Below are 62,277 nucleotides of genomic sequence, written 5' to 3'. Positions count from 1 at the left end.
GGCAGGTCTACAGTAGGCACTAGGAAGCTCAGAGGTCTGGAGAACCCCTCCTCTGACAAAACGTTGAGGAAGTTGGGATTGTTTAGCTTGGAGAAGAGGCTCCACGGAGACCTCTTTCTGGCTTTCCAGTACTTAAGAGGAGTGTACATGCAGGAGCAGAACTGACTTTTTACATGAGCAGATAGTGAGAGAACAAGGAGAAGTAGCTTTAAACTAAAAGAAGAAAGATTTAGGTTAGGTTTTAGGAGGAAATTCTTTACTTGGTGGGTGGTGAGGCCCTGGCACGGTGTGTCAAAGAAGCTGTGAATGCCCCATCTCTGGAGGTGTTCAAGGGCAGGTTGGATGGGATTTTTGGTCGGGGGTGGTGAAACTAGGTGGGCTTTGAGATACGCAATTTTCTGTCAATCCTTCCTTATATTATTCAAAGGGCATAGGTAATGTCATGAATAATACACAAAAGCATGATCTCTTAGAACATCTAAAGGCAACAAACGAGGACCAAAAAGCACCACACGCACCACATAAGAGAGGAATTCATAAACCCTAGTTGTTTGTCCTGTAAATTCTCCTGTTGAAGCATTAAATATTCATAAAAACTTTAAACTTTATTGTCTGTTGTGTCCAACAAAAAAACAACACAGAACAAACAAACAAAAAAACCCATAAAACAATGTGTGGAGGGGTGAGAATAGTTATTACAAGCATATTGCACGCAGATGAGTTGTAAGACTTATTTTCAAAATATTCAAATTCTTTGTATGGAAATCATTACAATAATTGCAAGTGTGGGTCTTCTGATAAATATTTTTGAATAGCTGTGTCCACAGGGAAAGCTCCTTATTCATTTTTTTACAAAATATGTCACCATTTTGAATTAAATCATTAGAATGAGTTTTTAAACATCATTCTAGACGAAGCCCCTTATTATAATAATGTAAGAAAAAGACTGTCATCCACAAGCCAGAGAAGATGTTGTTTCCTTGTTCAAGCCATAACCAAATCTATACCACCTCTAGAAGGGATGTTTTTGCCAGTTTTCATGAAGGAAATAATAGTGTTTTCTGTAGTGCAATCAAGTTTACCTGGAGTTAGGAACTATGACTACCATTTTTCTTGATCTACCATCTTATATGGGTCATGTCATTTATCTTCAGTTTTCTCATACTTCTGTTAAAGTTGAGGCAAATTAGCCTTGTATTTGTTGCTTATTTTTAATGACCATAAATTTAAAGTGCTATTCAGTGGCCTCTGAATGTTAAAGATTATGCTGATTCTTTAGAAGAGATATAAATTGAATTTAATATTCTGTGTTTTCACTATAAACCAAAGATGGGAAACATGCAGAAAAATCAGTGCTGTGTGTATCCTACAACTCTGCAACAGCTCAGAGGAGCTGTATTTCATCAAATAGTAAAGGAAAAAATATTTTGGATCATGCAAATGTTGAAAAAACAAAACAAGTCTGTGGTATAATGGTAAAATTATTTCCCTAGGTTTTAAAAAATGATCTAAATTTTAGTTCGGTCAAAGAACTGGAATTCTGTGAAGCTACTGCCAAGGAAAATTGTCTTCAGATAGAAATATTTTCAGACTGTTGTTGCCAGTTGTATTTTCCTCATTTCCGGTTCTTTACAGCTCCCTGGCAGTTCAGAATCAAACGTTTCCATTTCCATTAAAATCAATGGCCCCATCCTAGTGATTTCAAAGAGAGAGAATTCATTTTTGCCATGATTCCACTGAGTCTGAGGATAGTTAATTTCCTTCTAAGCCTAACCTCAAATACTAACTTTTGTTATTTAGCCTAGAATGTGATGGTGATTTATTCACAGAAAGAAACGTTTAATCTTGTGTTCTTGGAAAGGATTAAAAGCCTGAAAGGGGTAAAAACACGTCAGTTTCTTACTATATTATTTTAATATTCACCATAGTTATTACAACTGCAAATTTGTCAGTAGTGTTGAATTCAATGTTTCAAGTACTATGTTTTAGTCCTCGGTCTGTTAAATAAATGAATATAATATCATAGTGACTTCTACTTCACTTTACAGCCCTTGATTATCAATTGTCTTACTACTGAAATACTAGTTAAAACTAGATTATCTCCTTTGTTTCTTTTGCTATGTATTACTTTACTTTTTGTTTCATCTTACTCATGATACTGGTGAGATTTTTTCTGGAGTGCTAGTCTGTCTTTGTAAAATGTACTAGTCATTCAAACAAGTAATAAATGGTGCATGCACATAGCTATAAGTCATTTAATTTGAATATGCCATATATAAAAATTAGAATTCTTGGGAAAAACTCAAATATTAAGTAAGGGGAAAGGGGCCAGAAACAACAGTTAGGATTTAAAAAAAAAATCAAAGAAACCATTTGCATTTTATAATGTACATCTTGAAAAGAAGATTAACTGTATGGTCTCCAGAAAATCAGAAATCATGAGAGTGAAAATGAAATGTGCTAAGGCATAGGTGTTTGTTTATTCTTCAAGTAAGGGCATCACATTATTTTAGCAGTGAGAATTGAAACCCCTCTTAGCAATGAGAATTATATATTGCTTTTGATACACAGAACAACTGTTGAAGTCTGTGGAAGACTAGATGGAGAATTCAAAAATCACCTTCAGGTATCTGTGGCACCTGATTTAGACATGACTTAGTGATGGGACTCTATAAGTCAATCTGATGATTAGACTTGATGAAGTTGAAGATCTTTTCCAATCTAGATAATTCCATGATTCTGTGATTTTACAGTCATGACAGAGACATGGCCACTAACAGATTAGCTGTTTGTATTTGTAACATTTGTTATGTTTATTCACTCTACAGTTTTTTATAACCTATATAGTCTACGTGGGAAGTGGGAATTGCATCATTTTTATCCACAGCCAAGCTCACAAATGAAAATAAACTTTAAAATTCAAATTAAAAAGTGTGTTGTGATTTTTTTTTGTTTTGATTTGTTTTTTGTTTTTTGTTTTTTGTTTTTTTTTTTTTTTTTTTTTAAATCTACTCAGAATCCTTTACAGACAGACAAATTATGGTCATCCTGATCAGATTGGATCCCTGTTTACAACAACTGACCATTTTTTTCTGATATTTTTGAAATGCATTCACTTATTAGGCTTGTTCCCATCTTCCTTATTCTCTTGAATCTTTTTTTTTTCCCCATTTTTGTTTTGTTTAAAGGAGGATGTTTAAGCAAGGAAGAATGGAGATTAAATGTCTGTCTTTCCACAACACTCTTTCTTTCTAAATAAGGTCCTTACCAGCCAATTATCTTTTTTTTTTTTTCTCTAAACATGAAGACAGGAATAGAAAATAAAAGATTTGTCAGTCTCAGGACAATGAATTTGGAGATTGATTCACTCCCAGCAACTCACAGCCTTCCAACTAGTTGGATCAAATAATTCCTTCTGTTCTCCATCTTTGCCACAACAGTGTTTTAACTGGAATATTCAATATTTGTTTTGCTCACAGAACCTTAGGAAAGAATGCTGTCCTAAGCATTTCAGAGTCTCACAGATTATTTTCACACATCATTTCCATGGCCATTTAGGATGCTGTTACCTATACTATTCTGAGAGTTGTTCTTTGCTGAACTTAATTGAATTTGTTTGTTTGTTTGTTCGTTCATTTGTTTGTTTACTGCTGAGTTCATTGCAGGTGGTTTTAAATGTTTTTGTTTGTTTGTTTGTTTCTTCCATTTAACTCTTTTATTGCATTAGATTTGGCAAGAAAAACATTTTCTTCTTTCTTGTGTATAAGATTAAGTTGAAATGAAAGAAATGGATCCCTGCTAAGCTAAAGTGCCTTTAAATAACCATAACAAAAAGGAATGTGAGGGAGGCTGGCAAATGCTTCTAGACCTTCATTGCAAAGACATAAAGAGAATGAATGGAGGAGTTGTGACATAAATGCTCTAAAACTGTTGAGCAAATCAGATGACATGAAACCTCATATATAAAAAGTACTATTCTGACCTGTTAGCTGAAATATGCTGTAACCTAAGCCCATTAGAGAGTAATTTTCTGAGGGCTAAATAAATATTAACTGTGCGTACAAGCTCTGTTGATTTGATAACCACTGACATGAGAACATGGAAGGTTACAAGAAACTGTATAGATCTTCCTTCTTGCTACACAAAAGTAACTTCCAGTCTGAAAGGGTGCTTGAGTTGTATGCAGTGAGAGGGTACCTCATGTCTGGAACTGGCTTTGCACATCTTGAAATTTCACTACATTACCTCGTGAGATATACAGGGGCAAACAGAGCAGATGTTCCGAGAATCCTTGAGCTGCAATAAATATTTTGGAATAGATTCTCCTCAAACTGGACTTTTCATAGGAAAGAATTCATTATCATTCTCAACAGACTGCAGGTGAACAATTATATATTAGAGGTATAAATGTTTCGCGAGAGGAGGTATGATTTTCTTTTGGCCCTGCAGAAGGATTGGCTATAACTCTAAGTCTAAATGCCCTTGAATTGCTAACAGGACATTCTAAAAACCATGAACTCTGGTATTGTAAGTGTTTGGTCAGAAGGATATTCGGTTTAAAAGGAATATGAGAAAATTCTGTGAAAGTGCAAAATACAGTTCTGTAGAGTCATTTGCGCAAATACAAGATGCAAATTGTCTGGAAAGATAGTTATTCCTTGCTACGTAATTATCCCTTTGAAAACCTGAATATGAACCGATGTCATGATGCTGCAAACTGGTATGTCATTCTGAATATTATTATTCTGTGCTACCTAGCACATGTAAGGCTGGAACAGTTCCTAGGCTGAGGCTTTTCCAAACAGAAAAATACAATACCAAACAAAACAAAACAAAAGCATGGTCCACTAAGAAAGAAAGAAACAAGGGAAGAAGTGAAAATTCTGATAGTCTGGCAGAGATGGGGGTTATCTAAAGTAAAGAGAACAGAAGTCCGGGGAGAAAAATGTCATAGATGAAAAGACTTGTATGTTTGTTGAGGACAGGAGAACAGACTGAAACAGGAAAGGACACAATTTAGATGTTAGCAGAAATACAGGATTGCTGTAGAAACACTTACTTACTGATTATCTGTCAGAAATGCCATGGTTAAGAGGTGATTTTCCCTTGGCCAGTCAGGTATGTGCCAAACACTTAAAATTTCCTTCCTGCCTATACTACTTGCCATGTAAACTGGTGTCATACACTAGCATTTCATCTGTACAGCAGAGATACAATGTTTTACTAAGATTAATGAATATTTTTATTTATATTTTACATACATACACTATATTAATAGAATATTCTTGATTTTAATGTAGTAATTAGATAAGTTACATGATTGGAATATACTGTACATAACCATTCATAGGTATAACCCACTTTTCATTTGAGTGAGATAATCATAATCATTTAATTCTGTGAAATATGCTAGGCTCTGATTCTAGGGTGCTTAATGAAGCACCAAAATACGTTTTCAAATATAATTCAAGCTTGGATTGTGTCAGATTGTAATTCAAGAATCATTATTTACTCCAAAATTCTACTTTTTTGAAAATGATGCATCTGGAAATATCATCAAAATATACCTAATTCAGAAATACAAAAGTGAACATGTAATAATGACATTTGGTTATAAAACAGGATGACAGACACTTCATGCTGCATTAGAGTTCTTTAATGTGTATGCCATAGGGGAAGGTTGGATCTAATAAAACTTCTGCTATCATCTGGGCATGAGAGGACTCCCTGTTTCAAAGGTTACCTACAGAACATGTAAAACATGGTATCATTTCCTATATGTAAACAAGTTGAACTTAAGCAGAGCATTCCTTTCAAATGTTAGGAGAGATGCTGATGGAATACACAGCATGTCATTCACACCTGTGATTCAAAAGACATGGTAGAAAATGAGCTGATAGATTCTCCTGATGTTAGGAGATAATCACATATTAAATCCGGACATTTAGTATATAGCTTTGGGGGAAAATATTGGAGGCATCATACTGAAGCCACTCCCCTCAACAGTAAAGGAATATGACCCATTTTTTGTGTGAGAGAACTTGATCAGAAAAACAAGTTGTGCCTCATCTCAGTTATGCATCAGAAGCTGTCCTCATTTTCATTTAAAGAAAACTCATGTTTTTAGACAAAGGCTAGAAATGTCTTGATTTTTTGTAAATACATTTACAACAGCATAACAGTATCAATGGTGTTACTGTAATTCACTTTGACACTAGTGCAAAGCAGTAAAAGGAAAATGATGACAGAGAACTCATATGGTTGACGACCTTTTTATTCTCATTTTAACGGGCTGTTATTTTATCTGATTGCATTCTTTTTCAATCTTCTGCTAGCTACATTATTTTCAATAAATTGAAGTATAGAACTCTGTTGAGTATTCTCATTCCATAGTACTTTTAAAATATTTTTTTTTTCCTGAAAAGTGAACATCAAATGTAACAACAAAAGATGTGGAGATGAATTTATGCTTAGAAGAGCCGCCCTGAACCCATTATTCCTTCAGTGCTTTAGGCTGTTATCTTCAAAGTTAATCTGAAATATTTTTCTGCTTATTAGGTACTGTGTTTCAGTTACACCAGCTGTGAGTTGTTGACATTACTGGAAGTCATAAGCACAGAGCAAATACAGATGCTCCTCAACTGAAGTTCCTTTTTTTTAAAGTAAAAAGTCATTGCTATTCTTAGTTTTGCCCAGGGATATATTCCAAACTTTACTCTTCCTCCCATTATGGAATGAATTCAGTAAGTAAAGCAGAAGAATGGCAAAAAAACTGATTTTCCTCCCCTCATTTGAATTAAATCTATAAAGTCAAGACTGTGACCAAAAAAAATATATATATATATCAAAGCTGCTATATATGGACCATCCCATTAGTGATTCAAATCAGACAAGTTCAGATGTTTTCTAAAAGACTAGAGTGTGTAAGAATTAGATGGATAAAAAGAGGCAGACAAGCAAGATCACTAACCAATCTTGCTCTTGAGATCTAATTGTTCTTTATAAATGCTGCTCAGTCACTGTACATACGTAAAACACTATTAGAAAGTAGAACAGTCTCAGTGTTTGTTACCAGGGGTGACTGTAAAATTATGCCAGAAAGACACTTGGTCTCTGAATGCTGAGAGCATCTTCTTTGTCTGTAGGTGTTATTTGCTACTCATTACATGCCATTATGAACTGATATTTATTCACTGAATTATTATACCATTCATGTGCAGTGCTTGCTGAAATCACAAAATAAAAAAATGCCTAAATGTAGTCAGGCAGGGATCTTCCTGAGCTGTTGTGGAGGTCAGAGAAATAGGATGTCTGTATTGTGGATCCTGTGGAATATTACTACAGGGACTATCTAAAATCTCCAATTAACTTCTACTGTCCACATGTATTCATTCAGAAATTCTGATTCTTGTGGTGTTATTTTGTGTTCATTTCACTCCTCTTGTTGTTAGTCCTTGAAATAGTGCTCTAGGTGTGGGTGAGAGGAGTGGGTTACATCCTACTGTAACAACAGAACAAATCCAAGACATCCTCATGAAACTGAATGTATGTAAGTCCATGGGGCCAGATGATATCCATCCTATGGGTCTGAGAGAGATGGCTGATGGACCACTCTCCATCATATTTGAAAAATCATGGCTGTGAAATTTCTGGGGTAAAATCCCCCCGTGACTGGGAAAAGGGAAAAGTTACTCCCATTTTTAAGAAAGGAAGAAAGGAAGACCCGGGGAACTACAGGCCAGGGAGCCTCACCCGTGTGCCTGGGAAGATTATGGAGCAGATCTTCCTTGTTAAGGCACATAGGAGACAAAGAGGTAATCCAAGACAGCCAGCACGGCTTCACCACAGACAGATCGTGACTGACTAGTTTGGTGGGCTTCTGTAATAGAGTGATGGCAGTCAGTGCATGGGGAAGAGTGATGGATGTCATCTTCCTGGACTTCTGCAAAGCCTTTCACATGGTCCCTCACCACATCCTTCTCTCTAAATTGAAGAGGTATGGTTTTGAAAGATGGACTGTTCAATGAATAAAGAACTGGTTGGCTGGTCGCAGCCACAGTGTTGCAGTCAACAGTTCAACGTCTGGGCGGAAGCCAACCACAAGTGGTGTCCCCCAAGAGTGAGTCATGGGACCAGTGCTCTACCCCATCTTTATTAAAGACACAGACAATGGTATTGAGTGCACTCACAGCAAGTGTGTAGACAACACCAAACTGAGCGGTGAAGTCAACACACTGGAATGAAGGAAGGGCATCCAGAGGGACCTGCACGCATTGGAGAAGTGGGCCCATGTGAACCTCATGAGGTTCAGCAACGTGTTGCACTTCGGCCAGGGCAATCCCAAGATCTCTTTGAGAGCAGTCCTGCAGACAAGGACTTGGGGGTCCTGGTAGATGAGAAGCTGGATGTGAGCCAGAAGTGTGTGTTTACAACACAGCAGTCTATTATCTGTGAAAATTAATGGAGAACCGGAGAGATGCCAGGAGACTGAAGAATAGCCAATGTCATTACAATCTCCAAAAAAGTCAGGAAGAAGGTTCCAGGAAAATATAGGCTAGTCAGTCTCACACACATTCCTGGGAAAGTATTGGAACAACATATTCAGGAAATAATCTCAAAGCAGGAGGGAAAACAACAACAAAAACAACAAAGGCTCATCCAGAGTAGTAAACTTCCATTTACAACAAAAAAACCATGCTTCACTACAGTGGTAGCTTTGTAGATGTCATGAGTGGCTGTGTAGGAGTCCTAGTAATCTAGCTTAATGCTGGTTCTGCTGTAGGATCTTCTGGGAACTCCACAGAGGAGGTAATTTTGCCGATTCCCTGTCCAAAACCTTCTCATATCCCTCTAGGAAGCAGTGGGGGAAAACTTCAGATTTCTTTTGGAGGTTTGAGGGAGGGCCCCTCTAGAAAGGTAGTGTGCCAGAAAGCCCAGCTGAAGTGCCTTTCCACCAATGCACGCAGCATGGGAAATAAGCAGGAGGAGCTGGAAGCCATGATGTGCTTGGAAAATAACGATCTGGTTGCTATCAGGGAAACGTGGTGGGACGAATCTCACGACTGGCGTACTGTGATTGAGGGCTACAGGCTTTTCAGAAGGGATAAACAGGGTAGGAGGGGAGGGGGTGTTGTCCTCTATCTTAGGAAGTGGACAGATTGCGAAGGGCTGTGTCTGAGTAACAGCCGTGACCAGTCTGAGAGCTGTCATGGAGTTATCTCTAGATCTGTGTTTGCAACAGGGGCGTCAGGCCAAAAAAAAAAGGGGGGAGAGAGGATAAAAAAAAAAGTGTTGAAGGTTTACAGCCGGTCGGCCCGGCCCCGTGACTAATGAGGCAGCAGACTTGCGGGCAAGGGTAGGGAGATCGTAGATGGGTCTAACAGAGAAAAAAACCAGAGCAATGGCAACGGTCTGAGGAAGAACGTTAGTTTGCTAAATCCAATAAAATCAAACACAATGAGAGTGTCCAAAGCCGACGCCTTACGCTATGGACTGCAGAGGGAACCACGTGCTTCTCTGCTGCAAAACCGAGAGAATCCACGAGGGGGAAAGAGGCCGGTGTCCTGCCAGGAGCTCCACCTTTCTTGCTTGGGGCGAGAAGTCCTCTGGGGAATGCCACTCCTCCCCTCCCCTCCGAGAACCAAAATGCCCCAGAAAGGCAGTCCACAGAACCAGAACATTAACTCTTTAACTCCCACTGCTTTCCACGATGTTATGATGTGGAATTCCGACAAGAAAAATCACAAAACCACAACAGGAGTTTATGGGTGAAAATCAGGGAGCGGCCCAGTCAAGGGCATCTAGTGGTCGGGGTCTGCTACAGGCCACCTGATCAGGGGGAGCCTGTTGACGAGGCCTTCTTGCGTCAGCTGCAGGAGCTGTCACGCTCGCGGGCTCTTGTCCTGATGGGGGATTTCAACCACCCGGATATCTGCCGGGATAGCAGCACGGCAGGTGGCAGACATTCCAGGAGATTCCTGGAGTCTGCTGAGGATTACTTCCTCATCCAGCTACTAGATGGACCGACCCGAGGTGAAGCCCTACTGGACCTGGTGCTCAGCAGTGCAGAGGTGATAGACGTTTTGAATCACAGGATCCTGGGATGGCTTGGGTTGGAAGGGACATTAAATTCTATCTGAAGTTCCAAACTCCTGCAGTGTGTTGGTTGCCACCCACTAGATCAGGCTGCCTGAAGCCCTATCCAGTGAGGCCTTGAGCATCCCCACAGAGAGCGGCTCTCTAGTCGTGGGGGCTCTCCCGTCAGCGTTGGCCTGATTTTCATGGAGAAGCTGACTCTCATGGTCAGGCTGGATGAGCAGGGATGCTCCAGTGTGACTCCAGTGTGACTGCAGCCCTGGACAAGGGACAGCTCCTCTCCTGTCTCTGGCATGGTGACCATTGCCAGCAGGTCAAAGAAAGCAAACCTCGCAAGTTTTCCTGACTCATTTTATACGCAGGCTTGAAGGGAATCATGCCCTGCCTATGCCACTTTGCTTCTGGGAACTGAATAAGGGTTGAAGCTTAGGCGTGTGAAGACTTGGATAGGAAAGGATCATAAAACCCACCCAACCCCAAGTGCCTGCCATGGGAGCGCTGCCACCCAGCAGGTCAGGTTAGAGCAGGGCCCTGTGCAACCCGGCCTGGAGCGCCTGCAGGGATGGGCACCCGCAGCGTCTCTGGGCAGCTGTGCCAGGGCCTCACAGCTCTCTGAGTGAGAAATTCCCTCTCGCAGTTCACCGGATCTCCTCTTTTCTTAGCCCAAAACCTTGTCCTGTCACCATCAGACCGTGGAAAGTCACTCCGAACACACACTAGAAATGCTGGCTGTGCTGTTGACCCGCAGACCTTTATTAGACTCTCTGCTGTGACGTCCCAGCACGGGCACGGTGCAAAAGGCTTGAGGGAGGCCATCCTTGCTCCCTGCTGATGGCAGCACCGGGCTCCGCGCCCTGCGCTGCCCACAGGAGCCGCAGTCCTCCCGCATGGGTGCCGCGCCCTCGGCCCCGTGAGGTGGTGACCGTGATGTCACCGTGATGTCACAGTGGTGGCCATTGTGACCCGCGGGGCCGGGAGCAGAGCAAGGGCTGCCGGGCTGGGGCTGTGCTCACTGCGGCCTGGTGAGGCGCGGAGAGAGGAGGGACTCTCTTGACTCTCTTGCTTCTCGCTGTCAATGCCGATCATGTCCGAACGGAAGGAGGAGACCCCCAACTCTGGGGAGTCAGGTGAGAGCCCCGTACCCCTGCGCGTAGCTCCCCGCTGCCGGGCAGAGAGCTGCTGGGGGTCTGCCTGCTGGGAGGGGTGGGCAGGGGTTCCCCAGCGCCGCGGGCAGGCAGGGCCCCTCTGCTCCTTGGCCAGGGGGCGAGCTTGGTCTGCAATGCCCCCTTCCCCTCCACCTCCTCCAGCCCTGCCCCTCAGCCGGCACGGCAGGCACGGAGCAGGCCCTGGGCATGGCCAGGGTTACCCGACCCTGCCAGGTGCTCACCGCTGCTCACCGTTTTGCTCTCTCCTTCCTCTCCAGTGTGCGTGCTGTGCCGCCAGGCACAGGTCGACCCGGACATCTGCGGGCAGACATTTGCCAACGGTGGGCTCTGTGCCCACGAATTCTGCTTGGTGAGTTCCCTCAAGGGTTAGGGCTCCTGCCAAGGATGCTGCCTTCCTTGCCGGCCTCACGAGACCCTGCTCTTTTCTCTCCTACAGTTCTTTGCCGATGGCCTTTTGGAATGGAGATCCCCAGTGGGGGGAATTTTTGGCTTCTCCATTGGTGCCGTCCAGCGCACCATCCAGCGGGCAGACCAGAAGGTGAGGACCTGAACGGAACGGCGAGCTTGGTGCCGGTAGAGGCTCGCACCAAGGTTTTGCTGGGGTGCTGCAGGTGCCCACACCTGACACCCTGCCTGGAGAAGTGGGGCCGGCCGCCGAGGCTCCAAGCCCACCGCTGACAGGGACCGCTCTGCTCTTTTCAGCACTGCTTTGTCTGTGGCGGAAAGGGAGCTACCATCAGCTGCGCAGAGACAGGCTGTGAGCTCAGCTTCCATCTGCCCTGCGCCGAGGACGGGGGATGCGTCACGCAATACTTTGGGCAGCACAGGTAAGGGCTGTCAGCAGCAGCCAAGCTGCCGTCCCTCCCTGTCCCTCCCAGGGAGGAACCCGCAGCGACACCTCCCAGCATCCTGCCAGAGCCAGAGCCCAGGCCTGGCGCTCTTTCCTGGTCCTCTGCGCTCCTCACAGCACTTCTCACCACGCCCATCCCTTCTGTCCTCCTGCCCAGGTCCTTTTGCTGGGAACATCGCCCTCGGCAGGCGGCAGAGGCAGCTCCACTGCCGAACACCGTCTGCGTCATCTGCCTGGAGCCCGTGGGGGACGGCACGTCCTACCAGACCATGGTGTGCCCGGTGTGCAAACAGGCCTGGTTCCACCGGGCCTGCATCAGGGTAGGAGCCCTCCCCTCGCCCCGTGGGCATGGCCAGTGCTCAGCAGCAGCCAGCCCCGCTCACGCTCATGCTCATGCTTGTGCTTCTCCTGCAGAAACATGCCATACACGCAGCCACCATGCGTTTCTTCTGCCCCGTCTGCGGAGGAAAGGGGCGATTCCGATCCCAAATGGCCACGCTGGGGATCCAAATTCCAATCAGGTTGGTGTCCTTCTGCCCGGCTTTGCACGCACTCACGCACAGCTGCTGTGCCTGCCCACGAACTGCCCCGGCAGGCCCAGTCCCTTGCCATCCTGCAAGCATCGGTCTCAGCTTCACGGAGCAGCTGGGAATGAGCTCAAGGGGGATGAACAGGGGTGCCCTGGATCTGCCTCACGCCTGGGGCACCGGGGACTCATCACATTCCCTCTCTTCTCTGGCAGACGACCATCTTGGTGGGACGACGCAGCATACCAGTTGCTGCAAGAAAGGCACAGGCGCTGCAACGCCAGCGTGTGCCTTTACCTCGGAGGCAGGGAGACGGCAGAGGAAAAAGGGTGAGTGACCTCCGCAATCCTCTGGGGCTCTGTGTGGGATCTCAGCCTCACTATAGGCCGGGGGGAGCAAGGAGTGAGCACCAGAGCCGTGCCGCCTGCTCTCTGCCTTGGCTCGCTTTGTCCTCACAGCCACAACCCGTTTGCTTCCGCAGACTCTGGCAGCTGCTGCTCTGCAGCTCCTGTGGCTCAGAAGCCACGCACTGGTGCTGCTCCTTCTGGGCCATGAGCAACAACGGCTGGGAGTGCAACACCTGCGCTGGTGCGGGAACTGGTAAGAGGCATAGAGCCGTGTGCTGTGGGACTGGGGCCAGGCAAGGCCTGGCAGCGGGTGCTCAGGGCGGCCTTGCCACGGTCTCTCTGCCCCACGAGGGATGGCAGCCTGTCCTGCCCTGGGGATGCATGTTCATCCTGCTGACCTTCCTGTCTCTCCTTACAGCATCCTGCCCCAGCACTTCCAGCCAAACGGTACAGGGGCCATCCCACAGCTTTCCGGGACCTGAAAACATCAGTTCTGGCCCCACCAGCCAGGCAGCAACGGGCCCATCCTGCAGCTCCCAGCTGCCTGAGCTCAGCGTGCAGCCCAGAGTGCCTGCAACAGAGCAGAGCACAGCCCACCCAAGCCTGTCTGAGGAGCGGGACACCCCTCAGCAGCGCCGAGGACGTGGTGGGAGGAGACGGGCACCAGCTGCAGGTGCTGAGACGGGCTCCCAGAGCCCCAGCAGACGGAGGACCGTGCGGTTCTCCAGAACCTCCCCGGCACCTGCGCCCACAGAGCGTCCCAGGCAGCGGGGGACCGGCCGCACAAGAAGCCGCTCCCCGCTGCAAGGTCGGGCCTCAGGCTCCCAGAGTCAGCCCCGAAGGCGTCATGGTGGGAGCCATGCAACAACCCAAGGTGCTCCGAGCAGCACCCGCACCTCGGCCACACCAGCACCACCGAGGTCCTCGAGGGCTTCCCCTCTGCCTGCACGCAGGAGACAATCCAGGCAACGAGGGCGGGCCCGCACTCGAAGCCGATCCCCACTGGGGCGTCGCGCTTCAGCTTCCCGCAGCCGGCCCCGACCAGGCCGTGGCAGCCGGTCCAGGCAGCGGGGGCCAGCCCGGGCACAAAGCCGCTCCCGGGCAAACCGTCACAGAAGGTGTCCCTACAGCCAGTCCCGAAGACGGCGCTGATGCCGCCGTGTCCCATCCCCACGTGACGGCTGTGGTCCCAAGCGGCAAAGAAAATCAACCTTGAAGAGAGTCCATCCATGCTGCCTTCATTCTTTGGTGGACCATCCCCAGCGCAAAGCCACTCCCGGTTCCAGCATCAGAGAAGACATCCCCACAACCATTCCCAAAGACAGCGCGGAATCAGCCATATCCCATCCTGGCGTGACGGTTGTGGTTCCAAGTGGCAAAAAAAATAAACCCTAAATATACTCCCCACATGTTGGCTTCAGTCTTCTCTGCTTGTCCTGCGGTGGGCAGTGTTAGGAGCTGAGACTACAGGGTTGTCTTCTCCCCAGCACCTTCCCAGATGGTTGCCGTGGAGTTATCTTTACATCCATCTGTGTCCGTGACAGGGGCCAGCATGCCCACAGGCCCAACGGCCTGAAAAAAAAGGGGCGGGGACGGAGGCGTATCGACGGTTTATTGGCTAGTTCAGCCCGTTTCCGAGACTAACGGGCACGGGGGACCCACAGACCCACATCCTGGGAAAGGGGAAACGGGAGAAGGGGAAAAGGGTAGGGAGATGGGAGACGGTCCTAGGAACAAAACAGCGGCAGCAATCTGAAGAGGAAAGTCAATTTCCTAAATATGGTATCGGAATGCAAGATAACACAATGTAACACTTCACATAATCCTTGACTGCCGGGGTTAGCTGCTTCAGAGCCATCCTGGACAGAATCGCAGCGACTCATTGCAAGGTACAGGGGGGGTTTGGTCAGTTCCTTTACCAGGGGAACCCCGAGCCAACAGAGCAGCCCAACAGTTCTCGTGGGAGTGGCTCATGTGGCGTCGGCATTGCCAGGGCGATGGAACTGCATCCATGCCCCTTGCCTTAGGAAAAGCTTATGGGAGGGCCTCAATGCATCGCTGCCCGCCAGGTGCAGTGAGGAAAAGGCAGCACGTGCGCAGCAGCCACAGCATACTGCAGCAGCAGGTGTGACAGCTTGTGCAGGATGGCACAGAAGTACTGTCCCTCCTAGCTCTGGAGACCAGCTTACCTACTGGCAGTAGGTACTGTCTCTCCGAGACCACAGATTTACCACGGTCTCCACCAGGCAATGAACTTGCCCTGCAAAACTGTGGCGACACAGATGGAGGCCCTGCCCAAGAATGTGGCTGTTCAGGTCTCCAGCTGCAGGGAGTGCCTGAGCCTGCTGATGCCGGGGAGGGCAGCAGGAACTGCACCTGTGTGAGGGGTGAGCAGGTGGAAGATCTGCTCAGTATGGTGGCAGAGCTCAAGGAGGAGATGGAGAGGTGAAGGACCATCAGGGAATGAGAGCAAGAGATTGACTGGTGGAGTAACTCCCAGGCATGCCAGAGAGGAAGGCGCCAGGGAGACACCCCCCAGAAAGTGGGGGATGGACCCCATGTCCTGGCACTGTCAGGCAGAGAGCGGGGTCCTGAGAGGCGGGGAGAACTGGAAGACAGTCCCAGCTCGGCATCATGGGTGAGGCACTGTAAATTGAAGGGGAGGTGAGCAAGGAGGCCCGGGAAGCTTTGCCTAAGACAGTGCCAAGGGCGAGGCGGTTGACTCTGCGTCTCCAGACTGGCTCTGCTAGGACAGACAGAAGGGTTATTGCTGTAGGTGATTCCCTCCTCACGGGAACGGAGGGCTCCGTATGCAGACCGGACCCAACTCACAGGGAGGTGTGCCGCCTCCCTGGGGCCCAGGTCCAGGACACAACTAGAAAACTCCCTGATCTGGTTCATCCCTCTGATTGCTACCCATTACTGACAGTTCAGGCAGGCAGCCATGAAGTAGCTCAGAGAAGCCTGCAAACTACCAAAAAAGACTTCAGGGCTGTAGGGCGGTTGGTTGAGGGAGTGGGAGCACAACTGATATTTGCTTCTATCCTTTCTGGGATGGTGAGGGACACAGTGTGTCCAGGTAATGGATAAGTGGCTGAGAGGCTGGTGCCGCCACAGGAACTTTGGGCTTTTTGACCACGGGGCGATTTACTCGGCACCCGGTCTAATGGCTGCAGGCCTGTGTCATTTGTCTCTATGCAGGAAATAGATCCTAGCCCAAGAGCTAGCAGGGCTCATTCAGAGGGCATGCAACTAGGTAGGAAGCGGGAAGGGATGCAATGAGGCTTGCTAGAGTAGAGCAAGCAGTCTGGGGTTTTATACTAGGTCCGATGGGGGAAGAGAGCCAAATGCGGTGGGACAAAGAAACACTTAGGATTGCTGTCACGCCAGGAGATTACGGGGAAAAACCTCCAAACTGTCCTGTAGGATGCTGTAGGATCTTCTGGGAACTCCACAGAGGAGGTAATTTTGCCGATTCCCTGTCCAAAACCTTCTCATATCCCTCTAGGAAGCAGTGGGGGAAAACTTCAGATTTCTTTTGGAGGTTTGAGGGAGGGCCCCTCTAGAAAGGTAGTGTGCCAGAAAGCCCAGCTGAAGTGCCTTTCCACCAATGCACGCAGCATGGGAAATAAGCAGGAGGAGCTGGAAGCCATGATGTGCTTGGAAAATAACGATCTGGTTGCTATCAGGGAAACGTGGTGGGACGAATCTCACGACTGGCGTACTGTGATTGAGGGCTACAGGCTTTTCAGAAGGGATAAACAGGGTAGGAGGGGAGGGGGTGTTGTCCTCTATCTTAGGAAGTGGACAGATTGCGAAGGGCTGTGTCTGAGTAACAGCCGTGACCAGTCTGAGAGCTGTCATGGAGTTATCTCTAGATCTGTGTTTGCAACAGGGGCGTCAGGCCAAAAAAAAAAGGGGGGAGAGAGGATAAAAAAAAAAGTGTTGAAGGTTTACAGCCGGTCGGCCCGGCCCCGTGACTAATGAGGCAGCAGACTTGCGGGCAAGGGTAGGGAGATCGTAGATGGGTCTAACAGAGAAAAAAACCAGAGCAACGGCAACGGTCTGAGGAAGAACGTTAGTTTGCTAAATCCAATAAAATCAAACACAATGAGAGTGTCCAAAGCCGACGCCTTACGCTATGGACTGCAGAGGGAACCACGTGCTTCTCTGCTGCAAAACCGAGAGAATCCACGAGGGGGAAAGAGGCCGGTGTCCTGCCAGGAGCTCCACCTTTCTTGCTTGGGGCGAGAAGTCCTCTGGGGAATGCCACTCCTCCCCTCCCCTCCGAGAACCAAAATGCCCCAGAAAGGCAGTCCACAGAACCAGAACATTAACTCTTTAACTCCCACTGCTTTCCACGATGTTATGATGTGGAATTCCGACAAGAAAAATCACAAAACCACAACAGGAGTTTATGGGTGAAAATCAGGGAGCGGCCCAGTCAAGGGCATCTAGTGGTCGGGGTCTGCTACAGGCCACCTGATCAGGGGGAGCCTGTTGACGAGGCCTTCTTGCGTCAGCTGCAGGAGCTGTCACGCTCGCGGGCTCTTGTCCTGATGGGGGATTTCAACCACCCGGATATCTGCCGGGATAGCAGCACGGCAGGTGGCAGACATTCCAGGAGATTCCTGGAGTCTGCTGAGGATTACTTCCTCATCCAGCTACTAGATGGACCGACCCGAGGTGAAGCCCTACTGGACCTGGTGCTCAGCAGTGCAGAGGTGATAGACGTTTTGAATCACAGGATCCTGGGATGGCTTGGGTTGGAAGGGACATTAAATTCTATCTGAAGTTCCAAACTCCTGCAGTGTGTTGGTTGCCACCCACTAGATCAGGCTGCCTGAAGCCCTATCCAGTGAGGCCTTGAGCATCCCCACAGAGAGCGGCTCTCTAGTCGTGGGGGCTCTCCCGTCAGCGTTGGCCTGATTTTCATGGAGAAGCTGACTCTCATGGTCAGGCTGGATGAGCAGGGATGCTCCAGTGTGACTCCAGTGTGACTGCAGCCCTGGACAAGGGACAGCTCCTCTCCTGTCTCTGGCATGGTGACCATTGCCAGCAGGTCAAAGAAAGCAAACCTCGCAAGTTTTCCTGACTCATTTTATACGCAGGCTTGAAGGGAATCATGCCCTGCCTATGCCACTTTGCTTCTGGGAACTGAATAAGGGTTGAAGCTTAGGCGTGTGAAGACTTGGATAGGAAAGGATCATAAAACCCACCCAACCCCAAGTGCCTGCCATGGGAGCGCTGCCACCCAGCAGGTCAGGTTAGAGCAGGGCCCTGTGCAACCCGGCCTGGAGCGCCTGCAGGGATGGGCACCCGCAGCGTCTCTGGGCAGCTGTGCCAGGGCCTCACAGCTCTCTGAGTGAGAAATTCCCTCTCGCAGTTCACCGGATCTCCTCTTTTCTTAGCCCAAAACCTTGTCCTGTCACCATCAGACCGTGGAAAGTCACTCCGAACACACACTAGAAATGCTGGCTGTGCTGTTGACCCGCAGACCTTTATTAGACTCTCTGCTGTGACGTCCCAGCACGGGCACGGTGCAAAAGGCTTGAGGGAGGCCATCCTTGCTCCCTGCTGATGGCAGCACCGGGCTCCGCGCCCTGCGCTGCCCACAGGAGCCGCAGTCCTCCCGCATGGGTGCCGCGCCCTCAGCCCCGTGAGGTGGTGACCGTGATGTCACCGTGATGTCACAGTGGTGGCCATTGTGACCCGCGGGGCCGGGAGCAGAGCAAGGGCTGCCGGGCTGGGGCTGTGCTCACTGCGGCCTGGTGAGGCGCGGAGAGAGGAGGGACTCTCTTGACTCTCTTGCTTCTCGCTGTCAATGCCGATCATGTCCGAACGGAAGGAGGAGACCCCCAACTCTGGGGAGTCAGGTGAGAGCCCCGTACCCCTGCGCGTAGCTCCCCGCTGCCGGGCAGAGAGCTGCTGGGGGTCTGCCTGCTGGGAGGGGTGGGCAGGGGTTCCCCAGCGCCGCGGGCAGGCAGGGCCCCTCTGCTCCTTGGCCAGGGGGCGAGCTTGGTCTGCAATGCCCCCTTCCCCTCCACCTCCTCCAGCCCTGCCCCTCAGCCGGCACGGCAGGCACGGAGCAGGCCCTGGGCATGGCCAGGGTTACCCGACCCTGCCAGGTGCTCACCGCTGCTCACTGTTTTGCTCTCTCCTTCCTCTCCAGTGTGCGTGCTGTGCCGCCAGGCACAGGTCGACCCGGACATCTGCGGGCAGACATTTGCCAACGGTGGGCTCTGTGCCCACGAATTCTGCTTGGTGAGTTCCCTCAAGGGTTAGGGCTCCTGCCAAGGATGCTGCCTTCCTTGCCGGCCTCACGAGACCCTGCTCTTTTCTCTCCTACAGTTCTTTGCCGATGGCCTTTTGGAATGGAGATCCCCAGTGGGGGGAATTTTTGGCTTCTCCATTGGTGCCGTCCAGCGCACCATCCAGCGGGCAGACCAGAAGGTGAGGACCTGAACGGAACGGCGAGCTTGGTGCCGGTAGAGGCTCGCACCAAGGTTTTGCTGGGGTGCTGCAGGTGCCCACACCTGACACCCTGCCTGGAGAAGTGGGGCCGGCCGCCGAGGCTCCAAGCCCACCGCTGACAGGGACCGCTCTGCTCTTTTCAGCACTGCTTTGTCTGTGGCGGAAAGGGAGCTACCATCAGCTGCGCAGAGACAGGCTGTGAGCTCAGCTTCCATCTGCCCTGCGCCGAGGACGGGGGATGCGTCACGCAATACTTTGGGCAGCACAGGTAAGGGCTGTCAGCAGCAGCCAAGCTGCCGTCCCTCCCTGTCCCTCCCAGGGAGGAACCCGCAGCGACACCTCCCAGCATCCTGCCAGAGCCAGAGCCCAGGCCTGGCGCTCTTTCCTGGTCCTCTGCGCTCCTCACAGCACTTCTCACCACGCCCATCCCTTCTGTCCTCCTGCCCAGGTCCTTTTGCTGGGAACATCGCCCTCGGCAGGCGGCGGAGGCAGCTCCACTGCCGAACACCGTCTGCGTCATCTGCCTGGAGCCCGTGGGGGACGGCACGTCCTACCAGACCATGGTGTGCCCGGTGTGCAAACAGGCCTGGTTCCACCGGGCCTGCATCAGGGTAGGAGCCCTCCCCTCGCCCCGTGGGCATGGCCGGTGCTCAGCAGCAGCCAGCCCCGCTCACGCTCATGCTCATGCTTGTGCTTCTCCTGCAGAAACATGCCATACACGCAGCCACCATGCGTTTCTTCTGCCCCGTCTGCGGAGGAAAGGGGCGATTCCGATCCCAAATGGCCACGCTGGGGATCCAAATTCCAATCAGGTTGGTGTCCTTCTGCCCGGCTCTGCACGCACTCACGCACAGCTGCTGTGCCTGCCCACGAACTGCCCCGGCAGGCCCAGTCCCTTGCCATCCTGCAAGCATCGGTCTCAGCTTCACGGAGCAGCTGGGAATGAGCTCAAGGGGGATGAACAGGGGTGCCCTGGATCTGCCTCACGCCTGGGGCACCGGGGACTCATCACATTCCCTCTCTTCTCTGGCAGACGACCATCTTGGTGGGACGACGCAGCATACCAGTTGCTGCAAGAAAGGCACAGGCGCTGCAACGCCAGCGTGTGCCTTTACCTCGGAGGCAGGGAGACGGCAGAGGAAAAAGGGTGAGTGACCTCCGCAATCCTCTGGGGCTCTGTGTGGGATCTCAGCCTCACTATAGGCCGGGGGGAGCAAGGAGTGAGCACCAGAGCCGTGCCGCCTGCTCTCTGCCTTGGCTCGCTTTGTCCTCACAGCCACAACCCGTTTGCTTCCGCAGACTCTGGCAGCTGCTGCTCTGCAGCTCCTGTGGCTCAGAAGCCACGCACTGGTGCTGCTCCTTCTGGGCCATGAGCAACAACGGCTGGGAGTGCAACACCTGCGCTGGTGCGGGAACTGGTAAGAGGCATAGAGCCGTGTGCTGTGGGACTGGGGCCAGGCAAGGCCTGGCAGCGGGTGCTCAGGGCGGCCTTGCCATGGTCTCTCTGCCCCACGAGGGATGGCAGCCTGTCCTGCCCTGGGGATGCATGTTCATCCTGCTGACCTTCCTGTCTCTCCTTACAGCATCCTGCCCCAGCACTTCCAGCCAAACGGTACAGGGGCCATCCCACAGCTTTCCGGGACCTGAAAACATCAGTTCTGGCCCCACCAGCCAGGCAGCAACGGGCCCATCCTGCAGCTCCCAGCTGCCTGAGCTCAGCGTGCAGCCCAGAGTGCCTGCAACAGAGCAGAGCACAGCCCACCCAAGCCTGTCTGAGGAGCGGGACACCCCTCAGCAGCGCCGAGGACGTGGTGGGAGGAGACGGGCACCAGCTGCAGGTGCTGAGACGGGCTCCCAGAGCCCCAGCAGACGGAGGACCGTGCGGTTCTCCAGAACCTCCCCGGCACCTGCGCCCACAGAGCGTCCCAGGCAGCGGGGGACCGGCCGCACAAGAAGCCGCTCCCCGCTGCAAGGTCGGGCCTCAGGCTCCCAGAGTCAGCCCCGAAGGCGTCATGGTGGGAGCCATGCAACAACCCAAGGTGCTCCGAGCAGCACCCGCACCTCGGCCACACCAGCACCACCGAGGTCCTCGAGGGCTTCCCCTCTGCCTGCACGCAGGAGACAATCCAGGCAACGAGGGCGGGCCCGCACTCGAAGCCGATCCCCACTGGGGCGTCGCGCTTCAGCTTCCCGCAGCCGGCCCCGACCAGGCCGTGGCAGCCGGTCCAGGCAGCGGGGGCCAGCCCGGGCACAAAGCCGCTCCCGGGCAAACCGTCACAGAAGGTGTCCCTACAGCCAGTCCCGAAGACGGCGCTGATGCCGCCGTGTCCCATCCCCACGTGACGGCTGTGGTCCCAAGCGGCAAAGAAAATCAACCTTGAAGAGAGTCCATCCATGCTGCCTTCATTCTTTGGTGGACCATCCCCAGCGCAAAGCCACTCCCGGTTCCAGCATCAGAGAAGACATCCCCACAACCATTCCCAAAGACAGCGCGGAATCAGCCATATCCCATCCTGGCGTGACGGTTGTGGTTCCAAGTGGCAAAAAAAATAAACCCTAAATATACTCCCCACATGTTGGCTTCAGTCTTCTCTGCTTGTCCTGCGGTGGGCAGTGTTAGGAGCTGAGACTACAGGGTTGTCTTCTCCCCAGCACCTTCCCAGATGGTTGCCGTGGAGTTATCTTTACATCCATCTGTGTCCGTGACAGGGGCCAGCATGCCCACAGGCCCAACGGCCTGAAAAAAAAGGGGCGGGGACGGAGGCGTATCGACGGTTTATTGGCTAGTTCAGCCCGTTTCCGAGACTAACGGGCACGGGGGACCCACAGACCCACATCCTGGGAAAGGGGAAACGGGAGAAGGGGAAAAGGGTAGGGAGATGGGAGACGGTCCTAGGAACAAAACAGCGGCAGCAATCTGAAGAGGAAAGTCAATTTCCTAAATATGGTATCGGAATGCAAGATAACACAATGTAACACTTCACATAATCCTTGACTGCCGGGGTTAGCTGCTTCAGAGCCATCCTGGACAGAATCGCAGCGACTCATTGCAAGGTACAGGGGGGGTTTGGTCAGTTCCTTTACCAGGGGAACCCTGAGCCAACAGAGCAGCCCAACAGTTCTCGTGGGAGTGGCTCATGTGGCGTCGGCATTGCCAGGGCGATGGAACTGCATCCATGCCCCTTGCCTTAGGAAAAGCTTATGGGAGGGCCTCAATGCATCGCTGCCCGCCAGGTGCAGTGAGGAAAAGGCAGCACGTGCGCAGCAGCCACAGCATACTGCAGCAGCAGGTGTGACAGCTTGTGCAGGATGGCACAGAAGTACTGTCCCTCCTAGCTCTGGAGACCAGCTTACCTACTGGCAGTAGGTACTGTCTCTCCGAGACCACAGATTTACCACGGTCTCCACCAGGCAATGAACTTGCCCTGCAAAACTGTGGCGACACAGATGGAGGCCCTGCCCAAGAATGTGGCTGTTCAGGTCTCCAGCTGCAGGGAGTGCCTGAGCCTGCTGATGCCGGGGAGGGCAGCAGGAACTGCACCTGTGTGAGGGGTGAGCAGGTGGAAGATCTGCTCAGTATGGTGGCAGAGCTCAAGGAGGAGATGGAGAGGTGAAGGACCATCAGGGAATGAGAGCAAGAGATTGACTGGTGGAGTAACTCCCAGGCATGCCAGAGAGGAAGGCGCCAGGGAGACACCCCCCAGAAAGTGGGGGATGGACCCCATGTCCTGGCACTGTCAGGCAGAGAGCGGGGTCCTGAGAGGCGGGGAGAACTGGAAGACAGTCCCAGCTCGGCATCATGGGTGAGGCACTGTAAATTGAAGGGGAGGTGAGCAAGGAGGCCCGGGAAGCTTTGCCTAAGACAGTGCCAAGGGCGAGGCGGTTGACTCTGCGTCTCCAGACTGGCTCTGCTAGGACAGACAGAAGGGTTATTGCTGTAGGTGATTCCCTCCTCACGGGAACGGAGGGCTCCGTATGCAGACCGGACCCAACTCACAGGGAGGTGTGCCGCCTCCCTGGGGCCCAGGTCCAGGACACAACTAGAAAACTCCCTGATCTGGTTCATCCCTCTGATTGCTACCCATTACTGACAGTTCAGGCAGGCAGCCATGAAGTAGCTCAGAGAAGCCTGCAAACTACCAAAAAAGACTTCAGGGCTGTAGGGCGGTTGGTTGAGGGAGTGGGAGCACAACTGATATTTGCTTCTATCCTTTCTGGGATGGTGAGGGACACAGTGTGTCCAGGTAATGGATAAGTGGCTGAGAGGCTGGTGCCGCCACAGGAACTTTGGGCTTTTTGACCACGGGGCGATTTACTCGGCACCCGGTCTAATGGCTGCAGGCCTGTGTCATTTGTCTCTATGCAGGAAATAGATCCTAGCCCAAGAGCTAGCAGGGCTCATTCAGAGGGCATGCAACTAGGTAGGAAGCGGGAAGGGATGCAATGAGGCTTGCTAGAGTAGAGCAAGCAGTCTGGGGTTTTATACTAGGTCCGATGGGGGAAGAGAGCCAAATGCGGCGGGACAAAGAAACACTTAGGATTGCTGTCACGCCAGGAGATTACGGGGAAAAACCTCCAAACTGTCCTGTAGGATGCTGTAGGATCTTCTGGGAACTCCACAGAGGAGGTAATTTTGCCGATTCCCTGTCCAAAACCTTCTCATATCCCTCTAGGAAGCAGTGGGGGAAAACTTCAGATTTCTTTTGGAGGTTTGAGGGAGGGCCCCTCTAGAAAGGTAGTGTGCCAGAAAGCCCAGCTGAAGTGCCTTTCCACCAATGCACGCAGCATGGGAAATAAGCAGGAGGAGCTGGAAGCCATGATGTGCTTGGAAAATAACGATCTGGTTGCTATCAGGGAAACGTGGTGGGACGAATCTCACGACTGGCGTACTGTGATTGAGGGCTACAGGCTTTTCAGAAGGGATAAACAGGGTAGGAGGGGAGGGGGTGTTGTCCTCTATCTTAGGAAGTGGACAGATTGCGAAGGGCTGTGTCTGAGTAACAGCCGTGACCAGTCTGAGAGCTGTCATGGAGTTATCTCTAGATCTGTGTTTGCAACAGGGGCGTCAGGCCAAAAAAAAAAGGGGGGAGAGAGGATAAAAAAAAAAGTGTTGAAGGTTTACAGCCGGTCGGCCCGGCCCCGTGACTAATGAGGCAGCAGACTTGCGGGCAAGGGTAGGGAGATCGTAGATGGGTCTAACAGAGAAAAAAACCAGAGCAACGGCAACGGTCTGAGGAAGAACGTTAGTTTGCTAAATCCAATAAAATCAAACACAATGAGAGTGTCCAAAGCCGACGCCTTACGCTATGGACTGCAGAGGGAACCACGTGCTTCTCTGCTGCAAAACCGAGAGAATCCACGAGGGGGAAAGAGGCCGGTGTCCTGCCAGGAGCTCCACCTTTCTTGCTTGGGGCGAGAAGTCCTCTGGGGAATGCCACTCCTCCCCTCCCCTCCGAGAACCAAAATGCCCCAGAAAGGCAGTCCACAGAACCAGAACATTAACTCTTTAACTCCCACTGCTTTCCACGATGTTATGATGTGGAATTCCGACAAGAAAAATCACAAAACCACAACAGGAGTTTATGGGTGAAAATCAGGGAGCGGCCCAGTCAAGGGCATCTAGTGGTCGGGGTCTGCTACAGGCCACCTGATCAGGGGGAGCCTGTTGACGAGGCCTTCTTGCGTCAGCTGCAGGAGCTGTCACGCTCGCAGGCTCTTGTCCTGATGGGGGATTTCAACCACCCGGATATCTGCCGGGATAGCAGCACAGCAGGTGGCAGACATTCCAGGAGATTCCTGGAGTCTGCTGAGGATTACTTCCTCATCCAGCTACTAGATGGACCGACCCGAGGTGAAGCCCTACTGGACCTGGTGCTCAGCAGTGCAGAGGTGATAGACGTTTTGAATCACAGGATCCTGGGATGGCTTGGGTTGGAAGGGACATTAAATTCTATCTGAAGTTCCAAACTCCTGCAGTGTGTTGGTTGCCACCCACTAGATCAGGCTGCCTGAAGCCCTATCCAGTGAGGCCTTGAGCATCCCCACAGAGAGCGGCTCTCTAGTCGTGGGGGCTCTCCCGTCAGCGTTGGCCTGATTTTCATGGAGAAGCTGACTCTCATGGTCAGGCTGGATGAGCAGGGATGCTCCAGTGTGACTCCAGTGTGACTGCAGCCCTGGACAAGGGACAGCTCCTCTCCTGTCTCTGGCATGGTGACCATTGCCAGCAGGTCAAAGAAAGCAAACCTCGCAAGTTTTCCTGACTCATTTTATACGCAGGCTTGAAGGGAATCATGCCCTGCCTATGCCACTTTGCTTCTGGGAACTGAATAAGGGTTGAAGCTTAGGCGTGTGAAGACTTGGATAGGAAAGGATCATAAAACCCACCCAACCCCAAGTGCCTGCCATGGGAGCGCTGCCACCCAGCAGGTCAGGTTAGAGCAGGGCCCTGTGCAACCCGGCCTGGAGCGCCTGCAGGGATGGGCACCCGCAGCGTCTCTGGGCAGCTGTGCCAGGGCCTCACAGCTCTCTGAGTGAGAAATTCCCTCTCGCAGTTCACCGGATCTCCTCTTTTCTTAGCCCAAAACCTTGTCCTGTCACCATCAGACCGTGGAAAGTCACTCCGAACACACACTAGAAATGCTGGCTGTGCTGTTGACCCGCAGACCTTTATTAGACTCTCTGCTGTGACGTCCCAGCACGGGCACGGTGCAAAAGGCTTGAGGGAGGCCATCCTTGCTCCCTGCTGATGGCAGCACCGGGCTCCGCGCCCTGCGCTGCCCACAGGAGCCGCAGTCCTCCCGCATGGGTGCCGCGCCCTCAGCCCCGTGAGGTGGTGACCGTGATGTCACCGTGATGTCACAGTGGTGGCCATTGTGACCCGCGGGGCCGGGAGCAGAGCAAGGGCTGCCGGGCTGGGGCTGTGCTCACTGCGGCCTGGTGAGGCGCGGAGAGAGGAGGGACTCTCTTGACTCTCTTGCTTCTCGCTGTCAATGCCGATCATGTCCGAACGGAAGGAGGAGACCCCCAACTCTGGGGAGTCAGGTGAGAGCCCCGTACCCCTGCGCGTAGCTCCCCGCTGCCGGGCAGAGAGCTGCTGGGGGTCTGCCTGCTGGGAGGGGTGGGCAGGGGTTCCCCAGCGCCGCGGGCAGGCAGGGCCCCTCTGCTCCTTGGCCAGGGGGCGAGCTTGGTCTGCAATGCCCCCTTCCCCTCCACCTCCTCCAGCCCTGCCCCTCAGCCGGCACGGCAGGCACGGAGCAGGCCCTGGGCATGGCCAGGGTTACCCGACCCTGCCAGGTGCTCACCGCTGCTCACCGTTTTGCTCTCTCCTTCCTCTCCAGTGTGCGTGCTGTGCCGCCAGGCACAGGTCGACCCGGACATCTGCGGGCAGACATTTGCCAACGGTGGGCTCTGTGCCCACGAATTCTGCTTGGTGAGTTCCCTCAAGGGTTAGGGCTCCTGCCAAGGATGCTGCCTTCCTTGCCGGCCTCACGAGACCCTGCTCTTTTCTCTCCTACAGTTCTTTGCCGATGGCCTTTTGGAATGGAGATCCCCAGTGGGGGGAATTTTTGGCTTCTCCATTGGTGCCGTCCAGCGCACCATCCAGCGGGCAGACCAGAAGGTGAGGACCTGAACGGAACGGCGAGCTTGGTGCCGGTAGAGGCTCGCACCAAGGTTTTGCTGGGGTGCTGCAGGTGCCCACACCTGACACCCTGCCTGGAGAAGTGGGGCCGGCCGCCGAGGCTCCAAGCCCACCGCTGACAGGGACCGCTCTGCTCTTTTCAGCACTGCTTTGTCTGTGGCGGAAAGGGAGCTACCATCAGCTGCGCAGAGACAGGCTGTGAGCTCAGCTTCCATCTGCCCTGCGCCGAGGACGGGGGATGCGTCACGCAATACTTTGGGCAGCACAGGTAAGGGCTGTCAGCAGCAGCCAAGCTGCCGTCCCTCCCTGTCCCTCCCAGGGAGGAACCCGCAGCGACACCTCCCAGCATCCTGCCAGAGCCAGAGCCCAGGCCTGGCGCTCTTTCCTGGTCCTCTGCGCTCCTCACAGCACTTCTCACCACGCCCATCCCTTCTGTCCTCCTGCCCAGGTCCTTTTGCTGGGAACATCGCCCTCGGCAGGCGGCGGAGGCAGCTCCACTGCCGAACACCGTCTGCGTCATCTGCCTGGAGCCCGTGGGGGACGGCACGTCCTACCAGACCATGGTGTGCCCGGTGTGCAAACAGGCCTGGTTCCACCGGGCCTGCATCAGGGTAGGAGCCCTCCCCTCGCCCCGTGGGCATGGCCGGTGCTCAGCAGCAGCCAGCCCCGCTCACGCTCATGCTCATGCTTGTGCTTCTCCTGCAGAAACATGCCATACACGCAGCCACCATGCGTTTCTTCTGCCCCGTCTGCGGAGGAAAGGGGCGATTCCGATCCCAAATGGCCACGCTGGGGATCCAAATTCCAATCAGGTTGGTGTCCTTCTGCCCGGCTCTGCACGCACTCACGCACAGCTGCTGTGCCTGCCCACGAACTGCCCCGGCAGGCCCAGTCCCTTGCCATCCTGCAAGCATCGGTCTCAGCTTCACGGAGCAGCTGGGAATGAGCTCAAGGGGGATGAACAGGGGTGCCCTGGATCTGCCTCACGCCTGGGGCACCGGGGACTCATCACATTCCCTCTCTTCTCTGGCAGACGACCATCTTGGTGGGACGACGCAGCATACCAGTTGCTGCAAGAAAGGCACAGGCGCTGCAACGCCAGCGTGTGCCTTTACCTCGGAGGCAGGGAGACGGCAGAGGAAAAAGGGTGAGTGACCTCCGCAATCCTCTGGGGCTCTGTGTGGGATCTCAGCCTCACTATAGGCCGGGGGGAGCAAGGAGTGAGCACCAGAGCCGTGCCGCCTGCTCTCTGCCTTGGCTCGCTTTGTCCTCACAGCCACAACCCGTTTGCTTCCGCAGACTCTGGCAGCTGCTGCTCTGCAGCTCCTGTGGCTCAGAAGCCACGCACTGGTGCTGCTCCTTCTGGGCCATGAGCAACAACGGCTGGGAGTGCAACACCTGCGCTGGTGCGGGAACTGGTAAGAGGCATAGAGCCGTGTGCTGTGGGACTGGGGCCAGGCAAGGCCTGGCAGCGGGTGCTCAGGGCGGCCTTGCCACGGTCTCTCTGCCCCACGAGGGATGGCAGCCTGTCCTGCCCTGGGGATGCATGTTCATCCTGCTGACCTTCCTGTCTCTCCTTACAGCATCCTGCCCCAGCACTTCCAGCCAAACGGTACAGGGGCCATCCCACAGCTTTCCGGGACCTGAAAACATCAGTTCTGGCCCCACCAGCCAGGCAGCAACGGGCCCATCCTGCAGCTCCCAGCTGCCTGAGCTCAGCGTGCAGCCCAGAGTGCCTGCAACAGAGCAGAGCACAGCCCACCCAAGCCTGTCTGAGGAGCGGGACACCCCTCAGCAGCGCCGAGGACGTGGTGGGAGGAGACGGGCACCAGCTGCAGGTGCTGAGACGGGCTCCCAGAGCCCCAGCAGACGGAGGACCGTGCGGTTCTCCAGAACCTCCCCGGCACCTGCGCCCACAGAGCGTCCCAGGCAGCGGGGGACCGGCCGCACAAGAAGCCGCTCCCCGCTGCAAGGTCGGGCCTCAGGCTCCCAGAGTCAGCCCCGAAGGCGTCATGGTGGGAGCCATGCAACAACCCAAGGTGCTCCGAGCAGCACCCGCACCTCGGCCACACCAGCACCACCGAGGTCCTCGAGGGCTTCCCCTCTGCCTGCACGCAGGAGACAATCCAGGCAACGAGGGCGGGCCCGCACTCGAAGCCGATCCCCACTGGGGCGTCGCGCTTCAGCTTCCCGCAGCCGGCCCCGACCAGGCCGTGGCAGCCGGTCCAGGCAGCGGGGGCCAGCCCGGGCACAAAGCCGCTCCCGGGCAAACCGTCACAGAAGGTGTCCCTACAGCCAGTCCCGAAGACGGCGCTGATGCCGCCGTGTCCCATCCCCACGTGACGGCTGTGGTCCCAAGCGGCAAAGAAAATCAACCTTGAAGAGAGTCCATCCATGCTGCCTTCATTCTTTGGTGGACCATCCCCAGCGCAAAGCCACTCCCGGTTCCAGCATCAGAGAAGACATCCCCACAACCATTCCCAAAGACAGCGCGGAATCAGCCATATCCCATCCTGGCGTGACGGTTGTGGTTCCAAGTGGCAAAAAAAATAAACCCTAAATATACTCCCCACATGTTGGCTTCAGTCTTCTCTGCTTGTCCTGCGGTGGGCAGTGTTAGGAGCTGAGACTACAGGGTTGTCTTCTCCCCAGCACCTTCCCAGATGGTTGCCGTGGAGTTATCTTTACATCCATCTGTGTCCGTGACAGGGGCCAGCATGCCCACAGGCCCAACGGCCTGAAAAAAAAGGGGCGGGGACGGAGGCGTATCGACGGTTTATTGGCTAGTTCAGCCCGTTTCCGAGACTAACGGGCACGGGGGACCCACAGACCCACATCCTGGGAAAGGGGAAACGGGAGAAGGGGAAAAGGGTAGGGAGATGGGAGACGGTCCTAGGAACAAAACAGCGGCAGCAATCTGAAGAGGAAAGTCAATTTCCTAAATATGGTATCGGAATGCAAGATAACACAATGTAACACTTCACATAATCCTTGACTGCCGGGGTTAGCTGCTTCAGAGCCATCCTGGACAGAATCGCAGCGACTCATTGCAAGGTACAGGGGGGGTTTGGTCAGTTCCTTTACCAGGGGAACCCCGAGCCAACAGAGCAGCCCAACAGTTCTCGTGGGAGTGGCTCATGTGGCGTCGGCATTGCCAGGGCGATGGAACTGCATCCATGCCCCTTGCCTTAGGAAAAGCTTATGGGAGGGCCTCAATGCATCGCTGCCCGCCAGGTGCAGTGAGGAAAAGGCAGCACGTGCGCAGCAGCCACAGCATACTGCAGCAGCAGGTGTGACAGCTTGTGCAGGATGGCACAGAAGTACTGTCCCTCCTAGCTCTGGAGACCAGCTTACCTACTGGCAGTAGGTACTGTCTCTCCGAGACCACAGATTTACCACGGTCTCCACCAGGCAATGAACTTGCCCTGCAAAACTGTGGCGACACAGATGGAGGCCCTGCCCAAGAATGTGGCTGTTCAGGTCTCCAGCTGCAGGGAGTGCCTGAGCCTGCTGATGCCGGGGAGGGCAGCAGGAACTGCACCTGTGTGAGGGGTGAGCAGGTGGAAGATCTGCTCAGTATGGTGGCAGAGCTCAAGGAGGAGATGGAGAGGTGAAGGACCATCAGGGAATGAGAGCAAGAGATTGACTGGTGGAGTAACTCCCAGGCATGCCAGAGAGGAAGGCGCCAGGGAGACACCCCCCAGAAAGTGGGGGATGGACCCCATGTCCTGGCACTGTCAGGCAGAGAGCGGGGTCCTGAGAGGCGGGGAGAACTGGAAGACAGTCCCAGCTCGGCATCATGGGTGAGGCACTGTAAATTGAAGGGGAGGTGAGCAAGGAGGCCCGGGAAGCTTTGCCTAAGACAGTGCCAAGGGCGAGGCGGTTGACTCTGCGTCTCCAGACTGGCTCTGCTAGGACAGACAGAAGGGTTATTGCTGTAGGTGATTCCCTCCTCACGGGAACGGAGGGCTCCGTATGCAGACCGGACCCAACTCACAGGGAGGTGTGCCGCCTCCCTGGGGCCCAGGTCCAGGACACAACTAGAAAACTCCCTGATCTGGTTCATCCCTCTGATTGCTACCCATTACTGACAGTTCAGGCAGGCAGCCATGAAGTAGCTCAGAGAAGCCTGCAAACTACCAAAAAAGACTTCAGGGCTGTAGGGCGGTTGGTTGAGGGAGTGGGAGCACAACTGATATTTGCTTCTATCCTTTCTGGGATGGTGAGGGACACAGTGTGTCCAGGTAATGGATAAGTGGCTGAGAGGCTGGTGCCGCCACAGGAACTTTGGGCTTTTTGACCACGGGGCGATTTACTCGGCACCCGGTCTAATGGCTGCAGGCCTGTGTCATTTGTCTCTATGCAGGAAATAGATCCTAGCCCAAGAGCTAGCAGGGCTCATTCAGAGGGCATGCAACTAGGTAGGAAGCGGGAAGGGATGCAATGAGGCTTGCTAGAGTAGAGCAAGCAGTCTGGGGTTTTATACTAGGTCCGATGGGGGAAGAGAGCCAAATGCGGCGGGACAAAGAAACACTTAGGATTGCTGTCACGCCAGGAGATTACGGGGAAAAACCTCCAAACTGTCCTGTAGGATGCTGTAGGATCTTCTGGGAACTCCACAGAGGAGGTAATTTTGCCGATTCCCTGTCCAAAACCTTCTCATATCCCTCTAGGAAGCAGTGGGGGAAAACTTCAGATTTCTTTTGGAGGTTTGAGGGAGGGCCCCTCTAGAAAGGTAGTGTGCCAGAAAGCCCAGCTGAAGTGCCTTTCCACCAATGCACGCAGCATGGGAAATAAGCAGGAGGAGCTGGAAGCCATGATGTGCTTGGAAAATAACGATCTGGTTGCTATCAGGGAAACGTGGTGGGACGAATCTCACGACTGGCGTACTGTGATTGAGGGCTACAGGCTTTTCAGAAGGGATAAACAGGGTAGGAGGGGAGGGGGTGTTGTCCTCTATCTTAGGAAGTGGACAGATTGCGAAGGGCTGTGTCTGAGTAACAGCCGTGACCAGTCTGAGAGCTGTCATGGAGTTATCTCTAGATCTGTGTTTGCAACAGGGGCGTCAGGCCAAAAAAAAAAGGGGGGAGAGAGGATAAAAAAAAAAGTGTTGAAGGTTTACAGCCGGTCGGCCCGGCCCCGTGACTAATGAGGCAGCAGACTTGCGGGCAAGGGTAGGGAGATCGTAGATGGGTCTAACAGAGAAAAAAACCAGAGCAACGGCAACGGTCTGAGGAAGAACGTTAGTTTGCTAAATCCAATAAAATCAAACACAATGAGAGTGTCCAAAGCCGACGCCTTACGCTATGGACTGCAGAGGGAACCACGTGCTTCTCTGCTGCAAAACCGAGAGAATCCACGAGGGGGAAAGAGGCCGGTGTCCTGCCAGGAGCTCCACCTTTCTTGCTTGGGGCGAGAAGTCCTCTGGGGAATGCCACTCCTCCCCTCCCCTCCGAGAACCAAAATGCCCCAGAAAGGCAGTCCACAGAACCAGAACATTAACTCTTTAACTCCCACTGCTTTCCACGATGTTATGATGTGGAATTCCGACAAGAAAAATCACAAAACCACAACAGGAGTTTATGGGTGAAAATCAGGGAGCGGCCCAGTCAAGGGCATCTAGTGGTCGGGGTCTGCTACAGGCCACCTGATCAGGGGGAGCCTGTTGACGAGGCCTTCTTGCGTCAGCTGCAGGAGCTGTCACGCTCGCGGGCTCTTGTCCTGATGGGGGATTTCAACCACCCGGATATCTGCCGGGATAGCAGCACGGCAGGTGGCAGACATTCCAGGAGATTCCTGGAGTCTGCTGAGGATTACTTCCTCATCCAGCTACTAGATGGACCGACCCGAGGTGAAGCCCTACTGGACCTGGTGCTCAGCAGTGCAGAGGTGATAGACGTTTTGAATCACAGGATCCTGGGATGGCTTGGGTTGGAAGGGACATTAAATTCTATCTGAAGTTCCAAACTCCTGCAGTGTGTTGGTTGCCACCCACTAGATCAGGCTGCCTGAAGCCCTATCCAGTGAGGCCTTGAGCATCCCCACAGAGAGCGGCTCTCTAGTCGTGGGGGCTCTCCCGTCAGCGTTGGCCTGATTTTCATGGAGAAGCTGACTCTCATGGTCAGGCTGGATGAGCAGGGATGCTCCAGTGTGACTCCAGTGTGACTGCAGCCCTGGACAAGGGACAGCTCCTCTCCTGTCTCTGGCATGGTGACCATTGCCAGCAGGTCAAAGAAAGCAAACCTCGCAAGTTTTCCTGACTCATTTTATACGCAGGCTTGAAGGGAATCATGCCCTGCCTATGCCACTTTGCTTCTGGGAACTGAATAAGGGTTGAAGCTTAGGCGTGTGAAGACTTGGATAGGAAAGGATCATAAAACCCACCCAACCCCAAGTGCCTGCCATGGGAGCGCTGCCACCCAGCAGGTCAGGTTAGAGCAGGGCCCTGTGCAACCCGGCCTGGAGCGCCTGCAGGGATGGGCACCCGCAGCGTCTCTGGGCAGCTGTGCCAGGGCCTCACAGCTCTCTGAGTGAGAAATTCCCTCTCGCAGTTCACCGGATCTCCTCTTTTCTTAGCCCAAAACCTTGTCCTGTCACCATCAGACCGTGGAAAGTCACTCCGAACACACACTAGAAATGCTGGCTGTGCTGTTGACCCGCAGACCTTTATTAGACTCTCTGCTGTGACGTCCCAGCACGGGCACGGTGCAAAAGGCTTGAGGGAGGCCATCCTTGCTCCCTGCTGATGGCAGCACCGGGCTCCGCGCCCTGCGCTGCCCACAGGAGCCGCAGTCCTCCCGCATGGGTGCCGCGCCCTCGGCCCCGTGAGGTGGTGACCGTGATGTCACCGTGATGTCACAGTGGTGGCCATTGTGACCCGCGGGGCCGGGAGCAGAGCAAGGGCTGCCGGGCTGGGGCTGTGCTCACTGCGGCCTGGTGAGGCGCGGAGAGAGGAGGGACTCTCTTGACTCTCTTGCTTCTCGCTGTCAATGCCGATCATGTCCGAACGGAAGGAGGAGACCCCCAACTCTGGGGAGTCAGGTGAGAGCCCCGTACCCCTGCGCGTAGCTCCCCGCTGCCGGGCAGAGAGCTGCTGGGGGTCTGCCTGCTGGGAGGGGTGGGCAGGGGTTCCCCAGCGCCGCGGGCAGGCAGGGCCCCTCTGCTCCTTGGCCAGGGGGCGAGCTTGGTCTGCAATGCCCCCTTCCCCTCCACCTCCTCCAGCCCTGCCCCTCAGCCGGCACGGCAGGCACGGAGCAGGCCCTGGGCATGGCCAGGGTTACCCGACCCTGCCAGGTGCTCACCGCTGCTCACCGTTTTGCTCTCTCCTTCCTCTCCAGTGTGCGTGCTGTGCCGCCAGGCACAGGTCGACCCGGACATCTGCGGGCAGACATTTGCCAACGGTGGGCTCTGTGCCCACGAATTCTGCTTGGTGAGTTCCCTCAAGGGTTAGGGCTCCTGCCAAGGATGCTGCCTTCCTTGCCGGCCTCACGAGACCCTGCTCTTTTCTCTCCTACAGTTCTTTGCCGATGGCCTTTTGGAATGGAGATCCCCAGTGGGGGGAATTTTTGGCTTCTCCATTGGTGCCGTCCAGCGCACCATCCAGCGGGCAGACCAGAAGGTGAGGACCTGAACGGAACGGCGAGCTTGGTGCCGGTAGAGGCTCGCACCAAGGTTTTGCTGGGGTGCTGCAGGTGCCCACACCTGACACCCTGCCTGGAGAAGTGGGGCCGGCCGCCGAGGCTCCAAGCCCACCGCTGACAGGGACCGCTCTGCTCTTTTCAGCACTGCTTTGTCTGTGGCGGAAAGGGAGCTACCATCAGCTGCGCAGAGACAGGCTGTGAGCTCAGCTTCCATCTGCCCTGCGCCGAGGACGGGGGATGCGTCACGCAATACTTTGGGCAGCACAGGTAAGGGCTGTCAGCAGCAGCCAAGCTGCCGTCCCTCCCTGTCCCTCCCAGGGAGGAACCCGCAGCGACACCTCCCAGCATCCTGCCAGAGCCAGAGCCCAGGCCTGGCGCTCTTTCCTGGTCCTCTGCGCTCCTCACAGCACTTCTCACCACGCCCATCCCTTCTGTCCTCCTGCCCAGGTCCTTTTGCTGGGAACATCGCCCTCGGCAGGCGGCGGAGGCAGCTCCACTGCCGAACACCGTCTGCGTCATCTGCCTGGAGCCCGTGGGGGACGGCACGTCCTACCAGACCATGGTGTGCCCGGTGTGCAAACAGGCCTGGTTCCACCGGGCCTGCATCAGGGTAGGAGCCCTCCCCTCGCCCCGTGGGCATGGCCGGTGCTCAGCAGCAGCCAGCCCCGCTCACGCTCATGCTCATGCTTGTGCTTCTCCTGCAGAAACATGCCATACACGCAGCCACCATGCGTTTCTTCTGCCCCGTCTGCGGAGGAAAGGGGCGATTCCGATCCCAAATGGCCACGCTGGGGATCCAAATTCCAATCAGGTTGGTGTCCTTCTGCCCGGCTCTGCACGCACTCACGCACAGCTGCTGTGCCTGCCCACGAACTGCCCCGGCAGGCCCAGTCCCTTGCCATCCTGCAAGCATCGGTCTCAGCTTCACGGAGCAGCTGGGAATGAGCTCAAGGGGGATGAACAGGGGTGCCCTGGATCTGCCTCACGCCTGGGGCACCGGGGACTCATCACATTCCCTCTCTTCTCTGGCAGACGACCATCTTGGTGGGACGACGCAGCATACCAGTTGCTGCAAGAAAGGCACAGGCGCTGCAACGCCAGCGTGTGCCTTTACCTCGGAGGCAGGGAGACGGCAGAGGAAAAAGGGTGAGTGACCTCCGCAATCCTCTGGGGCTCTGTGTGGGATCTCAGCCTCACTATAGGCCGGGGGGAGCAAGGAGTGAGCACCAGAGCCATGCCGCCTGCTCTCTGCCTTGGCTCGCTTTGTCCTCACAGCCACAACCCGTTTGCTTCCGCAGACTCTGGCAGCTGCTGCTCTGCAGCTCCTGTGGCTCAGAAGCCACGCACTGGTGCTGCTCCTTCTGGGCCATGAGCAACAACGGCTGGGAGTGCAACACCTGCGCTGGTGCGGGAACTGGTAAGAGGCATAGAGCCGTGTGCTGTGGGACTGGGGCCAGGCAAGGCCTGGCAGCGGGTGCTCAGGGCGGCCTTGCCACGGTCTCTCTGCCCCACGAGGGATGGCAGCCTGTCCTGCCCTGGGGATGCATGTTCATCCTGCTGACCTTCCTGTCTCTCCTTACAGCATCCTGCCCCAGCACTTCCAGCCAAACGGTACAGGGGCCATCCCACAGCTTTCCGGGACCTGAAAACATCAGTTCTGGCCCCACCAGCCAGGCAGCAACGGGCCCATCCTGCAGCTCCCAGCTGCCTGAGCTCAGCGTGCAGCCCAGAGTGCCTGCAACAGAGCAGAGCACAGCCCACCCAAGCCTGTCTGAGGAGCGGGACACCCCTCAGCAGCGCCGAGGACGTGGTGGGAGGAGACGGGCACCAGCTGCAGGTGCTGAGACGGGCTCCCAGAGCCCCAGCAGACGGAGGACCGTGCGGTTCTCCAGAACCTCCCCGGCACCTGCGCCCACAGAGCGTCCCAGGCAGCGGGGGACCGGCCGCACAAGAAGCCGCTCCCCGCTGCAAGGTCGGGCCTCAGGCTCCCAGAGTCAGCCCCGAAGGCGTCATGGTGGGAGCCATGCAACAACCCAAGGTGCTCCGAGCAGCACCCGCACCTCGGCCACACCAGCACCACCGAGGTCCTCGAGGGCTTCCCCTCTGCCTGCACGCAGGAGACAATCCAGGCAACGAGGGCGGGCCCGCACTCGAAGCCGATCCCCACTGGGGCGTCGCGCTTCAGCTTCCCGCAGCCGGCCCCGACCAGGCCGTGGCAGCCGGTCCAGGCAGCGGGGGCCAGCCCGGGCACAAAGCCGCTCCCGGGCAAACCGTCACAGAAGGTGTCCCTACAGCCAGTCCCGAAGACGGCGCTGATGCCGCCGTGTCCCATCCCCACGTGACGGCTGTGGTCCCAAGCGGCAAAGAAAATCAACCTTGAAGAGAGTCCATCCATGCTGCCTTCATTCTTTGGTGGACCATCCCCAGCGCAAAGCCACTCCCGGTTCCAGCATCAGAGAAGACATCCCCACAACCATTCCCAAAGACAGCGCGGAATCAGCCATATCCCATCCTGGCGTGACGGTTGTGGTTCCAAGTGGCAAAAAAAATAAACCCTAAATATACTCCCCACATGTTGGCTTCAGTCTTCTCTGCTTGTCCTGCGGTGGGCAGTGTTAGGAGCTGAGACTACAGGGTTGTCTTCTCCCCAGCACCTTCCCAGATGGTTGCCGTGGAGTTATCTTTACATCCATCTGTGTCCGTGACAGGGGCCAGCATGCCCACAGGCCCAACGGCCTGAAAAAAAAGGGGCGGGGACGGAGGCGTATCGACGGTTTATTGGCTAGTTCAGCCCGTTTCCGAGACTAACGGGCACGGGGGACCCACAGACCCACATCCTGGGAAAGGGGAAACGGGAGAAGGGGAAAAGGGTAGGGAGATGGGAGACGGTCCTAGGAACAAAACAGCGGCAGCAATCTGAAGAGGAAAGTCAATTTCCTAAATATGGTATCGGAATGCAAGATAACACAATGTAACACTTCACATAATCCTTGACTGCCGGGGTTAGCTGCTTCAGAGCCATCCTGGACAGAATCGCAGCGACTCATTGCAAGGTACAGGGGGGGTTTGGTCAGTTCCTTTACCAGGGGAACCCCGAGCCAACAGAGCAGCCCAACAGTTCTCGTGGGAGTGGCTCATGTGGCGTCGGCATTGCCAGGGCGATGGAACTGCATCCATGCCCCTTGCCTTAGGAAAAGCTTATGGGAGGGCCTCAATGCATCGCTGCCCGCCAGGTGCAGTGAGGAAAAGGCAGCACGTGCGCAGCAGCCACAGCATACTGCAGCAGCAGGTGTGACAGCTTGTGCAGGATGGCACAGAAGTACTGTCCCTCCTAGCTCTGGAGACCAGCTTACCTACTGGCAGTAGGTACTGTCTCTCCGAGGCCACAGGTTTACCACGGTCTCCACCAGGCAATGAACTTGCCCTGCAAAACTGTGGCGACACAGATGGAGGCCCTGCCCAAGAATGTGGCTGTTCAGGTCTCCAGCTGCAGGGAGTGCCTGAGCCTGCTGATGCCGGGGAGGGCAGCAGGAACTGCACCTGTGTGAGGGGTGAGCAGGTGGAAGATCTGCTCAGTATGGTGGCAGAGCTCAAGGAGGAGATGGAGAGGTGAAGGACCATCAGGGAATGAGAGCAAGAGATTGACTGGTGGAGTAACTCCCAGGCATGCCAGAGAGGAAGGCGCCAGGGAGACACCCCCCAGAAAGTGGGGGATGGACCCCATGTCCTGGCACTGTCAGGCAGAGAGCGGGGTCCTGAGAGGCGGGGAGAACTGGAAGACAGTCCCAGCTCGGCATCATGGGTGAGGCACTGTAAATTGAAGGGGAGGTGAGCAAGGAGGCCCGGGAAGCTTTGCCTAAGACAGTGCCAAGGGCGAGGCGGTTGACTCTGCGTCTCCAGACTGGCTCTGCTAGGACAGACAGAAGGGTTATTGCTGTAGGTGATTCCCTCCTCACGGGAACGGAGGGCTCCGTATGCAGACCGGACCCAACTCACAGGGAGGTGTGCCGCCTCCCTGGGGCCCAGGTCCAGGACACAACTAGAAAACTCCCTGATCTGGTTCATCCCTCTGATTGCTACCCATTACTGACAGTTCAGGCAGGCAGCCATGAAGTAGCTCAGAGAAGCCTGCAAACTACCAAAAAAGACTTCAGGGCTGTAGGGCGGTTGGTTGAGGGAGTGGGAGCACAACTGATATTTGCTTCTATCCTTTCTGGGATGGTGAGGGACACAGTGTGTCCAGGTAATGGATAAGTGGCTGAGAGGCTGGTGCCGCCACAGGAACTTTGGGCTTTTTGACCACGGGGCGATTTACTCGGCACCCGGTCTAATGGCTGCAGGCCTGTGTCATTTGTCTCTATGCAGGAAATAGATCCTAGCCCAAGAGCTAGCAGGGCTCATTCAGAGGGCATGCAACTAGGTAGGAAGCGGGAAGGGATGCAATGAGGCTTGCTAGAGTAGAGCAAGCAGTCTGGGGTTTTATACTAGGTCCGATGGGGGAAGAGAGCCAAATGCGGCGGGACAAAGAAACACTTAGGATTGCTGTCACGCCAGGAGATTACGGGGAAAAACCTCCAAACTGTCCTGTAGGATGCTGTAGGATCTTCTGGGAACTCCACAGAGGAGGTAATTTTGCCGATTCCCTGTCCAAAACCTTCTCATATCCCTCTAGGAAGCAGTGGGGGAAAACTTCAGATTTCTTTTGGAGGTTTGAGGGAGGGCCCCTCTAGAAAGGTAGTGTGCCAGAAAGCCCAGCTGAAGTGCCTTTCCACCAATGCACGCAGCATGGGAAATAAGCAGGAGGAGCTGGAAGCCATGATGTGCTTGGAAAATAACGATCTGGTTGCTATCAGGGAAACGTGGTGGGACGAATCTCACGACTGGCGTACTGTGATTGAGGGCTACAGGCTTTTCAGAAGGGATAAACAGGGTAGGAGGGGAGGGGGTGTTGTCCTCTATCTTAGGAAGTGGACAGATTGCGAAGGGCTGTGTCTGAGTAACAGCCGTGACCAGTCTGAGAGCTGTCATGGAGTTATCTCTAGATCTGTGTTTGCAACAGGGGCGTCAGGCCAAAAAAAAAAGGGGGGAGAGAGGATAAAAAAAAAAGTGTTGAAGGTTTACAGCCGGTCGGCCCGGCCCCGTGACTAATGAGGCAGCAGACTTGCGGGCAAGGGTAGGGAGATCGTAGATGGGTCTAACAGAGAAAAAAACCAGAGCAACGGCAACGGTCTGAGGAAGAACGTTAGTTTGCTAAATCCAATAAAATCAAACACAATGAGAGTGTCCAAAGCCGACGCCTTACGCTATGGACTGCAGAGGGAACCACGTGCTTCTCTGCTGCAAAACCGAGAGAATCCACGAGGGGGAAAGAGGCCGGTGTCCTGCCAGGAGCTCCACCTTTCTTGCTTGGGGCGAGAAGTCCTCTGGGGAATGCCACTCCTCCCCTCCCCTCCGAGAACCAAAATGCCCCAGAAAGGCAGTCCACAGAACCAGAACATTAACTCTTTAACTCCCACTGCTTTCCACGATGTTATGATGTGGAATTCCGACAAGAAAAATCACAAAACCACAACAGGAGTTTATGGGTGAAAATCAGGGAGCGGCCCAGTCAAGGGCATCTAGTGGTCGGGGTCTGCTACAGGCCACCTGATCAGGGGGAGCCTGTTGACGAGGCCTTCTTGCGTCAGCTGCAGGAGCTGTCACGCTCGCGGGCTCTTGTCCTGATGGGTGATTTCAACCACCCGGATATCTGCCGGGATAGCAGCACGGCAGGTGGCAGACATTCCAGGAGATTCCTGGAGTCTGCTGAGGATTACTTCCTCATCCAGCTACTAGATGGACCGACCCGAGGTGAAGCCCTACTGGACCTGGTGCTCAGCAGTGCAGAGGTGATAGACGTTTTGAATCACAGGATCCTGGGATGGCTTGGGTTGGAAGGGACATTAAATTCTATCTGAAGTTCCAAACTCCTGCAGTGTGTTGGTTGCCACCCACTAGATCAGGCTGCCTGAAGCCCTATCCAGTGAGGCCTTGAGCATCCCCACAGAGAGCGGCTCTCTAGTCGTGGGGGCTCTCCCGTCAGCGTTGGCCTGATTTTCATGGAGAAGCTGACTCTCATGGTCAGGCTGGATGAGCAGGGATGCTCCAGTGTGACTCCAGTGTGACTGCAGCCCTGGACAAGGGACAGCTCCTCTCCTGTCTCTGGCATGGTGACCATTGCCAGCAGGTCAAAGAAAGCAAACCTCGCAAGTTTTCCTGACTCATTTTATACGCAGGCTTGAAGGGAATCATGCCCTGCCTATGCCACTTTGCTTCTGGGAACTGAATAAGGGTTGAAGCTTAGGCGTGTGAAGACTTGGATAGGAAAGGATCATAAAACCCACCCAACCCCAAGTGCCTGCCATGGGAGCGCTGCCACCCAGCAGGTCAGGTTAGAGCAGGGCCCTGTGCAACCCGGCCTGGAGCGCCTGCAGGGATGGGCACCCGCAGCGTCTCTGGGCAGCTGTGCCAGGGCCTCACAGCTCTCTGAGTGAGAAATTCCCTCTCGCAGTTCACCGGATCTCCTCTTTTCTTAGCCCAAAACCTTGTCCTGTCACCATCAGACCGTGGAAAGTCACTCCGAACACACACTAGAAATGCTGGCTGTGCTGTTGACCCGCAGACCTTTATTAGACTCTCTGCTGTGACGTCCCAGCACGGGCACGGTGCAAAAGGCTTGAGGGAGGCCATCCTTGCTCCCTGCTGATGGCAGCACCGGGCTCCGCGCCCTGCGCTGCCCACAGGAGCCGCAGTCCTCCCGCATGGGTGCCGCGCCCTCAGCCCCGTGAGGTGGTGACCGTGATGTCACCGTGATGTCACAGTGGTGGCCATTGTGACCCGCGGGGCCGGGAGCAGAGCAAGGGCTGCCGGGCTGGGGCTGTGCTCACTGCGGCCTGGTGAGGCGCGGAGAGAGGAGGGACTCTCTTGACTCTCTTGCTTCTCGCTGTCAATGCCGATCATGTCCGAACGGAAGGAGGAGACCCCCAACTCTGGGGAGTCAGGTGAGAGCCCCGTACCCCTGCGCGTAGCTCCCCGCTGCCGGGCAGAGAGCTGCTGGGGGTCTGCCTGCTGGGAGGGGTGGGCAGGGGTTCCCCAGCGCCGCGGGCAGGCAGGGCCCCTCTGCTCCTTGGCCAGGGGGCGAGCTTGGTCTGCAATGCCCCCTTCCCCTCCACCTCCTCCAGCCCTGCCCCTCAGCCGGCACGGCAGGCACGGAGCAGGCCCTGGGCATGGCCAGGGTTACCCGACCCTGCCAGGTGCTCACCGCTGCTCACCGTTTTGCTCTCTCCTTCCTCTCCAGTGTGCGTGCTGTGCCGCCAGGCACAGGTCGACCCGGACATCTGCGGGCAGACATTTGCCAACGGTGGGCTCTGTGCCCACGAATTCTGCTTGGTGAGTTCCCTCAAGGGTTAGGGCTCCTGCCAAGGATGCTGCCTTCCTTGCCGGCCTCACGAGACCCTGCTCTTTTCTCTCCTACAGTTCTTTGCCGATGGCCTTTTGGAATGGAGATCCCCAGTGGGGGGAATTTTTGGCTTCTCCATTGGTGCCGTCCAGCGCACCATCCAGCGGGCAGACCAGAAGGTGAGGACCTGAACGGAACGGCGAGCTTGGTGCCGGTAGAGGCTCGCACCAAGGTTTTGCTGGGGTGCTGCAGGTGCCCACACCTGACACCCTGCCTGGAGAAGTGGGGCCGGCCGCCGAGGCTCCAAGCCCACCGCTGACAGGGACCGCTCTGCTCTTTTCAGCACTGCTTTGTCTGTGGCGGAAAGGGAGCTACCATCAGCTGCGCAGAGACAGGCTGTGAGCTCAGCTTCCATCTGCCCTGCGCCGAGGACGGGGGATGCGTCACGCAATACTTTGGGCAGCACAGGTAAGGGCTGTCAGCAGCAGCCAAGCTGCCGTCCCTCCCTGTCCCTCCCAGGGAGGAACCCGCAGCGACACCTCCCAGCATCCTGCCAGAGCCAGAGCCCAGGCCTGGCGCTCTTTCCTGGTCCTCTGCGCTCCTCACAGCACTTCTCACCACGCCCATCCCTTCTGTCCTCCTGCCCAGGTCCTTTTGCTGGGAACATCGCCCTCGGCAGGCGGCGGAGGCAGCTCCACTGCCGAACACCGTCTGCGTCATCTGCCTGGAGCCCGTGGGGGACGGCACGTCCTACCAGACCATGGTGTGCCCGGTGTGCAAACAGGCCTGGTTCCACCGGGCCTGCATCAGGGTAGGAGCCCTCCCCTCGCCCCGTGGGCATGGCCGGTGCTCAGCAGCAGCCAGCCCCGCTCACGCTCATGCTCATGCTTGTGCTTCTCCTGCAGAAACATGCCATACACGCAGCCACCATGCGTTTCTTCTGCCCCGTCTGCGGAGGAAAGGGGCGATTCCGATCCCAAATGGCCACGCTGGGGATCCAAATTCCAATCAGGTTGGTGTCCTTCTGCCCGGCTCTGCACGCACTCACGCACAGCTGCTGTGCCTGCCCACGAACTGCCCCGGCAGGCCCAGTCCCTTGCCATCCTGCAAGCATCGGTCTCAGCTTCACGGAGCAGCTGGGAATGAGCTCAAGGGGGATGAACAGGGGTGCCCTGGATCTGCCTCACGCCTGGGGCACCGGGGACTCATCACATTCCCTCTCTTCTCTGGCAGACGACCATCTTGGTGGGACGACGCAGCATACCAGTTGCTGCAAGAAAGGCACAGGCGCTGCAACGCCAGCGTGTGCCTTTACCTCGGAGGCAGGGAGACGGCAGAGGAAAAAGGGTGAGTGACCTCCGCAATCCTCTGGGGCTCTGTGTGGGATCTCAGCCTCACTATAGGCCGGGGGGAGCAAGGAGTGAGCACCAGAGCCATGCCGCCTGCTCTCTGCCTTGGCTCGCTTTGTCCTCACAGCCACAACCCGTTTGCTTCCGCAGACTCTGGCAGCTGCTGCTCTGCAGCTCCTGTGGCTCAGAAGCCACGCACTGGTGCTGCTCCTTCTGGGCCATGAGCAACAACGGCTGGGAGTGCAACACCTGCGCTGGTGCGGGAACTGGTAAGAGGCATAGAGCCGTGTGCTGTGGGACTGGGGCCAGGCAAGGCCTGGCAGCGGGTGCTCAGGGCGGCCTTGCCACGGTCTCTCTGCCCCACGAGGGATGGCAGCCTGTCCTGCCCTGGGGATGCATGTTCATCCTGCTGACCTTCCTGTCTCTCCTTACAGCATCCTGCCCCAGCACTTCCAGCCAAATGGTACAGGGGCCATCCCACAGCTTTCCGGGACCTGAAAACATCAGTTCTGGCCCCACCAGCCAGGCAGCAACGGGCCCATCCTGCAGCTCCCAGCTGCCTGAGCTCAGCGTGCAGCCCAGAGTGCCTGCAACAGAGCAGAGCACAGCCCACCCAAGCCTGTCTGAGGAGCGGGACACCCCTCAGCAGCGCCGAGGACGTGGTGGGAGGAGACGGGCACCAGCTGCAGGTGCTGAGACGGGCTCCCAGAGCCCCAGCAGACGGAGGACCGTGCGGTTCTCCAGAACCTCCCCGGCACCTGCGCCCACAGAGCGTCCCAGGCAGCGGGGGACCGGCCGCACAAGAAGCCGCTCCCCGCTGCAAGGTCGGGCCTCAGGCTCCCAGAGTCAGCCCCGAAGGCGTCATGGTGGGAGCCATGCAACAACCCAAGGTGCTCCGAGCAGCACCCGCACCTCGGCCACACCAGCACCACCGAGGTCCTCGAGGGCTTCCCCTCTGCCTGCACGCAGGAGACAATCCAGGCAACGAGGGCGGGCCCGCACTCGAAGCCGATCCCCACTGGGGCGTCGCGCTTCAGCTTCCCGCAGCCGGCCCCGACCAGGCCGTGGCAGCCGGTCCAGGCAGCGGGGGCCAGCCCGGGCACAAAGCCGCTCCCGGGCAAACCGTCACAGAAGGTGTCCCTACAGCCAGTCCCGAAGACGGCGCTGATGCCGCCGTGTCCCATCCCCACGTGACGGCTGTGGTCCCAAGCGGCAAAGAAAATCAACCTTGAAGAGAGTCCATCCATGCTGCCTTCATTCTTTGGTGGACCATCCCCAGCGCAAAGCCACTCCCGGTTCCAGCATCAGAGAAGACATCCCCACAACCATTCCCAAAGACAGCGCGGAATCAGCCATATCCCATCCTGGCGTGACGGTTGTGGTTCCAAGTGGCAAAAAAAATAAACCCTAAATATACTCCCCACATGTTGGCTTCAGTCTTCTCTGCTTGTCCTGCGGTGGGCAGTGTTAGGAGCTGAGACTACAGGGTTGTCTTCTCCCCAGCACCTTCCCAGATGGTTGCCGTGGAGTTATCTTTACATCTATCTGTGACGGTGACAGGGGCCAGCATGCCCACAGGCCCAACGGCTTGAAAAAAAAGGGGCGGGGACGGAGGCGTATCGACGGTTTATAGGCCAGTTCAGCCCGTTTCCGAGACTAACGGGAAGGGAGAAGCGGGAAAGGGTAGGGAGATTGGAGACGGTTTTGTAAGATATTACTGTTTTACATCATTGTAAAGCTATCTGAGTCCAAGCATGTCCTGGGCAAGGGTTGTGAAATCCTTTGTCTGTGGGACCCAGATGGACAAGATCAAGGGCAACAAGAGAAAGATAAGCCGCAGCTTATTGGCTGTGTAGCGGTCGTTTATCTGGGTTTATCTCAAGGAAGATGGCCAACTCAGGATGGCCATGAGAAGCTTCACGACCTGCCTCTCTCCCTCCTGGACTTTCTCTGCGCTCTACCAGCATGCTCTAGACGAACAAAGGTGTTTGCCTTCAGATTCCTCACTGCAGAATGCCTGCATCCTGACAGATTCTCCTGAGCTTGCTACCTGAGTCCTGTTGCTTCCTCCCAGATTGGCTCTGTGACTTCTTCCTGCTACCTGCTTGCTGCCTAAGGCCCGCCATGCTGCTCTCCCTCCCTGCTGCTTTTGCCTCGGACCTTTGAAACAGCATGCAACAGGATCGCTGCTGGATCCTGGTGGTGACTATCCCTGCTTTACGCGACTCTTGCTTCTTTCCAACCTTTTCTATTGACCTCCTTCCCTCCCCTTCTCCCTGATTTGTATTTATAATAAACTGGTTGGACCGGCATTTGAACCATTGTTTCTCAATCTCACACTGGGTATACAGATATTAAAAGAACCTCATCTCTCTCCTATAAATTGGAGCGAGACAGGGCCTAAGAACAAAACAGCGGCAGCGATCTGAGGAGGAAAGTCAATTTCCTAAATATGGTATCTGAATGAGGACAGCATGTGTCGGTTTCATTCTTCAATGCACCACCGAATTCTCTTGGTAACTGCTTTTTATCTGTTTGTATATTTCTCTGTGTTGTAATTCTTTAGGCCCTTTCCATTCTGAGGGAACTCTGCAGGGCATTCATTCCATTAACCATGTAGCTCTCTTCCCATTGTTTGCATGCTGCTGTTGCCTATTTGTGTGAATCCCATTCAAGAACTGTTTTCACTAAGATGCACATAACATTAGAAATAAATTACACAATACAGACTCTAATCCTCAATCTAGTTTCATTCTCATTTCACTGGGGGTTTGAGAAGTTGCTTAATGCCCTTGGTGAATGCTGCTGACAGGTATGCAGCAGTCACCAGATAGAGAGAGGAGAGAAGCAGGCATTGGGTTTTACATGAATGGACTATTTTTCTCAGGCAGATAAAAGAAATGCAGACAAAAATTTACTGCCTCAGAGTTGCCCAGGAATGTGTGTCCATTGATGCATCCTGTTGGTGCCAGGAGGGTCTATCACTTGCTGTGAATACAGGGAAGTTTGCCTGACTCCGTCAGAAGTATCATCTTCTCTCTTCCTCTACGAAAAGATTGCTTTGCCATGTAGGTCAGCATCATGATGTAAATCTTAAGGAAAGATTTAGAGATGTCTGAACAAATCATGCTGTTGGGCATCCTATGACTGTCTGAGTCTTTTCTTCTCCTGCAGCTTGAGCAGAACTGCCATCTTGATTATTATTATCTCTGTCAGACTCCTTTTCTTCCTGAAAGTGAGGTAGAACTTTCCTATTTTGAAAGCCCAACAGGGCAGGGCTGATCAGTCACACCCTGTTGGGCAGTGACAAATGTGTTTCTTTTTCAGCTAACTTTTTAAGCTGACATTAAGATCTGAAAAATAAGCCCATCCTACCTGTCATCCTGAAAACAGATCCAAAATTCACAAGACTCTCTCTTCCAGAGTCCACAGCATGCAAGAGTAAGTTTGTGGTTTCTATTATCTGAGAAATGTCACGGGTTATCCTTAGGTGTAAGTCCGTGACAGGGGGGCACAGGCCCCGGGAAGAAGAGAGGCAAAAAAAAGGTACGAACGGTTTGCCTCGACCCGGCCGGCCCCGGGCCACGTGCGCTCCGGGAGAGGGGGAAGGGCAGAGAGCTAGCCGGTAGTTTTAACAAAAAGAAAACACAACGGCAACGATCTGAGGAGGAAGGGTAATTTACTGAATCTAACTAAACAAAACGAGAGAGACAAGAGTATCAAAAAATGAGAGTCAAACCACGACAGTGAGAGGGAAAGCACATCTGAGTCGGGGCAGACGGGGAGAGGCGGCCGCTCCGGGTCGTGTCCGCAGCTCCGCCCCGCTGCCTCTGCCCGCCAGCTCCTCCGGGGATGCCGCCCCCTCCCGTCCCATCAGGATGCTCAAAGAGTCCACAACAGTAAACGGAACCAGAACATTGACTCGTTAACCCCCACTGGTCCACAGATGTTCTGATGTGGAATACTGACAACAAAAAAGTCACGAAACCACAACAAGAAATTATTTAATTTGGGATGTCCAAATACTGCATGATGTCTGTATGTGAGATTCTCAACTAGTGTCAGGCTAACCACATCTCATAGAATCATAGAATCTTTGAAGTTGGAAGGAACACTTAAAAGTCATGTAGTCCAGATACCCTGCAACAATCAGGGTTACCAACAGCTGCATCTGGGTGCTCAGAGCTGCTTCTCCTGACTTTATCTGCATTTTGCTGCACAAACCTTTATCTCAACATAAGTTCCCATAAAAAAAAAGTGATGATAATAAAGGAGTTCCTTTTGGTTTTAAAAGCTGCTCATCTACAGAAGACCGTTTTTGCATATTTCGACTATTTACCTGGGAGTCATGGCTAAGAAAATTTGAGTAATCCACCATTTTCATACTTGCTTTTGTTTTGACACAGCTGGCACATTCTCTCTCCGCACAGCTTATAGAAGCACACTGACACAAAGCTGTATGTCAGTGTGTGAGTCCCTTATGTCCTCCTATTAAGTCCCTGCCTACTGTGACCAGCACTGCATCTATTCATATGATAAAAAGAAAGCTGAAGCCACTTATTTAACCTACTGCTTTACAGATGGTGCCTTTGTTGTCCGGGACTGCTGTGGGGAAAAGGAACCTCACTGCACAAAAACAATTGCAGGTTTTACATGTTTAACCAAACCAAACAAAAGCAAAAACAAGCAAACAAACGAAACACGGCAACTAATCTGCAATGAACATAGGGAAGGTTCGAGGCAAAGTGGTGAATTTGTTCTGGGTTCCTGGAAAGCTCTGATGACCGGACAGAGACAGCTCAGAGCATGAGATGGGATTGAGATATGGAGGCTTGTCACCTGCTGTGCTGCTGCAGATCACCTCCAGTGTGATGCCAGAACTCTGGCTACATCTGATCCTGCTGAAAAACTCAAAGCAGAGTTTCTTATCATAAGCATGATGATGCTACTTTCTCAAGCAGGCTAGCCTGACTTAGAAGAGAATCTTTAAGAAGTCAGGTCATTTGCTGAATGAATCACTGACTTGTTTGCTGTTTGCATGTACTTTAGAAACTGCTGATGATTTCAGGCTCCCTCTTTTCCTCAGCAGAAATGAAATTCATTGATTATGGATGTTTTTAATAGCCTCATCCAAGAAGAAAACTTCAAGACTATGTGTTAAATCAAGTCTTCGTGTTGGCTTGTACTGTGCTTTCTTACAATTGTATCTGTTTTCACCACTCTTCATGCAAGAAGGGGAAGAAGAATATATTTTCTTTCCATTTTATCTTTCTGGAGCAGATGCTCTTGCTGTTCTCCATACACAGACAAAGGAGCTGTCCTTCACTGAAACCTTGCCTTAAATTGTCTTTTATTCTCAGCCACTATCTCTGTTAATCATCAACATCCTGCCTGTGAATTTAGCCTCAGTTCTTTAAAGTTCAGATGCTTCCTTGCATATCCCTGCTAGCAATGCCTTTTCTCACTTGATTTTTTTAATACTTTACTGTGGTCCATACCCATTTAAGTGAAGAGGAAGAGGACTAGGGCTGAAAAGCACATTTCTCCTGACACTCAATTTCTAACAGTCCACCAGAACTTCTGCTTCTTGCCCATTCCTTATAAAAAGTCAGCCTGCAAATACAGTCATGGAGCATGAATGTAAAATGTCATCTAAAAAGAGCAGCACATTCAAGGCATATTCCTGGAGTAAGGGGCCATTTGCTGGAAGCTCCATCTGCTTTGCCAACAATTGTGAAATACTGACTGCCAATTCTCCCCTTCTAAAAGGCATTTCCATCTGGTTACTCACTTTTGTTTCTACAAAAAATGTATGTTATTTCTTTCCTCAGTGTGTATGTGATGAGTGAGAAGCTAGAATAAAATTGGTTTCTGTGAACTAGCATTTTTTTGCTATAGCATAGCAGATAAATGTATCCAAACAGAAAATGAAGTTTATTAGCCCACAGAATATTTATTTTCCGTCTTATGTCACTTTCCTTTTTAAAACATTTAAATCTGTCATTTCTAGCTGGTAGGATAATGGCAATAATAGAGTCTTTGCAGGCATGACTTACTCACATGGGAATCCAGAAGTACTAGCTTTCTAGTGGAGGACTAAAATCAGACTTGTTGTGTAGAGTATCAAATAAGCCAAGTGATGATCGTGGTATTTGTGAGGCTGCTGCTGATTTAGGACTAAAAAGCACCGTGCTTCTCTGGATTCAGTCTTCCGTTCACTGGAATTTTACAATATTAGAGTAATAATGAGCACTGCATTAGTGAGTGAAAACTAAGGAGCAAAACAGAAAACGTATCTGAGGAGCAGACAGACAGAGGCTTCTGAGCACCTTGTCAATAACAACTGTGCAATGTATATGACAGTGGAAAATACCATCAGTCTGCTCCATTCTTCTATGCCGCACAGAAAATCATAAGGCAAGTCACAAACTAGTTAAGTATCAAGGCTTGTTTAATTGCAATAAAAGCAGCTTATTCCATCTGAAACATAATGGACATTAAAGGACTGTTACAGGTTCTCTAGGCTTCAGAATTTCTGATTAATATCGTATGCATAAAACCACCAGTCCAGGATCTATGCTACATTTCACTATGCTTATTAAAATCTTATTTCCGTTCTTGTTATTGTACTTTTGCTACTCTGCTTCTCATTTTGTTGCTGCTGAATGTTTCTATGCTGTTAGTAGTCCAGAGGAGTCCAGTGGTGGCAAATGTTCCAGAAGTTTTAGAGGTCTAATATTAGGAAACTCACAGTTAAATAAATTATCTGTTGAAAGCAAGTAAAATGTGAGGCTTTTCAGAATAGAGCTTTCAGAAAACTAACATACTTACTGTGTTTCTTTTGTCCATTGAGATCATCTTTGGGATTTTTCGTTTTTCTTAGCTAAGACCATACATTACCCTGAGAAGTAGGGATAGGGTCACTGTGCTGCACTGCAAACTTCAATTCTAGATCCTAAATCATATAGTAGCCAAAGTTAGCCAAAAGCTAATTTTTTGTCAAAAATATTTGGAGCTGAATAAATCTGCTTCTCAAAAGAGAGGAAAATTGTAATTGCCTAAGAAAAGATGATTTTGAACTCAAAAGAGCCAAATCTGCAAAGGTACTTGTTTACAGAGCCATACTGAGGTTTTGGCTAATGAGCTTTATTTTCACAGTTGGGACATGGTGACTCTGTGTCCCTAGGTGGTTGCAGTGACTCATTTGACAGATGGTAATAGATGATGTCACCTAAAAATCAGGTTTTGTTTGGCATTTTTAACATTAATTTTGAACGTAAATACTTATTCCTATTTTTCTACATACTGTCATCCCAACTCTAAAGAACTTGAATCATATTTGATTCTGACAAATGGTCAGAGGCTCAAAGATATTTATTTCATGTGTATACTGTAAGAAACTGGCAGTTACTCACAAAAAGGGACCTGAATCTAGCTGTGACAAAAGAGAGAAGGGAAGAACTTGGCAATCTTCTTCTAGCTGGTAGCTGCAAGCAGAGGGCAAGGTGGGAAACAGAAATCCAGATTAGTGCCTCAGAAGGGCAAAGACAGTTATAGTTCAGCTGCTTCCTAAGATGCCCCTTAAGAGACATCAGCCAGCTGGTCAGTCAGCATGCATGAGCTGACTCATGCATCAGGCACATACACAGTCATGTCATATGGTATCAAGCACAGCAAGCAGGGAATAGGAGAGGAAAGAGGATGAGCAGCAAGAAAAAGTAGGGGACATGTCACATGTCCTCAGAAAAAAATGATCTTAGTTTATTTACTGCTAAATTCCATGAACAACTTCTTTACCTCACCATCACCACATGTCCAGTCGGGAGAGCTTGGTCAGAAACACGAGAATGAACAGCTGAAGAGGAGCTGCTCTTCAGCCCACAGTTCTGATGTGCTTTTCACCCCTGCTTCTTTCAGTGGCTAATTATGTATAATATGGTCAGATATATAATAGACAAAAACTCAGCACTCAAAGGGTAGAAGTACTTTTTGACAGGGTTTGGGATTGTTATTCTGAAAGGAACTACAGAAAGACAGAATGACAGAAGCCAAGAACTGCTCTGGAAGACCCCATGAATTTGATAGAGGATGGTTAAATCCACACTTCAAAATTCATTACTGGCTTTAATCAGATTTACTCAGGCTTCTAAGTCTAATTATTTCAGTGATCTTTAAAAAAAGATCAGCCTTGTTTGCCAAGATTTTCTGTATTTGAAATGTAAGTAATTATCATAAAAATTAGAAAGACTATAGAAGTGATCTGCCTGAAATTCAGTAGAATATTGCTCTTTAGTCTTTATATTTCAGCAGTACAAACTGAGGCCAGTAGTTCCCATGATTTTGTGCATATACTTTGCTTTCATAGCATTACTTAGCAAAATGTTCAGTAAGGTTATATTTTTATCATTATTTCTTTTATGAGTCAATTAGGAATAGCCAACATCTTTAGATGTCTCATTTTCCTTTTCTCTTTTAGGGAAACATTCATCTAAGCTGAGATCTTCAATCTCTGCATTCACATTTCAGCAAGGTAATTAAGTCTGCTATTACTGATGTTTTGATAATTATTTACGTTGAGCAAGGGGCCTAACCCCACTAAAAATGTTGACCCAGGATAGTACAGGAAAAGGCAAAAGGCCAAGAATCCTTTTGTCTTCAGGATTTAGTTGTTGCCTAATATAATTAGCTTTCAAAGTCTTGCCTTTATATTTAATCAAACACCTTAGTAATTTTGTATATGAAGGAGCAGCAGAATATACCTAAACCATGATCAGTATATAGTCCTTTAGTTACTATATTGTGCTTGTATTAGTGTAAATCCTCATCTCATTGCCTTCTGATTTAATTAACCTCTCTTTTTCTTGCTGTCTGTCACTGTACTTCACTGAACATTTTTGTACATCTGTTGTACTGTTTGCAGTGGGATGAGGAGAGAAGGGCCAGCAAATATTAGCAGTTTATATGGGGTCATCTAGTATCATGGTGTTTGTACTATTCCCATTGTAAAAGTGGTGCATAGATGTGATGCTCTGCTCCAGGAGACACTGGGCTTGGGATGGAAACAGAAAAAAAGGATCTAATACCACTAGTATTTCCTTTGAAATAATGCTTCATTGCCTGCTTTATTTGTATTATTGTCTGTTCCTCAGACAAATGCATTTAAAATGGGTCATGTATACTTTATGGAGAAGGTGCCTTATTGATAATATAAGAGAATAAAGAGAAAATATAAGAGAATATTCTGAGAATAAATTCTCAGAAGCATACATATTTCGTCAGACTAGCTGATTGCTATCAGATATATGTACAGTGGTAGTGTGGGAAAGGCACTGTGAAAGAAAAAATTGAGTGTTCTTTTCCTTTTTCTTTGAATGTACTGGGAGTAATTTGAATTTTGATTCAGGGGCTGCCTTCTTTAATACCTCAGAGTTTATCTAGATGGGAAGCTGCAGGACATGGTAAAGAAGATTGGGTGGTAGAGAGGAGGCGTTTGGAGGCTACTCAATGACTGGTGGAGAGAGGAGCCGTCAGCTGATCTCTGTTCAGCTGCTGCATGGAAACTGTTGAGTCACACCGTTGATTGATCACCTGAGGCAAGGACTGGGTTAGCCATTGGAGCACAGGTAAAGGCAATTCACCTGTGTGACTGGAAGGGGTGGAGCCTGGTCCCATTTAAGAGATAACTACAACTGGGGAAGTATCTCTTTCTGGAATTCCCTTCCTTGTGGAGTCTTTCATTGTGTACCTGATTCTTCCTTCTCTGTTTGTTTCTTTCCATTTCTCCATGATATTCTTTCCAAAAATAACACCATGATACTTTTTCCAGCTGTAACAGCTGCAAAGCCAAAAGCTGCCAAAGCTCTCCCTCTTTTCCAAGGATGGGACTGACTGCATCTGTGGCAATTGCAATACATTCTCATCTCAACCATTTAGAAAGCTCTCCAAAGCTGGAAGAATCGTGAAACTCTCGGGTAGTCTGTTTCAGTGCTTCCTCACCTCATTTGAATTTAGCTAATGCAAGTCACACTTGCTAAAACACGGAGATACTATTCCTGGAGTTTCCTCAGCATCTCTTGTGTATCTGAAGGCTCTTGCAGTGTCTTAAAGACTTAATTGTTCTTCCTCAGGATGAGATGCACAGGTGGCTGAGGATGATTTAGTCTGCTCTTGTGCTGAAGGTTTGTCTCCAGCTTTCCACCAGCAAAAGTCTCCTCCTCTATCTAAGTCAACATATGGGAGTAGTTTTATTAAAAAACTAGGCTTGAGGAGTGAAAGGACTGGTAGGCTGAAGAACCATACAAACTTTGCTGTCATAACTGAGGTGTCGGAGCAACAGCCAAATGCAGAAACTACAGCAGTTCTGGCAGCAAATATGATTTATTTCAGCTTGAACTGACCAGGGAGACAATACTGTGCTAAAAGAGTAGTGTGCAGGAGCAACATCCCATGTTTCATGAAGGTTATTAAGTTCACACACATTAAGATTAGTTGGGAAGGCTCATATCTGAACATCAATAGAAGGAGAGAACTAGAAATGGGAAAATCCCTCATGGCCGCAGAGGAAAAGAAGCAACGGCAGTGCCCAGATGTGTGCTATATCTTAGGTTTTCTCTATTGGTCTGCAGGTGATTTCTCCTCAACTACACTTACTTTTCCCATGGTCATGATATAGTTTTCATCAGGTCCTACTCTAACTCCCTACTGCTTTCACTCCAATTTGTTAAGGTTATTTTGAATTCTCAGCCTGTCTCCAATCAAACAGCAGCCAGTCCCTCTCAGTTATCTGTTGTCTGAGGATTTATTAGGCATATCCTAATGCCATTCTGTGGTTCTATGATTAGTAAAATTTATAATAAAATTTTAATTAAAATTATTTGTATTTAAAAAAAAAAACTTAAAATTAACAATTCTGATAAAAACTAAAACATCAAATACTGATAGATCCAGACACAATTTGCAGAATCTCCTGGCTTCATCTTCCTCACTTGACAGAAAAACATTGATAGCTATTTGCTATGTACATTCTTTCAGACATCAGTCCCCACCTTATTAGCTGTGGTACCCATTTCTTCTTTCTTGTGAGAATGTTAATGAAAATAGCTATCTTGCCCATTATAAAGTAAGAAGAGATGAATTTCACATTCAAAAGGATAAAGTACAAGGAGGAAAAAAAATCTTAAATCCATTGTCTTGTATAAAACACTTTTCTTAACACCACTTTCCAAGAAGAGAATTAATCTATTAAAAGGTGTTACTGACGCACATTGAACACAAGTGAAGTGAATTTTCTGTACTGAGGCTTAACTCAATGACCTCTTGATTGGAGTGGGCAAAAGCAGACTCCTGATTAATGATGACAGTTCTATCAGTGAATGCTAGCTCATTTTTGGTCATTTGTGTGGCTGTATTCTTCCATATGCTTTCCACATGGCTCTAAATACATTTCTGGCAGCACAGAATCTGAGCTGGATCTACATCCATGCTATCCCATTCATTGCTTGGGAATTTCTCCTGTTTTGTATCAATCAAACTGACTAACATTCTGTGTCCTGAAGGAAACATAATTTAATTCAGGTTCATTTCTGCTATACCTTAATGGAGTAACTGCAGTTCAGGTATTAATATTTTAGCAAATGCTTCTTAGTCTCCTTTAAAGCTGTGTGATAGGAAAGCTGAAACTTGAATCTATACACCACCATTGCTATGAATATGTTCCAAGAGCAATGAAAATAAACTATTTAAATTGTCAAAATTTAATTTCTGTGAAATGCTATTAGCATTTTTCTCTGCTACTCAGTAGCTTTGCCCGTGAGAGACTAGGGAGAGATTATTTTTTCCTCTTTGAATTATAAAACATGTTTTTAATTGAATAGCTCCCATTCTTCTTAGCAACTCATTCATCCCTATTTCACGAATATTTCTAAGCCTGAAGTATAAACCTGTATTTATTTTATTCATAGGGAAAAAGAAATGAGACATGATTTATCGCAGGGTTGTTATGGTAGTATGGTTTGGTCATGGTTGGACTTGATGATCTTTCAGGTCTTTTCCAACCTGAGTGATTCTATGATTCTAAATAAAACATCTGCAGATATATCCTAGTAAAATAGATAAGTTGCACTTGTTCCTGAATCTTACTTATTTACAGATGATTTTTTGGGATACAGAATGATTGTTTTTGCCAAATTCCATTATATGATGTAAATAATGTTTATATTTTTTCTCTAAGACATATAAGACATTTAATAAATATTCAAAGATGGTTATATGGATATGGAAATGTACATATGTAAATCTGGAGTGGATAGTACAACCTGTTAGTTATGATCAAGAATAGCATGCAGGTTTCTTGAAGAGAGAATATTTTGGTGCTTACTTAAATAATATTCTCTTAGAGAATATTTGAACCATACTCTTTCCTAGTGATGAGCAAAAACAGGAAATCTACTATATAAAGACATAATACCAATGTCTACTCCAGGTCAAAAACCAAGCAAGCTTTTTCAGGGGAAGTGAGGACAATTCAGGAGAAAATTTGTTTTACTATTAAAATAATTGAAATGATATTTTAAAAAAAAATACACACATAAAGTTAGCCTGCAAACCATTCCCAAGTAGTTGATTTAACACCAGCAAGTAGCTCAGCACCACCCCACTGCTGTCTGACTCCCTCTCCTAAAAAAGACAGCAGGAGAAAATGCAATGAAAAAATTGCTCACAGGTTGAGGTAAGTACAAGGAGATCTCTCACTCAATTACCATCATGGACAAAATAGACTCAGTTTAGAGAGATTTATCATAGAATCATAGAATGACCCATAGAATGACTCTTAATGATGGATGGTAGCAAGGTTCTTCAGAATCTCCAAGGAGGAAGTTTCCAGGAGGTGTAGGAGAGTATGGGCAGGTGAGGAGAGGTGAAGACACGTCTTGGAGCACTCTTGGACACCCTGATAAACCTGGAGAACTGCAATTCATTAGCTGCTGGGTATCTCTGTCTCCCCTTTGGAAAGTTTTAGGATTCTTGCAACAGAAGGGAAGAGGCTTTCAAAAAGCACTATTGGCTTACAATGGCCAGTACAACACTCTTGAATTATGTATCACACAATCTGGGACCGGGAAGGTGAAATCTATCAGATTAAATGGGGCATTTTCTCCTGTGCTGCTACAGAGAGCCCATAAACAAAGCTGACCAGAAAACAAGATACCATTTCAGTCAGGGACCCAGCATGCCCATAACCCAAATAAACACCCCTAAGCACTGAGAGAAGTCTTTCACTTCCTTTTATAATTTCAGGACCCCTGAATGAAAAATACCTCAAAATTAGATTACCAAGGGAACTTTATTTCCACTTAGGAAGAGTTCTGATCTTTTTTTAAATTATTATTCTTCATTTTATTTTATGAATATCCATTTAAACCACAGAGTGCTATTTTCTCATTTTCTCCAGAATAAAAGCTTGGCAATAACAGATTGGAATCCACTGTGGAATGAAACTGTCCCAGTGAGGAGTTAAATTAGCAACTGCAATTTCAGAAGAATTCACATTTTAAAATAACTTGAAAATCTAGGCTGTGCATATGACAATAGGAGCTGAACTGTTGGGTATTGTGCTCTTCTGAAAATCTGGCACTCCTTTGGGAAGATCAAATTGGAACTGAATCTTTTTGAAAATTTAGGTTCAATTGTGATGTGCTGAGCTCTTTTGAAAACAGAGATCTGTAAGTGCATCTTTGAGAGAGAACTGTTACAAGGAGTGTCGTGTCTGCACTAGACTGTGAATTACATTAAATTTATAGGGAATGCTCTCTCATTAGGGAACATTATTATTAAATATGGCACATCGAGGTATAGGGAGAGAAGGATGATTTAGGAAGCCAGAAAGCCTCGACCTTCCTTTCTTTTCCTTTGAGGCTCTACAATGACATGACATCTTTCCTTTATTGCCAGACGAAAGGATAGGAGTATTCCCCCTTTCAGATTAATGACTGACATAAATTCTGTGCATTGAAAAATATCTGCCTGCTGTAGATCTCTTCTTACCAAACTATGGGGAGGTTTTGAAGAATGGGATGTTTACTACCTTTGATCTAACTAAACTGTTTTGCAAATACTTGAAGGGTTGAAAAAGGCCAATATTTGCCATTGAAAAATGCCACTTGCTAAGAAATCTTTATAACTATTATGCTGCAGTTATGTTTCAAGTGTTGTTGATAAGTTATAACCTGACAAAATCTTATGAACCAGCTTCTAGGAACTTAAAAATGTTAGATATGCCATAACAAAAAGAGTATCACCTTCCACGTTTTTACTTTTTGCCCTTTACAGGACTTCGGTACTAGCACTGTGGATTTCCTGCTGGCACTGTCACATTTTAATAGTCCCAATTTCAAATACAATTTATTTTGTTTTGAAGTGTCAGCCTCATTTTAATGGGACTAAAACCATGCAGCTAGTCAGGTGAAAAACAGCCCAGAGAAAAATTCAGGTAAAGAGACTTTTATGACATCATTACTATCATGACTGTCATTTATGGTGGATTTGCACAGCTAGGTATTTCTATTTAAATTTTTAAAAGTTGTGATAAACAGTACAGTGAAAGATAGCTAGAGTAACTGGTTCTTCTCTCTTTCAACAGCATGAATAGGCACTTCTTGTAAGTCACTTAATTGGGGAATGAATGAATGGGTGTGAACTATTTAATTACATCTGTGGCAATTATTTGTCTTCAGCACAATTTTACCAACTGCTTCAGATGCAGCACAGCTGCATTGTGGGGTAAATTCATTATGGCTGATATCATTATCAACCAGCTTTATTCTAATTACACGCAATGGTATTTATTGAGTACAAATGATTATGATAAATTTTACAGAAAATGTCTTCTAAGTATCATTTAAGGAAAGGATTTTAAAAAAATAGAAAACAACAAAAACAGGAAACATAGTAATCCTCATCTGATGATTTGATTCCTTAAATTAAGAAACACCTTTTATTTTCCTTTGACATTTGTAGGCATGAAAAGTGTTCGCATTTGTAAACTTGTATGCTACAAGCAGCATTTTTAAAAGAACTCATCTAAAAATATGTGGACAAAATCATCACTCAGGAAAACTCAGAAAATACTGAGCACTGGGAAAAGTAGCAGAATTTGAAGAGTGGATATGTTTGGAACTGAAGATTTCCTTCCCCTTTTACCTCCTTCCCTCCTTTCCTCCTTCCCTCCTTCTTCATTCCCTCCCTCCCTCCTTTCCTCTCTTTCTCCCCTCCTTCTCTCCCTCTTTCTTTCCTTTGTTCCTTCCTTCCATCTTTGTTTCCTTCTTCCTCAGACAATACAGTGGACATACATTATCAGTCCTGAATACCCAGCTCTTCAAGCATCAACTCTAGCCCTGGTGTGAATAACAGAAACAAAAAAGTTATTGGTATTTATGAAATCTTTGCAGTTATTGTATTACTCTCAGCAAGACTCTGACTTCTTCACCACTGTAAACTTTTCACATGCTTACTTTCTGTTCTTTTGAGCAAAAAAAAAAAAAATCAGATACTCAAGTATGTGATTTATAATAAACAAAAAGACAAAAATAACAGAGAAACATTAAAAAGAAAAAGGTTTTCTAGATTTTTTTTTCTTATATCAGCTTGCATTAGCATAACTTTATTTATATGAAGTTATTCTTGATTTAAATTTGTACATGTGAGAACTGAAAATCAAGCATTTGTATCACTAATTAGTGCAGTGAGAGAAAGCATACTTTTGCCCACTGGATAAATTTAGATAGGTATTAGATGAGTGTGTCTGTGCATTGCTACTAACAGTGCTATTGTACCAATAATTTAATATGCATCTCATTTATTATCACTCTGCTTTCTGTGCTATTTCATCCCTGCAAATAGACAGCCTTTTGTGCCATAACTCACTGCTTTTGTGTTCTTGTGTCTGTCTTGCATTTGCTATACATCAGTGTCACTCACTTGTCCATCTCTTCTTTCTTTTCATTGAAAGGTGTCAAACAACATAAAAAAACATTTCAGCATTTCCATTATATGCATTCCTTCATATTACTGCAACACATATTATCTACTCTGTCAAGCCAAAAACATAGAGGCTGAGACCTTCCAAAGCATTTTTTGAGGAATCTGCAGGGCTCCTCAGATGGTACGCAAAAGCTTTACACTCACATGCTTTTCCAGCATAAGCACCATATTTGCCCAGGGAAGCTGTGGATAGCCCCACTCTGGAAGCATTCAAGGCCAGGCTGGAGGGGGCTTTGAGCAACATGGTCTAGAGGGAGGTGTCCCTGCCTGTTTGAACTAAATGGTCTTGAAGGTCCGTTCCAAACAAATCATTCTATGGTTCTATGGTTCTGTGATCTGAAGAATGGGTGGATTCTGAAAAACTGACTGGACTAATGGCAAGACTTTTGGAGATGTGTATACCTTTGTGTGAAGGAGACTTTAGGGAAGAATTGTTTCATGGATATACACTGATACAATTATTTAGAGAGAAATGACTAGTTGTGCTTTAAACTAAAAAAAAAATAAAATAAAATCTTGGAAGAAAGTACAAATTATGAACTTGGTAATAGAAATGTTTTGCATCACACAAAGTTAATTGTAAGTTGATGCTGAAGTACACAGTAACATTATCAGCACTGATTTATACTTTACTTTCACCATTATAGAAGACTACTGTCTTTGGGGATACACACAAATAGCTCTATTTTTTACTTTTTAAAATGTGTCCAAAGTAATTATCTCCTGTTTTATTTGCACCTCTTTTAACACCCTTACTTTAACATCATTTTTCTTTTTTTTTATTTTCCCCATCAAAATCAGGCTGATTTCTGAACTTTTCATTTGTATATAATAAAGTGAAGTCTGAGGCAGAAGCAACAAAAGAATGAATCCAGCCCTGTGATGCAAGAACTGTCTTGTTAAAAAAAAAAAAAAAAAAAAAAAAAGCCTGCTTGGCAGTAATAATTCTACTCTTCAATGTGTAAAAAGTGATAAAATATAAAACACAGATGTCAAATGCTGCCACTGCAGCTGCGCTGACTAAACTCAGAGCCAGACTGTCACATGTGCTTAGATGACAAGATGCAGACTTGGGATTTCATAACCATTCAAACTAATTAGATTATGAACTGCCTCTGTGGTTAATAGCAGTCAAAGCTAAACTCTGAGTTTAGCATTTCTGAGTGCTAAGAGGTTGTAGTACCAGATATCCATTCTTAAAGAGAAATAAGGGGTATGTTTCTGTCCAAAGAATTCTTTGATTCTTACTCTAACCTCTGACATCCCTGAACAAAAGAGATACAATTCATGTAAATAAGGAAGTGCATACATCTCCCCTTTTCAGGACAAGATGACCACATTAAAGTAGATGCACAATAAGAGGTCCGTAAGCATCAAGCAGAATATGAACCTTGCCCAGGCAGTTTTGTTATGCAAGGGGGATCTCCTAATAACATTGACCTGCTGTCTCCTGAGCAGGATGTCTTCAGATGATTCAGTTGCACTTCTTTCTTAAAAGGCAGAGCTGCACAAATAATTGTTTTCCTAATAAAATGGGAATGACTTATGATCTGGGGAGTTTTAACTGATACCCACATACAAGAGCTCCTGTTTCTGCCATCCATCTCACTGCTGAAAACAGGAATGTAATTTTTCCAGGACCTCCTTGAAAGAGTGTGAAGTGTCAGATGGGAAATGTGTGAAGTAATTTGAGTGGTTCACAGGGAAAGGGCATCACAGGGTAACTGATAGCAAAAGATTACTTTCCAAGTCTGTCCTTGTAACACTTTCACCACCACACTGTTACCCATTCAACAAACAACAAAGCTCACAATAAGGACAGCTCGAGTGGCTACTGTGTAGTTCATGAGATGGAAATGTGGCTTAGTTGAAATAACTTGAGAAAGAGCAAAAATGGAGATCTTCACTTTTCCTCCCTGTATTAAGAAAATCAAAATGTTCAGAGGAGTAATGGTGTGCCCAAAGGCAATCAGAAGCACTGAAGCTCCAGAAGGGTTTTCTACTAATTTTGACAAAGCCACAAAATGGTTGCAGAGTTTGTTTTCTTCCTTTTATTGACTACACACGAGGACAGTATGCTTCAAGAGGAAACAGAATAACAGGTGTAAAAGTGCAGGGAATAGATTACCTTTAATTTCGTAGGAGCTGGGACAACGTTTCAGAGGGAGTAAGGGGAGTAAGGCATAATTTCTGTACAGCTGGATACCTATGTTCATTTTACTGTGGTTAGCCTCAAAGGGACCCATGCAACCTTCCACTCCTTCCATGCTCAGCGTTCTGTGTTACTCAGTGACAATCAGTGATTTTCTCCTGGGTGTAAAAGCCCTAAAAATGGCTGAAGCTAAGTGATAAGGAAGAAGTGATTTTTACACCCAGAAACTTGTCTCTGGGGTTGTTCATGAAGAAGGTTTGCCATTCTAACATCTTGTTTATCACTCTTCTTTCCCCCTGCAAAAAATTCAAAAGAATTCAATACAATATTTATAATATTTGTGCAATACCTAGATGGTCCTATGATCAAACAGTATATTTATCACACATATAAGTATGTATTCCCAATGTTAAAAAACATACCACTTACTTTTTCCTAAACTGACACAACACTGGAGACTGCCTGGTACATCGTCTCTGCAGCATTTACTCTCCCTTTCCCTTCTGAATGATCCCCATCCCAGCTGGCAGATATCTGACATTTTTCTTTCAGAGATGACAGG

At 50.5% G+C, this 62,277-nt stretch overlaps 5 protein-coding genes across 17 annotated transcripts; all 5 read left to right on the top strand.

Moving 5' to 3' along the window:
• Window positions 1-11,071: 11,071 nt before the first annotated feature.
• On the top strand, window positions 11,072-16,315 carry LOC149912784 (E3 ubiquitin-protein ligase PHF7-like). Of its 2 annotated transcripts, XM_090131092.1 has the most exons (9): window positions 11,072-11,222; window positions 11,519-11,610; window positions 11,698-11,799; window positions 11,964-12,088; window positions 12,269-12,431; window positions 12,526-12,632; window positions 12,854-12,967; window positions 13,120-13,238; window positions 13,404-16,315. In XM_090131092.1, the coding sequence occupies exons 1-9, from the start codon at window positions 11,171-11,173 to the stop codon at window positions 14,135-14,137; spliced, it is 1,608 nt and encodes a 535-aa protein (XP_089987218.1). In that variant the 5' UTR covers window positions 11,072-11,170; the 3' UTR covers window positions 14,138-16,315. The 2 variants fall into 2 exon arrangements, with proteins under 2 accessions (XP_089987218.1, XP_089987217.1); XM_090131091.1 differs by having other exon boundaries at window positions 13,120-16,315.
• A 102-nt stretch (window positions 16,316-16,417) lies between these two features.
• Window positions 16,418-22,522, top strand: LOC149912783 (E3 ubiquitin-protein ligase PHF7-like). 3 transcript variants are annotated; one of them, XM_090132071.1, is made up of 9 exons: window positions 16,418-18,861; window positions 19,158-19,249; window positions 19,337-19,438; window positions 19,603-19,727; window positions 19,908-20,070; window positions 20,165-20,271; window positions 20,493-20,606; window positions 20,759-20,877; window positions 21,043-22,522. In XM_090132071.1, the coding sequence occupies exons 1-9, from the start codon at window positions 18,810-18,812 to the stop codon at window positions 21,774-21,776; spliced, it is 1,608 nt and encodes a 535-aa protein (XP_089988197.1). In that variant the 5' UTR covers window positions 16,418-18,809; the 3' UTR covers window positions 21,777-22,522. The 3 variants fall into 3 exon arrangements, with proteins under 3 accessions (XP_089988197.1, XP_089988195.1, XP_089988196.1); XM_090132069.1 differs by having other exon boundaries at window positions 19,908-20,606; XM_090132070.1 differs by lacking the exons at window positions 16,418-18,861; window positions 19,158-19,249; window positions 19,337-19,438 and having other exon boundaries at window positions 19,463-20,070; window positions 20,165-20,606.
• Window positions 22,523-25,291: 2,769 nt separating this feature from the next.
• Window positions 25,292-33,908, top strand: LOC149912782 (uncharacterized). 4 transcript variants are annotated; one of them, XM_090131929.1, is made up of 8 exons: window positions 25,292-26,500; window positions 26,797-26,888; window positions 26,976-27,077; window positions 27,242-27,366; window positions 27,547-27,709; window positions 27,804-27,910; window positions 28,132-28,245; window positions 28,398-33,908. In XM_090131929.1, exons 1-8 carry the CDS (start codon window positions 26,449-26,451, stop codon window positions 29,413-29,415), a joined length of 1,773 nt encoding a protein of 590 aa, XP_089988055.1. In that variant the 5' UTR covers window positions 25,292-26,448; the 3' UTR covers window positions 29,416-33,908. The 4 variants fall into 4 exon arrangements, with proteins under 4 accessions (XP_089988055.1, XP_089988053.1, XP_089988052.1 ...); XM_090131927.1 differs by having other exon boundaries at window positions 27,547-28,245; window positions 28,398-28,516; window positions 28,682-33,908; XM_090131926.1 differs by having other exon boundaries at window positions 27,547-28,245.
• Window positions 33,909-33,988: 80 nt separating this feature from the next.
• On the top strand, window positions 33,989-38,109 carry LOC149912781 (uncharacterized). 4 transcript variants are annotated; one of them, XM_090131167.1, is made up of 8 exons: window positions 33,989-34,139; window positions 34,436-34,527; window positions 34,615-34,716; window positions 34,881-35,005; window positions 35,186-35,348; window positions 35,443-35,549; window positions 35,771-35,884; window positions 36,037-38,109. In XM_090131167.1, exons 1-8 carry the CDS (start codon window positions 34,088-34,090, stop codon window positions 37,052-37,054), a joined length of 1,773 nt encoding a protein of 590 aa, XP_089987293.1. In that variant the 5' UTR covers window positions 33,989-34,087; the 3' UTR covers window positions 37,055-38,109. The 4 variants fall into 4 exon arrangements, with proteins under 4 accessions (XP_089987293.1, XP_089987291.1, XP_089987290.1 ...); XM_090131165.1 differs by having other exon boundaries at window positions 35,186-35,884; window positions 36,037-36,155; window positions 36,321-38,109; XM_090131164.1 differs by having other exon boundaries at window positions 35,186-35,884.
• Window positions 38,110-40,497: 2,388 nt separating this feature from the next.
• LOC149912780 (E3 ubiquitin-protein ligase PHF7-like) lies at window positions 40,498-45,013 on the top strand. 4 transcript variants are annotated; one of them, XM_090131155.1, is made up of 9 exons: window positions 40,498-41,778; window positions 42,075-42,166; window positions 42,254-42,355; window positions 42,520-42,644; window positions 42,825-42,987; window positions 43,082-43,188; window positions 43,410-43,523; window positions 43,676-43,794; window positions 43,960-45,013. In XM_090131155.1, exons 1-9 carry the CDS (start codon window positions 41,727-41,729, stop codon window positions 44,691-44,693), a joined length of 1,608 nt encoding a protein of 535 aa, XP_089987281.1. In that variant the 5' UTR covers window positions 40,498-41,726; the 3' UTR covers window positions 44,694-45,013. The 4 variants fall into 4 exon arrangements, with proteins under 4 accessions (XP_089987281.1, XP_089987279.1, XP_089987282.1 ...); XM_090131156.1 differs by having other exon boundaries at window positions 41,595-41,778; window positions 43,676-43,818; XM_090131153.1 differs by having other exon boundaries at window positions 42,825-43,523.
• The last annotated feature ends 17,264 nt before the right edge of the window (window positions 45,014-62,277 follow it).

Source organism: Phasianus colchicus, chromosome Z, assembly GCF_987193195.1.
Source record: "Phasianus colchicus chromosome Z, bPhaCol1.hap1.1, whole genome shotgun sequence".
NCBI classification, from domain to species: Eukaryota; Metazoa; Chordata; class Aves; order Galliformes; family Phasianidae; genus Phasianus; species Phasianus colchicus.
This window is presented reverse-complemented; position numbering and strand designations above follow the sequence as displayed.

Bases quoted from the DNA above. Each gene is read 5' to 3' on its own strand.
- LOC149912780 (XM_090131153.1), top strand. From the start codon at position 41,727: ATGCCGATCATGTCCGAACGGAAGGAGGAGACCCCCAACTCTGGGGAG. The intron at 41,779-42,074 runs GTGAGAGCCCCG...CTTCCTCTCCAG, and splicing joins CCCCAACTCTGGGGAGTCAG to TGTGCGTGCTGTGCCGCCAG. The intron at 43,524-43,675 runs GTGAGTGACCTC...TTGCTTCCGCAG, and splicing joins GAGACGGCAGAGGAAAAAGG to ACTCTGGCAGCTGCTGCTCT.
- LOC149912782 (XM_090131926.1), top strand. From the start codon at position 26,449: ATGCCGATCATGTCCGAACGGAAGGAGGAGACCCCCAACTCTGGGGAG. The intron at 26,889-26,975 runs GTGAGTTCCCTC...TCTCTCCTACAG, and splicing joins GTGCCCACGAATTCTGCTTG to TTCTTTGCCGATGGCCTTTT. The intron at 28,246-28,397 runs GTGAGTGACCTC...TTGCTTCCGCAG, and splicing joins GAGACGGCAGAGGAAAAAGG to ACTCTGGCAGCTGCTGCTCT.
- LOC149912784 (XM_090131091.1), top strand. From the start codon at position 11,171: ATGCCGATCATGTCCGAACGGAAGGAGGAGACCCCCAACTCTGGGGAG. The intron at 12,089-12,268 runs GTAAGGGCTGTC...CCTCCTGCCCAG, and splicing joins CAATACTTTGGGCAGCACAG to GTCCTTTTGCTGGGAACATC. The intron at 12,968-13,119 runs GTGAGTGACCTC...TTGCTTCCGCAG, and splicing joins GAGACGGCAGAGGAAAAAGG to ACTCTGGCAGCTGCTGCTCT.
- LOC149912781 (XM_090131164.1), top strand. From the start codon at position 34,088: ATGCCGATCATGTCCGAACGGAAGGAGGAGACCCCCAACTCTGGGGAG. The intron at 34,140-34,435 runs GTGAGAGCCCCG...CTTCCTCTCCAG, and splicing joins CCCCAACTCTGGGGAGTCAG to TGTGCGTGCTGTGCCGCCAG. The intron at 35,006-35,185 runs GTAAGGGCTGTC...CCTCCTGCCCAG, and splicing joins CAATACTTTGGGCAGCACAG to GTCCTTTTGCTGGGAACATC.
- LOC149912783 (XM_090132069.1), top strand. From the start codon at position 18,810: ATGCCGATCATGTCCGAACGGAAGGAGGAGACCCCCAACTCTGGGGAG. The intron at 20,607-20,758 runs GTGAGTGACCTC...TTGCTTCCGCAG, and splicing joins GAGACGGCAGAGGAAAAAGG to ACTCTGGCAGCTGCTGCTCT. The intron at 20,878-21,042 runs GTAAGAGGCATA...CTCTCCTTACAG, and splicing joins CTGCGCTGGTGCGGGAACTG to CATCCTGCCCCAGCACTTCC.